We start from the raw sequence: 69,138 nt of genomic DNA on the forward strand, positions 1-69,138 counted from the left end.
CATGTAAGTGGTAGGGAGTTGTCCTGAACTGACTTTTAAAATGCAAATCCAACACACTGGTAACTAATATGACGTGTTAATAAGTTTGATTAAGAATGTTTGTGTGTCCTATGTCTTGGCTGGCCCTCACGGGGTCGGGCTAAAACCCATGCTGTCGCCTGCTTGTTACGTTGAACAGTTTGATTTGACTTGATCCATTTTGCTGTTCCAGTAGGAAGTCTTCCTCCTGGCACACGTCCCTGCGCATTCGTAAAAAGTCTGAGAAGAAGGAGAAGGAGGTAAAGAAAGAGACCAAGCTAGAAAACGGTTACAGGAAGTCCAGAGATGGTCTGGCCAATAAGGTTTCTGTAAAGGTGAGTTTATGAGTACATTTGAGGACTAAGTCATCCCTCTGCTCCACGGTGCTTTTTTTCACTGCGATGTGCTTTGTTCTCTCTTTTCAGCTTCTAAATCCAAACTACATCTACGATGGTAAGTGTTATTTTGTGGGACTGTGTTTGAGAGTGAATGAAACCAGCATTGTTTAACTACTTTAAACAGCTGGTGCTGGAATTTTAAAAATCTTTATGATTTATTCTGATTCTCTTTTCCTCTTTCAGTTCCGCCAGAGTTTCTTGTACCTCTGACTGATGTGACATGTGACAACGGAGAGAGCGTCACGCTCAGGTGTAAGGTCTGTGGTCGACCCCGGGCCTCTGTCACCTGGAAGGGACCCAACCAGAGCAACCTCACCAACAACGGGCACTTCAGCATCGCCTACAGGTAAGAAAACTGGCTCTTGATGGAGAGGAAGTTCAATGTTGAAATCAGATGTTAATTCATTATGTACACATTCATTTCAGTGACACAGGTGAAGCAACGCTGCGGATAATTGGCGTTGCCTCTGAGGATGATGGGGTTTACACTTGTGTTGCCACGAACGAGCTGGGCAGCGTGACGTCATCAGCGAGCCTCAGAGTGTTGGGTAAGAGTGCAGGGAACAGCACAGAGGTCACCTCACAATGCTGATGTTTGATTGTGGACATGAAGTAACCGTCTGCATTGTTTCTCGTCTCAGCCGTGTCCACTGACGGGATCAGAGTGAGCTGGAAGGACAACTTTGAGTCTCACTACACTGAGGTGGTTGAACTGGGCAGGTAATGGCCCTAATATCTCCATGGTTACCCCAGGTTTTGCATCAACAATGTGCCAATCTCAGCCTTCTGTCTTGATACGATCGAAGAGTATTTGACTTGCTAAATGCTAAAAAGCATACTGCCCATGTCTGTGGGGGTTAAGTGGAATTAAATAGACTTAAAATAGTCTGAAGTAAGCCGACCTCTGAGCGTTTATCCTCTTTCTTCTGCTCATCAGGGGTCGTTTCTCCGTTGTCAAGCGTTGTGACCAGCGGGGCACCAAACGTACGGTGGCGGTCAAACACGTGAACAAGAAGCTGATGAGGAGGGACCGGGTGACTCAGGAGCTCAATCTGCTCCAGAGGCTCCAGCACCCCCACATAATCAGCCTGATAGACACATACGAAACCCCCAGCAGCTACGCCCTCGTCCTGGAGATGTGTGTATAGACCAAAACAAAAACACATGAGTTTGTATCTCATTAGCTTGATAAGCCTTGATGAACCGTGCATTTCTTCCATCTAATGTTTAACATTTGGGTTTCAGGGCTGACCAGGGTCGTCTGTTGGACTACATTGTTAGCTGGGGGAATCTGACGGAGGAGAAAGTGGCCTGCTACCTACGGGACATTTTAGAAGCTTTACACTACCTGCACAACAGCAGGATCATCCATTTGGACGTAAAAGTAAGTACTTTTCATCTTAATGTTGCTGTTTGTAGCGACACAGGATAAAGCTAGAGGATTACATTACAAAGAGAGCTCATTACACACCGATTGCTCGACAGACATGTACATGAAAAGGTTAAAAACAGTTGTCTACGTGTTTACTCAGTGAGGCAAAGACACAAAATCGTGTACTGCTAATCAAATCGCAACTCACATGGAGCAAGATTTGTCTCTGACTTTTTCCCTGTTGTTTGCCAACAGTTTCTGTTTAGATTTGACTCTGTCCTGCTCCCACTGCACAACTACATTAAACAAGATATAGCATGTTAATAAGTGAGTTTTAGAGGTGCTGGTGGATGTTGTTACCTTCAGGCAGAGTCAGGCTCGCTGTTTCCCGTTTCCAGTCTTGATGCCATGCTATGATAACTGGCTGCTGGCTTCATATTTACTGCACAGACAAGAAAGTAAATTAGCATATTTCCAAATGCATCAAGCTGATTCATAAAGACGTGTCTTGGCCTAAAAATCTTTCCAGCCTTAAATGGATCAACCTGCAGTTGGATCCTCTGTTTCCTCTGAATACTGATGGTCAAAGGCTGATGATGTAATGTTTCACATGCAACAACAAATGAATTTACTCACATGTTAACACTCCATGTTGGACCGTGGTGATTGCTAAGAATCAAGAGGACAAAGCTAATGGTGTCACTGTGGTCTCTGTTCCCAGCCTGAGAACCTGCTGGTGGCCCACAGCTCCAGTGGCCAGCCAACGGTCAAACTCACAGACTTTGGCGACGCTGTCCAGCTCAACAGTGCCCACTACGTTCACCCTCTGCTGGGCAGCCCTGAGTTTGCCTCCCCAGAGTTGGTCCTTGGAGAGCCGGTTTCGCTGACCTCTGACCTGTGGAGTCTTGGTGTGGTGACCTACGTGCTGCTGAGTGGGGCCTCCCCCTTCCTGGACGAGAGTGCCGAGGAGACCTGCCTGAACATCTGCCGTCTAGACTTCAGCTTCCCCAGGGACTACTTCCAGGGCGTCAGCCAGGCGGCCCGGGACTTCATCTGCCTGCTCCTGAGGACTGACCCAGGCAGGAGGCCTCCAGCCGGGCTCTGCCTCCAGGAGCCGTGGCTGCAGGCCGGTGCGGCTGACGGCCGGGCCAGAGCCGAGGGCTGCCTGGACACCTCCCGTCTCATCTCCTTCATAGACAGGAGGAAACATCAAACTGACGCCCGAGCCATCGGAGGAGTCAGGAGCTTCATCCAAAGTCGCCTCCAGCCCCGAGTTTAAAGGCTGGGATCCAACCGTCAGTCCCTCTGCACTCTAATCACAGTGGACAAACGCCTGTTGTCCACTGCAGGGGCTGCAGGTTCCTCTGGAATTGAGCATCTTGATGGTCTAGATGTAAAAGGAAGGATAAATAATGAATGCTGATCTTATCCTCTTTCACAGAATGCTGACTTGCTGATCTAAGTCCTGTAGTCCTTTCACCAGTTAACCTGAGACCCGTTGAGGTCTTAGAGCCAATCAGAGCCCTAGAGAACAAAGTTCTCGCCAATCACTTAAATTAATGGATGCCCTTGTCTACTGCTGCTTGCTGGTTTCAACTCAAAACCGATTTTGTAGTTAACAAAATATAAAAAAAAGAGAAAAAAAAAAGTAATTTATTTTCCTTTGCAGAGTTAAAGCTCAGAGGAGCCAGCTGATCGAGCCTTGACACCACTGCACAGATGCAGAGCTTTCAGGAGAAAGTGACGCCAACAAAGCTAGTGATAGCACCAAGAGCAAACTGCCCTCCTTCATGTTGCCAGAGGGACACAGACGCTGTGTGTTTTTGCTCTTTTACACTCAAACTGAAACTCAGACTTTTGAGACGCAGCCCTTTCTTATAGAAACAATGTATACAGTGGAACTACGGTCCCACAAAAAAAAAAAAAAACAAATTGTAGAAAATGCTCATCAGTTGAAAGTTGCTGTGCTACTTTGGACTCAGTCGACACCTGGAGACCGTGACCGAGCTTCTTTACTGAGACATTTATACGTCCGATCAGAGCTTTTTGATGGCTGCGCTTATAAAATGCATCTAATCTAAGATACCATGATGACCATGTCGCGAGTAACAATGCTGCACTGTCCAACCTGAGAAGAAACAATAGACATCCATCGTTTGCTTTTCCTAGAACAAAACTTGTGTTGCGCAGATATGAGATGTTTAAGCCTTACCTTGTATATAGACGTCTGCCTTCTTTCCTCTCACATTCACAGCGGACTCCTGCTTTTGGAATGCAGGCCGTGAGACTGTGGCAGTCTCGGTGGCAGCAGGGATTGCCGATCAGATGGGAGTGAATGTGGAGGCGGAGGACGACAAATTACTGTAAATGCACTCATTGTATGTTATGTTTGATTATCATGTGCAATGTTGCGGCTTTAACATTTTATGCAACTATTTATGAAGACATCTGTTGTATCTGTAATAAATCTAGAGAAAAGCATGTACTTGGTACTGCAAGCACTGCTGGTAGTTTGTGTTTATTTGATCTTTGAGTGTTGTGACTGCCGGGCCAGGCCGGGTTAGAGGTCACCAACTACAATCATTATGGTTTGTACAGTACACTTTTTGTACTGTATGCCTCCGTAGTGTTGGTACACCAAAGTTGCTCTAGCTTTATAGTAATAAATAAAAAATAAAAAAAACCTTTGTAATTGTGATAATGTTTCACTCGAGTTAGGTAATGTATGACCACGTGAAATGATTGTTTACACTAGTTAAACTCTACGCTGGAGGAACACGGTCGGTGTATTCGGTCTCCTGTGGCAGGAGATTAAAGAAACATTTATTCTTCACAGAAATGGAGCATTGCAGTTTCATTTGAAGCGCTGAATGGGAGATTATTGTACATCGTTTACTGAATGATGTCCAACTTTATGTACAGATACTTGTTGCCAAAATCTTTCTTCCTCATATTCCGTTTGCTTCCCTGGAAATTAAAATCACAAGAAGGCTATGCTATAACCACTTAACTCTACATTAATCCAGTAAGGGGTTAGGATGTGTCACATTTAATCTGATTCTACCAGAAACCGGAGTCTCAGTCCTCCGTTACCTTTTTATTTATTTGAAAGGTGTTCACAGGCCATTAAAAACACAAGGACACTTGGACTGGATACCTCACTTTAGGTTGTTGTTTTTTTTCCATTGTTGTTTGTCTTTTTTGCCATGTTTGTTTCCAGTTTCATTTATTTTTATGTTTGCTATTTGTTTTTTATCTTTGCATGTATATTTCTTGTACAGATCATACATATTTTCTCTTGTAAATATTCTCATTTTGCCATCAGTTATTAAAACATAATGAACATGTGCACCCTGTTTTACATTTCTTTAAAGTATTGTTTATTTGTGTGTTTCATTTGAAAAGCTACGTTTGATAGTGATTTACTTAAAAAGGTCAAATGGGAAAATTAACATGAACATTAGGAGTTTGAATAGGAATAGATCAAAACCATTTCCATTCACATTTCAATGTGCTGACAATCTGTTGTCCGTCTATGGAAGGACAGCGCTGTACCTGGTTCACAAAGCTGAATTTCACAATCATAGATTCACCGAAGAAGTGGCTGCAGGTTTTCATTCTGACCAGATGAACACCGAGAGAGACTTTCAGGAGAGTTAATGGCAGCAGGCCGGCTAGATTCTAAATGTATTTTTGAACGGCCTCAAAGTGTGAGCGTGCGACCGGCTGTTTCAGGTTTGACACCTGTGGTGTAGCGGTGCCGCACTTCCTCTGTCATGTCATGCTGTCTGAGCCTTGAATAGGACACGTTCTAGTCAAGGGACCTGATCCTGGATGCAGCTGTAACTATAGCTAGCTGTGGCTCTGTAGCCTGTGACCAGAGCTACGTGGACATGAGTGGAATTTTATCAAAAAGTCCTCTGGGGCGCTCACTTGGTACAGAGCATACCAATACCTCTCTCCCTCTCTCAGTCCCTCTAATCAAGCCGTAAAAGGCCAAGAAGCCTTAGAAATAAAGTCCTTTTCAGTGCTGTTTGAATAATGGAGCCCAACCAATGAGAGGGATGACATTACTGGCTCATCTTAGTTTATCACAGATGGGTCAACACCTTCATACACGTCAGCGCATGACAAAGTTATTTAGAAACTACTTTGACCAGCAGGGCACCGAATAGTTTACTCTGTAATGTCCTGCTCAATGCATTAATGCACGAGAGACAAGTTAAAAACATTTCAGAGCTGTTTAAACATTCAGGAGAGGTGAACAGCAGCTCTGTTCTCTCTGACTGGGCTGCACTGCCCTCTAGCGGCCCTTTGCTCACAGGGAGACAGGAAGTCACTTTACAGGCCTCACGGTGGCAAACTACATGATATTTTATTGCCATAATCAGGACTTCTTCTCAGTTTATTTTATGTTATATTTAATTCATCTTTTAAAGGGTCCATCGGGGAGGCTGTTGACCAGGAGCCACATATTTATCTGGTCTTTCGTAACATAGCATTTTCTTTTCTTTTCCATCCTCAAACCTACAAAAGCCTCCTTGTAGACACCTCCTTGTAAACCCATAAAGCCTGGCCTTCCTGTCAGTCGACATCCTCTGATGCAGGAGTGACCGAGCAGTCGGACACAGACAAAGACGAATGTTGTTTTCTTACCTTGCATTTAGTGTCTTTTTTCTCCGTGGGACTCGCTGTATTCCTTGTTATCCACAGTCCTCGACATCTGGCTTGTTCCTACGCATTTCTGAGTAGGAAAAAAAAAGGTTTACAATTAAAAGCCAACCCTGACAGTAACAACAGCTTTGGTGCAGCCGATATTTCTTGGAATATTCAGAGTTAATGCACATTTGATACAATGAAGTTCTCACACGAGTTATTGGCAGCTGTGAACTTTTCCTTTGCTCAAGTTTGATGACAACTGTTGATGGAGAGAAATTAGTTTCAAATTACATTTACAAATGTATGCGATGGTTTTAGGGTGATTCATGACGTCCAATCCACAAATACATCCCAACTGTTTACAGATGGAATTGATAATCAAGTGTAAATTATACATTTTTGCATTTATTTACAGATTGTTGAAAGCGTGTTCTCGGGCCACCTGACTCATACGGATTGGATTATATTCATTAACATTGATAGATAGTTACTCCTACAGGACACAAGGGGGCGCTGAACACCTGAACCCAAACTTCTACCTGCACTGTGGAATGAACTCCCTGAAAAGAACTGATTACATTTTGTTTCTGATGAACACATCTACAGTTGTTGCTAAACTTTCCTGGCTGGTTGTGTCACTACGCTGCGACATTTCTCAGGTCGAGGAAATGACCAGTGAGGAAAGTAGCTAGAATTACAACAATTTTTTGGATAGACGGTTTTAACTTGACAACATTAACAATTGATAACGACCAAAAAGAGACAATAGAAAAAACTGTCAATGGCAATGTGAGAAAATGATGGCAACTAGTCTGGCCCTAATTCAGGTTCAGTGTTTGGTTTTTTCAGACCCCCCTCCACACACACACGCTCATCAGGCTGGAGTTTGTACTTGTTCTTTTAAACCTGTTTCTTGTTCTCACTGCTCAGTCCTGACAAGAAACAGTCAACAGTCAGGATTTAATCTCTTCACCTCAGACTTTTAGCCATCAGTCCATCTTGCTGAACCAGCCTAAGTCTTTTACCAGGGGAGGTGGTAACATGCACAGTCTAATCACTCTAACTCCTCAGGTAGTTTGCTCTGGTTACGTGACATTTTAAAAGTCAGCTGATGATTGAAAAGCTGCTCTTGTGAAAACTCCTGGTCTTCATCTGGTTGTGGGTTCAATATTTCATCTGTTGTGAATTGTTGAAAGCTGTCTCCTGTGGGATGGATTCTGTCTCCATCATCAGTAAGTAGAGCAGATTTGCTTTTGGTAGCGGATGATAAGAGGCACATTAGAACATGCACAATACTGATATACAATACTGATATACAATACTCTAATACTTTGATCTACCTGCGGGTTTCAGGTCTTTAATGTTGCTTCTTATCATCCGCTACCAAAAGCAAATGGTGATGGAGAGAGAATCCATCCCACAGGTGACAGCTTTCAACAATTCACTAACAGATAAAATATTGAACCCACAAGCAGATGAAGACCAGGAGTTTTCACAACTGATGGCTAAAACTCTGAGGTGAAGAGATTAAATCCTGACTGTTTCTTGTCAGGACTGAGCAGTGAGAACAAGAAACTGGTTTAAAAGAGCAAGTCCAAAGGAGTGAGGAACAGCTCAGGAACACAGTCACATGACTTCACCTGTAGCTCAGTGAGCTAAGGTGCTGACTCAGTACCCCAAGGAGAGAGGTCTGAATCCCGGCTGGGACATTGTCCCTCCTTTCCTGCCAGCACGTGTTGGGAAAGAAGCACAATTGTTAGTAACTTGAATCAAAAAAAAAAAAACACCAGCAGAACAAAGTGCTGCGCACAGCTGAGCAGTTTTCAGTCTTTTAGCATTGATTTGTACTATGTGATTTATTGTAAATTATTGTTGGAGCTAGCCTGTGATTCCATGACCTGATTAACATCTTTCACTTTTAAAGTGTCTGGAGGTTCAAATGTAGTTTTGTTCTTTTGTTTTAGATGGTTTTCACAAATGAAGATGTTAAATGCGACCCAAAATCTTCTTCTAGTGCGACAGGGCTTGTGGTGTGGTGGGTTAAGTCGCAGTCGGGGGGGGGGGGGCAGTCTATCTCCCCAGCGTTTCCCAAGGGTGGAGTAAGGGGTTATGCAGCTCATTTTATTGAAAAGCCACAAAAACACTTAGTAATATTTTTCCCTCTAAATCAAATGCATAAAAATGAGCAAAATCGCTGCCTTAAAATTTCTCTAAGTGTTTTAGCCCACTTTGAGGCTCCAACCAGGTAGAAGGTACTTTTGTCTAAGTATTTTCTACCTGCCTACCGTCCCAAAGTGGGGTTAAACGCACCTTGTTGTAATAAATCACTAAAGAGGGTTTGTTTTTGACAATTATCTATTAACTCTTTCCATAAAGAGCAGCAACAGGATAAGAGTAAAAAACAGCTACTTCATTTTATGTCTATGTAGAAATCAGTGCTAAACTGAGGCTCTCAAACAAACACAGTTCTGTTTGGATCCATGGCTGATTCAGGTTCTCCTGCTGCATCCTGGGAAAACACAAAAACAGCACAACTTTTATCTTTTGTTCGTACATGATGCTGCTGCAGAGAAGACAATCATATGTTGAATGCATTAAGACTTTGCTGCTAATGGGTGCCTCCTGTGAAACAAAAGGTAACGACAGTCTGCTACATTTCCACAGGACCTTCTGTTTGGATCCACGGCTGATTCAGGTTCTCCTCCTGGGAAAACACAAAAACAGCACTACTTTTATCTAAGAGTGACCAGACAGAAGATTAAACTGGTCTGTTCATGGATCATTTGGAAATTGTTCTCTTCCTTTTTTTTTTGGTCTTTAAGCCAATTTAAGAGAGAAGTTTCATTAGAGCAAAACACTTTGTTGGGCAGGAAACAAATTGTCCCTTAACTGCAACACGCTCCCACTGTGATGCGTTCATGGCATCAAGTGATGATTTTTGCCTCAAAGGGCTCAGCAGAGCAGACAACCTGAGCTCCAGGTGACACCACAGGGAGCAACGTCACTGCTGCCTGATCTGCTCCTGAAGAACATCCCCTTACAAACAGGCCACATGCTAATGCTACATGCTAAAATTAGCCAGCGTGTTAGCCACTGATTAGCCACATGGTGAAACTGATCAGTGATTATTGACCCTGTAGTACAGTCATTAGCAGCAAACTCACTGCAGACACACTTACTAATTAAACAGGACTTTAAATTAACGTTACACTAAGACTGAGGTTTAACTCTCCTGCTGCTGCAGAGTGTCTGTGTGCTCACCGGTCTCCTTTCTCCCTCTGAAGCAGCAGCAGCTTATTAACAGGAAACAGCTGCGAGGATCGATGAGGAACTTCTGGAGGTTCTAGTGCAAACACAGAGAACATGAGAACCATCAGTGTAAAACTGTTGTGCCCTTATTAGCAAATATATATTATATATCCGCCTCAAGCAGCAGTAAAATGTAGCAGCTGTGCACGTTAGCTAATTAGCTAACAACTGACCACTGATTTGTTTGTTCGGCCATTCAGCCTCAGACTGACCTCATTAACCAAAGCCAACTCCACATCTCCATGATGTTTTCCTCCTCTCGCCCTCCAAAGACTTTATGAAGCAGAAGCAAAGCGTCCGATTCTTTGTACCTGAAGGAGAAGAGCCAACTGGCGTTGGAGAGAGCCGCATGTTCAGATTTTATTGTGACATTATCACATGCGAGAACAGAGTAGGATAGGATCATACCATTATGTGAAAGTAGGAAGGGAGACGCTCTGAAGACAGCTAGTGAGGTGGTACAGTCCAGGTACAGAACCACAGAGAGACGGGAGCCGGGTTTAAATGCAAGCGGGTTGGGAAAGAGTGAACACTTGACTTTTAGTTCAAGAAATGAGCGAAAACCGTAAAAGAAGCAGCATCTGGCCTTTATTGATTTATTTGATTTGTTTGCTGTGGTTCTGTGTTCAGTTGATCATTCAAAGGTTTGATTAAAATATTAAACAACAGTAACTGTGTATTTTTTTTGTAACGAAATTGTTCTCATTGTTCCAGGAATCATTCCAGCCGTGTCATAAACACTGATTTATTGTATGTTGATGGATATAAGAATAAACTGCACAATGTAAACATACAAGAATTATGACAACTGAGATATTTGGTAGTATTATTTGACCTCTGCTCTCCAGAAACCAAGGATCACAAGGATCTTTGCTTCTTACATATCACTGCCAATGACCACATATATTAATACAATGTACATAGTCTGCACATTATCACACAACTTTCTGAGACTCCATTGATGTATGTAAATAGAGATGTGATGTATGTAATGGAAAGAATAATTCAATGAAGTATTTTGCTACTATATATAAAGACATTATTCTTTCACCACTCATTGTAAACCAGTTCACAGTTCACAGTTCTACAGGTGAAAATGCCAGTTTGTGGATTGTAGTCCTGGTTGCCGTTGTGCAGGAGATGACAGGAGAGCCCACAGGAGGGAAGGGATCTGCGAGCTGTTGCCACGGTGACAGCGTTTGACAAAACCTCGAGAGCTTCAAAACTTAATATCATCCACGTCTTGGGAATGTTTGGACCAAATTTGAGGTGTCTGTGGTTAACCTGCTGAGAGAGAGACATCTGGGAACAAAACATGCACTTCCTCCCGCCACCAGGTGGCGCTATGACTATGGTTCTAAATTAGCATGTACATGTCTTCAGAGACGGACAGTCATCAAACAGTATAAATGTGGTGAAGATAGGACCTTGTAGAGTCGAGTTACTGCACTTTAAATTTCGATCGAAATTTGCCGCATCACCACGGCAACGCCTTTTGATGAAAACTCACAGTTTTCTCTACGGACCAACATCAACGTCTTGAGGCTTTCCTGACTAAATTTGAAGTGGATCTGGTCAACTGGCTGTCTTGAGACATCATAGCGTAAAACATAGCACTTCCTGTAGCCACCAGGTGGCGCTATGACTGTGAATGAACGTTGACGTGTAGACGTCTTCAGGGCGGGACTCTCATCAGACATGTCAAGTTTGGTGCTGATTGGATCATGTAGAGTCTATTTATTAACAACTTCCTGTTTCATGGTGAGACCCTGAAGTTTGACCGCTCACCACGCCCACACTGTTAAAGTTTTGTAGAGACTTTTAATAACTTTTCATCGTTAATGTCTTTTCTACCAGCTGACCAAGTTTGAAGTGGATCACTTTAATTTATGACCCCTGTAAATCGATTGAAACTGAGTGGAAGCCTACTCCTGCACTGACACAGGTGCTTGTACTTCACTGGAGTACTTCCGTTTCGTGCTGTTTTATGCTACAGTTCAGAAGCAGAAATGTTCTTTTTACTCCACTACAGCCACCTGGCAGCGTTAGCCACTAGCAACAGTAAAGTTTGGGATATTAAATCAAAGCTTTTCACATGGCACAGGTGTGATTGATGGCATTAATGATGGCTGTGCTCCATTTAGGTGGAACATTAATGGCCCCAGGCGCTTTTCCTGCTGTGACAATTCAAAATGTCCCCTGTGAAAAAAAAAAAAAAAGTTTGTTTGCAGCCTTTCTACAGAGATAGAGCTCCTCTATCATGTTTTCAGATGTCTGGAAAAGATATCAACTGTTACACTGAAACCGAAAAGATGAAAGAAAAGTCAAAAAAATGAATGCAAATTTGTGTGGCAGAGCTTTGTTTGTCTTCTCTCCCTTCAATCGTCTTACAGGTTTATTTTAAGACCCCCCCATGACCTTTTAGGATAAGCAGTGTAGACAATGGATGGATGGATGATAGTATATCAGTCAGTCCTCTTTAGGACAAGTACTTTTCCTTTCATATGTCGAAGTAGGATTTTGTAAAGAAATACTTTTAGTATCAATCTCAGTTGTATCACAAGTCCTGACCATGTACATTTAAAATCTGCAAAAAACATGTTGATAAAGAATGATTCATTTTATTTTTATTTTTCATTTATGCATGTCGATTCCTTAAACTCGACTTGTCAGTTTTGTGTGCATTCTTAAAAGTCATGTTTTTCTACTGAGCCACATGCCAAGGATTTGTAGTGCCATGGTTATTCTGCCGTCTGTTTGTATGTATTTATTTATAAAATGTCATGTTACTGTAATGGAGTTTGGTTAGCAAAAGTTCGAGACAGCCAAGATCATATGAGCCTAATGTGAGCCCCATGCTCGGAGTTATTTCACTCGACATGTAATTATCTGTACGTAGAGTATGTTCTATATGTGTGTGGCATGATGGGGCTACGACCTTGATTTTGTTGTTCAACCTTGTGTTGTAAAACATCTAATAAATGAACCCTGATGAGTGACAGTACACCGTAATCTGAAGGGGAAGAGGATAACACAGCAGCAGGCCAGCCATTTTTGGTTTATAGCAATGTTGTCTTTTATTCTAATTTCCAATAAACAGAGAATATATCAGTCCCTTATTTGTACAAAAATACCTGAACAGGATACAATGTAGATCCAGGAGCCATACAGACAGAATGAAGCAAAGCGCAGTGGGGTTATCTGAGAAAATGATCTCGGTTCATTTGCTCGTTTTCTTTTTTTTTCTTTCCCTGAAATGTTTATTTGACTTGAGCTTATGATGACTTCAACCCAGAAACAAAACACAACCAACACACAGTCGGTTTCACCTGCACCTACGCTGCGAGTCACCACTGTGGATGGATGGGACTTGTATTCGATGCGGACCTGATGTTAAGATTTAGTTCCAGTAGGATTATGTTTCACAGTCACAGCGAACTGTGAATGAACGCAGTGAGTGGACGGATGGAAACTAAGGACTCGATACTGTTCACAAACAAGAGGCACCTGCTGCAAGGAGAGGCTTAGTTAAGAAAAAGATTTTAAAAACGTTGTTATGCACCTTGAAATCAGAGTAGATGGACACAATGAAACGCACAACCCTCTTGAGCTACAGCGAATAATTGCACTACTTGCAATGGAAAGTGTACAAAAGCTGCTAAGAATATCCCCACGGGTTAAGCGATGTGTGTATGTGTGTGTGTGTGCTCTGGATGAAAAAACATTGGTGTGTGTGTGTGTGTGAGGTTGATATCCAAACATTTACACTTACTGTCTTGAAAGTAAATGAGTGGGATCAGACAAGATGGGGGATATTCAATAGATGTGGTTTTAAAACAAAATGGCATCAGAATTGATCACTGGCGGAGTTGAGGACTCTGTCAGCCTGTCAGCTTATACTCACAACTGATGTTCAGAAATTTGACACGCGCCAAAAATCCAGTTTGATCTCTTTAAAAAAAAAAAAAAGCTTAATTTAATACTGTATATACTGTGGTATATTCTTTTTTTTATATATAGATATATATAAAAGGTCATTTTGTGGCAAACCAAAGAAAATACACAATAATGTCAACATACACACAATCAAATAATGGAAAAAAGGACAAAATAAATCATTCTTCATTTTACATGGAGTTATGAGCAAAAGCATAACGCCCCATACATAGTGATCTGTGACCTAGGTACAGTGTTAGATCTACGTCTTCTCCATAGCTTCACATACTTAGAAAACAAAGGATACTGTATACTGGTATATTCATATACTTGGGCTTATGTATAGGATTGCATTGTAGCACAGTGATTAAAAATGGAGAAAGGAGGAGAGGACGGTGGTTCGTCCCCGCTGACCCATAGCGATGTGGCTTCACGTCCCTCTCTGATGGACAGGAAATTACCTAAACTGAGGACTGGGAATGCTGGGATACCTCCAGCCAAACTCCCGTCTCCTCTAAATCCACGGCTTAGCTTGACTTTACCCGACCTTCCTCTTACTGTCTCTAAAAGGCAAGTTATGATAACCAGCAGACTTAACAATCCTGAATAGTGAATATAACAGTCTGGCCATCCAAACACACACACACATCCACACACACACACACACACACACACACACACACACACATATTCACCACAGGGTCTTAGCTTACAGGCTGGACACAGGTGGGAAAAAGGGGGCGGGGGTTCAAGCATGATCCAGTCCCTGGAGAGAGTCTGCCCTGGCTGACTAGAGGAGAAAGGCCTGATTGGTGTAGCGCAGAGCTCGAGTCAGTTAAGTCACGCGATTGGTCGAGTGGTGGCGGCAGTGAGTCAGTGACAGTACTTGAAGAGAGTAGTTCAGTTAGCCCGTCGGGGAGTGTGATGGCCTCGTGCTAACGCTGTTCACTGTGAATCTGGCACAGGACGGAAAGGAGGTGGAGGTGAGGGCGGGAGGGGTGGAGGGCGAGGCTAAGCAGGTGTTATTGTCACATGTTTGTCATTCGCAGGTCACACGACAGAAGGTGAGGGGAGGAAAAGACAAAAGGACGTCAAAATGTCTCCCTGTTGTACATTTGTCACACATATGGTCCTCACTTTTCTTTTGGGTGACGACACAGCAGTCAGGGTCAAATATAGAAAGAAAAAAAAAGCACGCAGATGATCTGTTAAAGCAACCGTGTGTGGCATTTTCCTGTGAATGCAGCGTGTGAGCATCAGTTTCAATGGTATCCCTACAGGGTGGCAAAGTGGGACATTTTCAAAAGCTACACATAATGGCTTTAAGTTAAATTTCTTTAGTGATTAAGTGTCATATGCTTTTTTGAGGACTAACCTGGTGAACTCCTGTTCACTTCATCTCCCAGAATGCATTTCAACAACCGCCAGAAACAGGAAAGACCATATAGTTTTTAGTCACACACTCGCCTGTAGCCACAAAAACTGAGCTATTGCCAAATTATGTAGGCAGCAACCACTGACTTCCTTGATTAATTGATGAACTGTTTGGTCTATAAAATGTCAGAAAACTGTGAAAAATGTCCGAGACACCAAGGTGACGTCTTAAAATCGTTTTTGTCTGACTAACAGTCAAAAACTCAGACATTCAGTTCGCTAAAAAAAAAAAAAAAAGGCATGGAAAAGCACGTTTGAGAAACTGTAACAATCACATTTTTGCTTTAAAAAGGATTATTGATTATCCAAATATTTGCCAATTGATCTTCTGACTTGTCAATTAATCATTTCAGCCCTTGACAACACACCTGATGGCTGCAAGGCATTCTGGTCTACCGAGGCTACTGCTGGTGTGGAAATTGCTTGCTCTACCTCTGCTATCATGAATTTGCCCTTGCGTGACTGTGGCAAAATGGCTGTTGTAGAGAGACTTCCTTACTGTTTGATTGTGAAGGAGTGACACCACGACCTGATGTTCACCACTGATGCCGGCAAACTCCCATTCAGCGGCTGGAAGTGTCCGAGCATGACGTTACACCTCAGCCAGGAATCTGCAGAAATTGGATAAATACAGCACCCAGCAAGTGAAGAGGCCCAGAGATGCCAGGCTGAATCACCAGTATCTGTTTTCTGAAGCCTGTTCGAGTGGACTTTTACTTTTAAGAAACACATTTTGGAAAACATATGCATTTGCTCTCTAGCCCAGAGATAGATGAGACGATTGATCCCACTGCCGTGTCTTTAGTGTGACACAACGAGAGAGATGACCCCAGGTCCCGCATATCTAAAACACATAATTAGGTCCAATACTTATTTCCATTGTGGTCTGTATTGTAAACATGAAGCTACTGTTCAGCAGCTGGTTAGCTTAGTGTAGCAAACAGTCAAGCACATGACCCCTGGTAAAACCACCAACGGTTAACTGCGTGTTAATTGAGATTGAGATTTAGAGGAGCTGGTAGGCTGATTTTGTTACCCTCGGACAGAGCCAGGATAGCCGTTTGCCTCAGTTTCCAGTCTTAATGCTAAACTAAGCTAATCTGCTGCTGGCTCGTCTTTAGCCTACAGACATGAGTGGTGTTGATCTTCTCATCTAGATCTTCACATCTAACTCTCCCCAAAAGGCCAATAAAAGTATTCAAAAGTATTCCAAAAATCCATTTAACACAATCTTTAACACTTTTGATGTCATTCCATCCTCATGAAATCTGAAATGCGTTATTGTATGTGCATTTTAAAATAGCTTCGATTTACACACAGGGCTCTCAGTTTTCACTTAAGGCAAGTGAATCTGAGATTCACATTTCAAGTCATTTGTTCAGTTCAATGTTAAAACTGAAAGAAAAAACACGTTATGGGAGTGTTTTTGGTGATTTTTCTGGAGTGAGCGAACAGTGGTCTGGATCTGAACATGGCAGCCCCAACCCATCAATACCAAATCAAGATCATAAAAATGTGCAAGCAGTGAGCTCAGAACAGACTTAGGAAAAGAAAATGACATTCAAAAACAAATTCACCAACAGATTTAACCCTTTCGATTTAAAAAAAAAAAAAAGGACTGAAATGGTAGAAGCTTCAGGGTGGGCATACTTTTCAGGAGTCTATTTAACTGTCTTCCTCCTCTTCCTCGCGGTCTCCTGGTGCTGCAGCTGGTTCAAGAGCACATTCTTTTTTTTCCAAAGCATGGTCGTGTTGGCTCAAGCCACACGGAGGTCCGAGATCTTCCCAAACCTGTCTGAAGGCACTGCATAATCAGCCGTGACTCTCTTTGCGCCCACGCTGCTGTAATCCAATCAGAACTGGTGGAAATTCACATGCATGCTTTTCAGAGTGGAGGAGGAGGAAGACGAACGGAGAGCAGGCAGCTTCATTTAGCTAGAGAGAACAGCTGTCGTCTGTCCGCCCGGGAGTGCAAAACTAGTTCTGCATTGAATCAACAGTAATAAAACAGCATTAAAATGACATCAAGTAATCAACTCTACAAGAGAGGCTTGTTACAGCCTTCCTGATAAACATTCCTCTGTCCTTTCAGCAAACCTTAGCCACTGCTCTGCTTTTCTTGCCTTTAGCTACTTCTCTCTTCTCTCCTGGCTTTTCTCTGAGCTTCTGTGGAGGAGAAGAGGCGGGATCGGGGTTGCACCAGGGGATTGTGGGACAGAATACAGCAGAGAGGCTGCATCGAGTCCACTCGGGTGTTTGAGAGGGGGGGCAGGGTGTCAGCTTATCCAGACTGGACTGCACAGGTTGAGAAAACTCCTGGATCAAATTTGTTAAGACCCAGAGAGGTTCCCGTCCATCCCTGATGATCGATGAGGAAGTCAGAGGGTGGCGCTCCCCGCCCACCTCGGCAGCAAAGGTGCAAGGGTGGGGCGGGCACCACAGCTTATCAGGCCTGGAGGATGAGGGAGGTCGCGGGGTTCAAGGGTGAGGGACTCTGAGGGAGGGATCCATCCGGGAGACCTGCAGCACTCCTGTTGAACAGATCTTCGCCGTCTTGCGTTCTCACAACATCAATGGTCAAAACCGCAATGGTAAAGCAACCGAGTCTCCATGACAACCTCACAGGAGCTGGGCGACTGCCGGGTCTACCATCTGCAACGCTTAAACCGTCCCAACGCTTCCCATTCAAACATCCACACAGCGGTCAGGTAGAGAAAAGCACGGAGCTCAGGGGGAATCAAACCTCCGATGCCAGCTCCTGCCAAGTTATTCACATCCCCAAAACTTGAATGAACCTTTCTCTATCTCCTCGACCTCATTGCGATGGTGAGGGAGGGGCAGATGGGGGGTGGTGGGATCTCAGGGTGAGAGGTGTGCAAAAAGGGGGCGGACGTGTCGGGGGTATGGAGTGTCACAAGGCCACGGCGGTGCAGGGGTGTTTGAGCTTGCAGGGCAGCACTCCTCTGTTGAGCTGGTAAAACTCCACCAGGTGGATCAGGTCGGTGAACTTGGTGGCGCCGTCATCGAGGCTGAAGAACACCTGACCGTCCTCCTCACACTTCAGACCACAGCCAGGGGGAGGAGAGGGGACAGTTAGCCATCACACAACAGTAACACACGTACGCTTTCATCACTGTGACCTCATTCTGCAGGTGAGAGGTGTCATGTCTCCACTGACGTTTCATCCTTCACCAGCAGGTTAAAAATGTCAATTTAAATGTCAGTTTAGCTTACAGCACCGTCAAGCCTAATTATAGCCTCACAGAGTTGCTTGATATTATTATTACCCATTTTTCAGTTTTCCAAAGTTTACTGCAGCTGTTGCACCTATACGGTCCTCACAATGTCCTTACAGTGTCGGCAATTTCCTCAGAACCACAACAAATAAGGCCCAAAATTTCGTTGCTAATACCTCCAGCAGCAAGTGTTGTGATTTGGATGAACTGGTCCTTTAAATGAAGTTGATTTCTGTACTGTACCAAAATAAATGCAAACAGATGGCTGCCTGGGAGGAAGGAAAAACATATTCTAAATTCTTAAAAAAAAGTTTGCTTTGGAAAATGGCTGCTGGTGACTCGCAGGCCGGATGAATCTTGTGGGGTTTTTAATACTATGAGAACATGCTGTAATTGAGAGCATTCAGAAAAGGTGGACCTGCTTGACATTTGCACATGATATGTTTGTCTGCTGGTGATGCAAACCAGCCACAAAAGCTGGTTTTTGCATCTTTTGCATCTGTTTATAAATTGGGCTACTTTTATAGTATGTAGTAAAACAACATCAAAAAAAGAGCTAAGTGTCTTAAGAGTTACTCAAGTGTATAATTGCCCATAATTTAGGCATCTGGTAATTTTACAGCATTTAGCAGCACTGTCCTCCTGAGCTTTTCTCCTTTTATTAATGTGCCCCCTCTCAGCTCTCCCTGTTCTCTTTCTCCTACTGTCCACCACACTGCTCAGCCATGCACACTTTGTGTTGTTGCAGGCATGCGTGCCACCAATCACATGTGATCACAGAGATCAAACCATCAGGTTAAAAGCAGACGGGGGGCTGACTGTCTGCAGCTGCCCTGTGTTGTTTTCAGCTAGCCAGTCAACTAGTCAGATCAACACCAGATCATTTCACTGTCCCGCAAGAATACATTTTCCCACTGTGAGTTGTGTCATACTTTTAAAAAGTAAACAAGTGACGTGCCTCAATGTACCTGGTTTTAGTGGATTTCACAAGTGAGTATGACACACTTCCTGCTGTGTAATGTGACTGTACTGTGTCATGTGACTCACCGGTAGGATCTGGAAGTGCTTGATCTTCTGGTGGTGGCACAAGGTGAGCACGAATGCCTTGGGATTACTCTGACTGTCCCGCAACAGGAATAACCTGAAACGCAGAACGTAACGAGAGATGATCAAACCGCTCCGTGAAAAGCATGAATTATACATCATTACTGTAACTTAATTTCTGTGGTTTTTACACCGTTACATTTCAAATGCCTGATGATATGCTGCTGTGTGAGCTGAGGGGGCTGAGACTCTCTGAGAACCTTATCTTAATCCGCTGGGTAAAGGGCTAAGATGCGCGGCTGTCAGGCCAAAACGCCGTTTTTAGACACCAACATTTTGGAGATATTCGCTCTTCTTGCCAGCAGTGACGTCTCTATTTTTCATATACCTCTACTTTGACAAAATAATCGTCACTTAACTTGCTTTCTACTGCATTTAACATGAGCTACATCCACTACAACATAACATGATGTCAAAACACAATTCCTAAAATAAGCCTCCAGACATTTTCCCTCTCAGCATATAACTGTTCTTACCCGTCTACTTGGCCTTGCTGTATGATCATTTTGTGGGCTTCCTCTCTCATGATGCGACCATGAAACCATACCTGTGTCCTGTGGATCACTGAAAGACAGACGTCTCAGACTTAGTGCATTCACAACCACTTTACACCAGTGCATCTACCAGCTCTGGATGAGTAAACAGTAACACGGTGCACATGAATGTTGTATTTGCTGGTGGTTTGAGGGGACTGTACCTGTGCTCAGAGAGGATGGGTGCAGCGGGCTGGGACTGCCCAGGACATTCATACGCTGGCTCCGTTTCTATGTGGAACAGAGGGCAACATTTATCATAAGATAACAACATATTACTCCCATAAACTCCCTTGAAATGATCTTCCCAGTGGCCGGCCTTCCCTTTGACTTTAGATACCTTCATGGGATACTGAAATATTTCAAAGCACAAAGACTTAGGAACTCTGTTGAGGTTTGGCTATTTTTAGTACAGTAAGGGAACATTGTAATGCACTGCAGTCACCCACAACCCAAAAAATGTAGTGAGCATCTGCTTTCTTTAGCCTCATGAGAGCTATGATCTCAGCCAACACATAAGTGTGGCTGCAGCACACTTGAATTTACTGAGAAAAGTGATGCTGGGAAAAAATTAATTACTTTAAAATGGATAGAAGCTTCTGCACAATGTTTCCATTAAAGACGTTACAAAAGGAATGCTGGAAAGTGCAAAAAAATATTGGTCAAAGATATTGTTGTGATTACAAATGTCTTGTGACAAACAGTGTGATAGGAGAATTCAGGGTTCAGGAAGAAAGAAAACCTCTTTTTTTTGTGCCAATCATACAACTGGAGCCTAAATGTGTTCACGTTTGGATTCAGATCTCTTCCACTTCCTGAAGATCCATCCATCCAAGCCCCAGGTTTCATCTCCTCTTACCCTCCATGTCTGTCCCTCCTCCAGGGCAGCGCTCTGGGCCTCCACGGGGTTGTCGATGACGCGGCCGGTCCGTCCGGAGAAGTCCATGGCGACCAGGGAATTCTCAGATACACTCCGCTGTTGGGAGACGTGGCAGGGTGGGTGGGTAGGTGGGGGTGGGGGGAGGGATACACAAGGAAGGGTGGGGGGTAGACGTAGGTCAGAGGTCAAACAAGCCAGACACACTCACTGGGGCATGACAAATCCTGTCTGCACACAGACCCACTTCAGTCCACAAATGCCCCTCTGAGGAAAAGAATAAGCCTCTCCTGCTCTGATTTAATTTTTTTAAACAAAGGAAAGACAAAAGTAATGAAATAATCTATTTAACAACTGCAGCTCATTTTGAGCAATCAGTATCATAGCTTGCAAGATATTTAACATATAATATTAGTTTTATGGTCTTGTTTTAACTTGGGGATGATTCGGTGGGATGTAATCATGTTTCATGATATGCGGTCACTGAGTGTGTGTGGGTTTTTTTAAGCATATGTTGTGTTACGTTTTTATTATTTTTTATTATATTTTACTTGGCTGTGAGACAAAATTCCCTTTGCAGAAAGTTGATATTATTTACAAGTATTAACTCTTTGCAGCAGCGAGGAAGAGATTTAAAAAACTTAAATTTAGTCTTTGACATTGGTACAAATTTGACATCATGAATATATTTTTTTACTCACAATATGGCCTCTCTCGTCAAAACTGCTGTTACATCAAACCAAATATCTATAATTTTGATTAATGACAATACTTCACTTCTTTTAGCCAATACTGTATTTTTTTCTCAAAAACCTGCATTTTCTAAAATTTGCAATTATTTAAACAGGATCTGGGTCCATGGGAACTCTGCAAACATTCACGTCGAGTTTCGTCATCATAATCTATAAATTATAGGAATTAAATTTAGTGCTGACATGTCAACAAACACCAGGAAATTTATCACCAACTATTTCATAATTTATCAAGTCACTTATTGAGGAAAAGTTCAAACATTCTCGGCTTCCAGCGCTTCCACATTTTTTTGATTGTAAATTGTAAATCTTTGGGTTTTGGACTGCTGGTTGGACAAAACAAGACATTTTAAGACTCTACTGGGCTCTACTGAGGGAGCATGGTGAAGTGAAAAAGCATATTTCCAACATGATCCCACACGACATTAAAAGACAAAGAACAAGACATACGGCATAAAACACCTCCTGGTGTGAGGTGATTAGTTTTGGTGTAACACAGAATACAATTAATCAGATTTCTGTTTGCAGAACGTTATGTAACCGTTCACTCTTTTGAATAAGTAATCGGATGTACTTTAGTTATGTTACGCTGTTTGTTTAAATGAGCTGACTGACCTGAATCTGGACCATAAGCCTTTGACTACACAGCACTATTTTCACCTCATTAACAATAGGTCAACAGTAGCAGCAATTACTTGAACAGAATTAAATTTCAGCATTTAACAAATCCTTCTTATGCAAACTGGAAAAGTGATCTAGTTTCCTGTTGGCGTTAAGAGGAGCGGAGCACAAGGTAGCCACAAAGTGAAGTGGTTTTCAATTCATCATCAGATTGGCTGAGTGGAGGCATTACAGCGGGCTTGTAAGAAGGTGATGTCAGAGAGCAGATCCTCACCACAGGCGCAGAGAAAGGCGAGAGGTTAGACTTCCTCTGCTGGGGAACGTTGTAGCTCTGATACAGTACTATCCCATACTGTGAGGACACAGGAGAAGAGAGATGGCATCAACTCACGTGTGCAAGCACTTCCAAATGAATTCATGTGAACAACATATGGAAGTAAAGGAGGTACTTTGAGCAGTCTGAAGGCAGTCATCCAGCAGGTCCTGCTCTGTTCGTCCTCTGCACACAGCATCTTTAGCTCCTTACAGTCGCTCCTCACTTTACTGGGCTGTCAACCAAGCAGAAGACGCAGCAGGACATTAAATTAATGAGCTGCACATCATCAACATGAAAGGCCTCTTTTGAGGTTTCTGGCATTTCAGAGACCCTCAAACCGGTGACACAGCAAGGAAAGACAACATTAGCAAGCCCCAGTGTGAACACTAATGCTTTGTAACACAGGTTTGTAGTCATTTGTGTTGATCAGTGATACATTACGTGCAATAAAATGCACTTGTACAATACAGTGTATGACACTACCGGACCTATGCAGTTGCATTTTATGATCACTGTTAAGGCAAGCATTTGTCATGTTCTCCAACAATGGACCACTGCGGCCACCAATAATAATCATCAATGATAAGACAATTATACTGTAGTCACGCACAACAGTAACACAATTAGATCAGAGTCATAAAGTGAGAAAACTCACTTTAATCCCAGTCACACAGTAATTTCTCTCTAAGGTTGTCTCCTGGTAGCTAAGCTGCAATATGCTACTGGTCATACCAGACCAAGTCAGGATGTCGCTGCAAAACCACTGTGTGTATTAAACTGAACAAGGGTGTGTTTTAATGCTTATCAATTCAACCATTCATTTGCGGTAACTACTTTAATATGATTACACACAATAGCGTTTTAACAATACTGTTTGGTACAATAGACAATACAGGGTTCACAGTGCCTTAGACTGATGGAGAAATGTCTGAACAATCAAACACATGATTTGGGCCATGATCCCCATGTTAAACACCTTCACATGAATAGTTTTTGAAAGTCAGACAAGGACACACTTGGCTATTGGCCTCTTTGACTATCGGCATGTCATTTTTTCTTTGGTGCCACATGAAACCTCTGACATGAAATGATGAAATTTATTTTATTTTGTGCCCTCTGGCATTTAATCTATGAAAGAAAGACTTCACCAGCATCGCAGCACAGACTCTCTCCATGTCCGTCTATCAGTAACAAGGACGTTACACACACTGCTCCTTAAAACGCAACCCCTACCGATAAATTAATTCATGTCACCATAGCAACATTCCAGCCACCCCCAGCCACCAAGTAAAATCCCTTACCAAATCCTGCACTGTCACCCCTGCTGACAGCATCTGACACACCAGTCGTCTAGTGTGTGTGTGTGAGAGTGTGTGTGTGTGTGTGTGTGAGAGAAAGAGAGAGAGAGCGAGAGAGGTGAGGGGGTAAGGCGGGCCAGATTCCCTGTACCATCCTGGCTTATCCGACTGGGCTTATCCCAGATCAGCAGGTGACCCACCACAGATAACTCCTGGAGTGGGACACACAGTGCTGAGTGTGTGTTTGAACCCCCCCCCCCCACTGGGTGGTTTTAACCCTTGGTCCTCTGACACACACAAACACAAACACACACAAACACAAACACACACAACAATATATGTAGAGGGGAGGCAGGTGCATCTTTTATGAAGCGGTTTTGCGAAAGATCATGTCATCCACCTCTGACGGCCTTATGACACAGTTGAAGTTTCACTTCTTCACCAATCACCAGACATTAGAATAAAGAATCTAAACTAGTCAGTGCAGGAAAAGGCAGATTTGTTTAATTTTGATGAATCTTCCACAACGTATTCATCGAATTGTTCAGGCTGCAGAGTTTTCTTGTACGCGTTACCTTGATGCAGAACTGGAAGTCTGTTGGAGCATTGTGAAGCTTTCTGCCCGCGATGATGGTGAAGATGTTACTGTCTTCCAGATCTGACAGCAGCTGCAGGTGTCGGGGCTCCTGTTTAGATCATCAGCGACATAACGAAGAGCATTATGGAGTGCTTTCAATTATTTAACTTGTTTTTATCTGAATCATTTAATTGGGTTGCAGCCAGACAAGAAACAAGAGGACTTGAAATTGAACAAAAAACTGATATAGCGATAATTTTATACATGTTTGTCAATCATGAAATGTGCCAACTGAAAGGTCAAACCCTCTCCACCACTTCACAGTCTCCTTCATAGCAGTTTCAGAATAAATACAGCAGTAACTTTTCACCTTGGATGTTCCTTTAGTAGAGTAGTAGAGCCCGGAGCGTCGGAGGAACATGTAGAGTTTCTTCCAGGACTTGCGTCCAGGCTCCTTCAAGTACAGATAGCCCTGGATCTCTGGACAGCTGCTGGAGTTCAGAAAGTTCTGCAAGGAAGCACATACACAGCATCTATCCGAAGCACTGCTGCAGGGGAAATGAATGTACGTAACACCAAAGTTTGTGTTTCTGCTTCTAACTTCCAGGAAAATGATTGTGTCCACAGCGAGAGAGTAGAATAATGAGGTAGGTTTTCTCTCTGTATTCCTAAAAATCTGGCAGCAACAACACTGGGTGGATTAATTAACAGATTTCAGGGAGTGTGTGTGTTTGTGTGTCTGTGTGTATGTGTGTATGTGTGTGTGCGTGTGTGTGTGTGTGTGTGTGTGTGTCTGTGTGTATGTGTGTATGTGTGTGTGCGTGTGTGTGTGTATGTGTGTATGTGTGTGTGCGTGTGTGTGTGTGTGTGTGTGTGTGTGTGTGTGTCTGTGTGTATGTGTGCGTGTGTGTGTGTGTGTGTGTGTGTGTGTGTGTGTGTGCACGCATGCATATTTTTGGACTACCAGATGTCTTCACAAAGATAACAAATCCTTCATAGTGAGAGCATTTTCCTGCTGTCACTCTCTTTTCAGGATGGCTGCTTTAGAGTTAGGATTTCGGTTTAGGATTATGAGCAGATGTAGGATTAAATTAGTGTTTAAATTAGGGGTCAGGTAATTAATTGAGTTCTTTCATGTGTGCTATTCAACATGCATGTGTCTCTTCACTGAGTCATGGTCTCACCTGCAAGAGCTGTGACTGAGGGATTGAGCCATCAGACTCCTGACACCAGGCCACCATCTGCTCTGGAAAAAAGTTCTAGATGGAGAGAGAGGGAGGGAGAGAGAGTCACTAGAAACCACTTAGTGCATATGCAAGCTCAGAGTGGGGTAGTGTTTCTCTATGCACATCTCTCTTTCTGTCTGTGTGTGTGTGTGTGTGTGTGTGTGTGTGTGTGATGAGCACAAGGACTCAGAGACAAAGAGAGAGAGAGAGAGAAGTGGGGAGAGAGAGAGAGACAGAGAGAGAGAGAGAGAGAGAAGTGGGGAGAGAGAGAGAGAGAGACAGAGAGAGAGAGAGAGAAGTGGGGAGAGGGAGAGAGAGAGAGACAGAGAGAGAGAGAGAGAGAGAAGTGGGGAGAGAGAGAGAGACAGAGAGAGAGAGAGAGAGACAGAGAGAGAGAGAGAGAGAGAGAGAGAGAGAGAGAGAGAGAGCACTCCAGCCTGGGAGTAGATGCAGTATGATCTCACCCGCTGATGTAATCCCCTTTAGCCAGCAGCGCTACTCTTAGCGTGATTGACAGGCCGCGGCCAGCACTCTGGTGTTTTACTGTGCTCATTACCACAGAGCTGAGGTCACCTGCTGGCTCTGACACACACCTAAATCACCGCAGCAATAATGTCACTGTATACCCGGCTGGCACGTAACAGCAGAGCCCCCATGCTGAGTCCACATCAGCAAAAGATGCCACGCTAAACCGGCGAATGCTGACTCGGTGGCTGTCAAGAGGAAGGTTTGTGTCCTTTAAATGATGAATGGCTTTGCATTTGATATTTTAGCTCATGCTCTTGAGCTTAAATCACACTACACACAAGATGTAGACTATATACTCGAGATGACAAAAAGACAGCACTGAATATAAGATTAGACCGACTAGCCCACTGGGACAGTAGTGGGCTTTTATTAACTATGAACAATCATTTAGTCTGTCTTGGTAAGGGATTAAAATTATATTAATTGTGGATCTGGTCAGTATACTACACAATTATAGTATGGAGTTTGACTCAACAGAGGGCCACATGAACAATACATAATATTTTTAGCCATGTCAGCAACATGGCTCAATGTCGGTCTGTCCAACTATTGGATGGACTGCCATGAAATTTGGTACAGTCACTAATGTTCCCCTCAGTGTGATATCAATCAATCTTTATTTATATATGCCTGCAACATGTTAGCATGGTGATATTAGCCTTTAACTCAAAGGGCCTTTGGGCTTCATAGAGGTGCCAATGTGGCCGTGGATTCTTTGCCTAGATTTTAAAACAACCAAAATTATGTTTTCAGTGCTACAGAAGTTTTGCAACCCCACGTAGAAAAAAATATATTCTGCTGGAAACACTAAAAGCCTGTAATTTATGGCTAAAACAATGAAATGTAAAGGTTTTGAATGTTGGCATGAAATTTCATCTATCAGCAGCTCCAATCCAAAAATATCAAAGCTGGAAAATCGGCTGAACCCCAGTTTTGTGTGTGTGCAGTAACGCGTGTGTGGATGTGTGCTAACCCAAATCAGTCGCAGAAATGAATTTTTAGTGATGTGAGAGACTCACCAGGGGGTTCCTGAAGAATTCATATTTGGCATAGTTCTTCCTGAAGAGGAATTTACTGTCGCTGCTCATGGAGGCTTGAACCTGAACCACCAGCTCGTGGTCCTCCAGACATCTCTCTGTATGAGGACACAGACACACAGTGTTAGTCAGCCGTCCACATCCTCACATCATCCTGCAAATCAGTTCATACTGCTTTAGGGCTTCTTTATATGCCAAATCTGGATCCGGATTTGAATATTAATTGAAATTAGGTGGGAAAAAAATACAATTCAGAAATTAAGGCATTTTAACAAAACACTCAAACTATAGTTTCACTGTTCGTGTTCTTTTTAGGTCCCATCTGCTGCATAACAAGCAGCTCTTTCACATGCATCCCCTCTTTCTCTCTTCATTTTTTTCTCATCTCTTTTTAATATTAAATGCATATTCTAAGATGTCCTTGTCATCAGAGGACCTTGTTTACTGTAAAGCGGTTTGAACAATGTCCTCTAGCAGCAGGTAACACAACAACTGTTTGATGTGTTAGAATATGACATTAAAATATGGGTATTTTTCCAATGGAAATCGGCATAAATTGCAAAGAATTAGAATTTGACACCTATAAAACAGACTTAACCATCTTTTCTAAGTCTCATAATTCTCCATGATTTCAATTAATAGTAAAAGTCATAGTTAGCAGGGCACACATCATACACAGTATGTTGTATGATCATTGAAATTACACATAAACCTGCCTTACTAAGAGCAGAACTGACTTATGTTCAGATTGTCCTTGGCTTTCTTTGTTAAAATGATCACAAACTGGAGGTCCTAGTTTACCCACTTCTTTTATTCACCATTACGTCACCACTTATACTATTGTATACAATGACACAGCAAGAACAAATCGCCTGTTACTAAGAGACGAGCAAGGGAGTAAGAGGTTAAATGAGGAGGGGCTGTGGAAAGAAGAAGCACTGTGAGGCAGGGAGGGAGGAGGTGAACGTGGAGATGAGAAGTGGTAGGAGATGGAGGGGGGGAAGAGGAGGAAGAGGTGGTGGTGGGGGCATTGCAGGAAGATGATGTCATGTATTTAGGCTGATTGCTGAGAGCAGCGAAGCCATAAGCAAAGTACAAGGCACAGACAAACACACATTAAGAGCTCACACAGGCCGAACCTGCTCACTGTGCACCACAGAGGCCCAGTTACTTTCTCTATGTGTGTGTGTGTGTGTGTGTGTGTGTGTGTGCTCTCTTCTTTCTGTAAGCTGAGGGCATATGATCTCAGAGCGAGGCCAATTAGAAATTGATAGTGACAGGATGTACCAGTTCTGCATGGACACACACACACATGAAATGATAGCAACCAGGTTTTAGCACCAATTCTCTCTTTCAGATTAAGTCACGGAGTCACACACACACACACACACACACACACACACACACACACACACACACACACACACACTGGTATATATATAACTGTGGTAACTTTTCTTGCTAAAAGAGTAAAAAGTATTTTGGCTCCAGTTTAGGGGTGGAAATGTCCAAGTTCTTTTTGAGTGTGTGCGTGCGTGCGTGTGTGAGTGTGTGAGTGTGTGTGTGTGTGTGTGTGTGTGTGTGTGTGCGCACGCGCTGGCTGCAAGCAGGGGAATTTCCTGTGGAGGGTTAAGGAAAGATTGATTGGCTAGAAATGCTAGGGGCTCGTCCGACAGAGAACTGCGATTGGTTCCTTGCAGCTCTGGTATGACGCTTCAGTTCAGGCCTCTCCGCCCTTCCCCCCCCTCAATCTCTCTTTCTGTCTCTCTCTCTCTCTTTCTCACTCCCTTCATCTCTCTCTCTTCTCTTTTTCTCTCCCTCCCTCTCCTCACCTCACATTCCATCTCTCCAGTGCACTTTTTTCCAGAAACGCAGATCAAGCAGCAAAGCACAAAGCGATCCTTTGACTCTAAAAATACGACTCGGGAGTAGGAAAGCCTCGCCGAGGACAAAGACAGACCCAGAGAAAAAAAATAAAGAAATAAATAAAGCTTCAAATGGAGACATGGCAAAAGTGAAGACACAGACACAAAGCATGAGTCTTGTGTTTTTCTTTTTTTGCTCTTCCTTTTTTTCCACTCAGTGAATTATTGGGAGGGAACAGGCATGCCAGTAGAACATGGAAAACACTTAATCCTACGACCACCACACCTCCCTCCCCGAGCTGTATAGAAGGCGTACAAGCACTTGTGCCATGCCCAAGTGAACATACACATAAGAGTATCCCCACCCATGCACGCACATACACACAGAAAAGGAGTATAGACACAGACGAGACTGAAACACACCTGCAGAGAAGACATACACTCCTAAAAACACACTACAGACAAACATACTGGGATGTAGTACCTCCGCAACTCATTCTACCCCTTTCACTTGCAGGATGGCTTTCATACACTTTCTCAAGGATGATATAATCTTCATGACATATTTTCCTGGTATATATCACAGTTTGTGGTGTAAAAAGCAAAAATGAATGCTCTTTTAGGGAAATATGTCTGATAATGTTAGATCATATTAGTGGTGGTTAGTCTAACTTGTAATGCGCCTGTTTAAACTGCTACATAATTGTATAGAACCAAAGCCTACAGAGATATATAAAAGTAGAAATTACACCCATTCCTGCAACAAAAGAACCAAAAAAAAGAAATATAGACACAAGCATGTGCCAAATCTATGCCTGGGCGCACACACTTACCAAGGCCGAGGATGGGGTGGTGCTCCACCAGTGTCCAGGCATTGTCGTCCAGACAGTGGCTCTTGTAGACCAGGAGCTGACAGACGTCCCTGGCTGTCATGTCTGCTGGGATCTCCACCACTTTGCCGGCCCCATCCTCGCTCCACACCTTCACTATCTGAAAACACATGGGGATAATGATGAGAATACATTTACAAGAGAAGTGAAGGTCATGTTTTCACAGGCTGGAGAAAGTCTAATAACAGTCGTTATGCGTGACACGTCCTGAACGGGAATTTGAATCTGCAAATGTGAAGGGTAAAGGGAGAATGTGACAGTTCAGAGGGTACATTTACCTCCATAACCAGGTGCTTGGTCAAGTCCACTCTTCAAAAATCCTGTTCACATTACTCTATCAATCCACTTAACCACTTTAAAAAAAAGAAAGAAAAGATGTCCAGGAAAGGTCGGCTGGCCCCTGCGCTCTCAGTTCAACCCTTTTGCCCACAGCTCAACCAGACTTCATCACACGCACATCCACGAATACGCATGTAAACCTGCTTCCGCACAAACCATAATGACACGTTTTCTGTCACATGCAAGAATATCCAGAGTTGGAAAAGTACCGCATTTTCACACTTGGACAGCGAAACAACACGGCGCATTTATAACATGTTGCATTTTGTCCTCAAAAATGTCACCGCTTGGAGCAGCGAGCTGGTACAGTTCAAAGCCAGAGTACCTCCCATTGTTGCGCCATTTTGAGCCATTTCAGCCAAGTGCCCAAAGCGGCGTTTAAACTGGGTGTAATTTTGCCATCTCTGAGTGTGTTGCTGCACAGATAACCACCGACCAGCTGCTTCACACCACTGTATGAGCAGATTCACACTCACACACACACACACACACACACACCAGGGAGAACTCGCTCTCCCATGCAGTGTAACACACAAACACACACATAAATATGAGCAAATGAACATCGGAAAGTGTCTGCAAGCAGACGACTCAGACCATTTTCAATCTATCAGAGCGAAATCGTAACTGTGTGTATATATTTGTGTATCCTCGCACACCCCTGTCCAGCAGGGAGTCCGCTGCCCCCCAGTTCACACAAAACCACCGGGGAACAACTGTTGAAAATGACATGAAACAAGACACAAAGCTGGTGACTGGCGAGATAGGGGTACAGAAAATTATGTCGAACAATGGCACCGCGAGGTGGCAACACACAAAATACCGAAAAACGGCAGCAACGGTGGCCTAGAAATGACACAAAACACCAGAAGCACCAACACGGAGAAGCTAAGAGAGACTCCGAATGCAACTAGAAACAACGTCAGAGCGCTTTGTGCCCCTGCAAAGCCAGAGGACTCCCTCCTCTCTTCCCATACGCCCCCATAAAAAAAGCTATTTCATGACGCATGAGTTTTGTTTGAGAAAAGTTTTAGAAACATTTAGGGGAAAAAAAATGTAAAGATCCTCATCGCTGCAAACTGATACACACACACACACACACACACACACACACACCACGACGGACATCCAGAAAAGAAAGGAACACACACACACACACACACACACACACACACACACACAAGTCTCTTACCTCCACAGCCTGAAAGAGGCAACAGTCTGGAGAGCAGGATGGCATTTTCACACTGAGACGCTCTCCAGTGACACAGAGAGACAGAGACAGAGAGAGAGAGAGAGAGAGAGAGAGAGAGAGAGAGAGAGCGAGAGAGAGAGAGAGGGGAGGGGGGGGGGGGAGAGAGGAGGAGGAGAAGGAGAGGAAAGGGTGGGAGGGAGGGAGGGAAGGAAGTCAGGAAGAGAGAGAGGGAGGGACAGATTGGCAAGGAGAATGCAAGAGAGGTAAGAGGGAAGAGGGGGGAGGAGGGAGGAAGTGACAGAGGAAGGACGAGAGTGAAAGAGAGACGGAGCGAGAGAGAGACAGCCTGCCCCTTCTTCTCGTGCTGGGCAGCATAAAGGCTGAGCTGCGAGGAGTGGTATGAGCCGCTGCTCCTCTCCTCCCTCCTCCCTCCTCCCCCCTCCTCCTCCTCACACTGGATTAACCCAGTGTGGGATTTTTAAACGGTGAGCAGCTACCTGTCACGTACTCTACACTCTTATCTTCAGGGCTGCGTTCAGAACCGCCCCCCCCCCCCAAAGAAAAGATCACCATCAGCTCCTTTTACTGATGGCGCGGCACCAAAAGTAACAGTCTTTCTCACTGTAACACGCCCACAACTCCCCCTCCACACACATATGCACACGGATAGAGAGAACAAGCTCAAACTACTAAGCCAATCACTGAACACACACACACACACACACACACACACACACACACACACACACACACACACACACACACACACACACACACACACACACACACACACACACACACACACACACACACACACACACCCTTTATTCTTATGCATCTACTGACATTTTCTTTGAGCTGCCTCACGGTTTAAATTTCTACCCCCTCCCTCTTATCCTCCTTCTCTTTCTCCTCCTCCTCCTCCTCCTCCTCCTCCTCATCCTCATCCTCCTCCTCCCCAGCTGCATGTGAAATACTATGCGAGAGTGTTAGGACCAGAGCAACATGTGTAACGCACACTGACGGCTTCGAGGTTCGCAAAGGAGGCAGTTGAAAGAAGACGGAGGGGTGATTCGATCTGAAGCCGTACGGATCACGTGTCGGGCATTTGGGCTTTGCTGAGGGGGTCAAAGGAGGGGTAGGGAGGCAGGGAGCGATAGAGGGGGAGGTGGTTGCTCAGCAAATCTGCCCAGCCTCGGGAGAGGTAGACAGAGGGGGGTGAAAAAAAAAAAGAGGGGAGGGTAAGAGAGAAGAATAGAGACAGAGAAAAGAGGGAGCTATGGAGGAATGTCAGTAATGCAATACTGAGTCATAATCAGGCTCATGTGTAGAGTGGAGGCCAACCCAGCTGGCCCCTAATACAGTGTGCATGAGAACTATGAGACGTGTACACACACACACACACACACACACACACTCAAAAGAGGAAGACAAAATGTAAACTATGACAACCGGCTCCAGCAGTTTTTTTTTTTTTTAAACTTTACAGCTTGACTTTTCCAGTCTCACGCAGCGGTTTTGCAGCCATCTGGGGAGCAGTATAACACTGTGCTTTTACTGAGTGCATGTATGTGTGTGTACGTGTGTGTGTGAGACAGAAAGGGGGAGAGGATAATGCATGTTCATGTATGTGATGAGCACATGTGAAAGATGGGGAGGGTGTAGGGAGAGATAACAAGCTTCTTTTGTGCGTCAATCTTTCCTCGTTTTCTTTCTGATTATTCTCCCTGTTTCTAATTTCTTCTATTAGTTTCTATTTGTTTGTGTGTTTGTTCTTTAACATTCTAACAGCTGTTTGTAGTCTCAAAATCCCCAGCCATGTCTCCTTTTACCGGTTTTTATCTTTACATGATGAAATTTAACTCACCTTGGCTTGTTCCTCCCCCCTCAGTTTTCCCCTCCCCCACTTCCTTCTTTTTCTCTCCACCAGAGGAGGGTGAGGGGTGGAAATGTACAGGGTTATTGGTCTCCTATGCTGCTTACGGCTACACACACATATACATGTACACACACACACACACACACACACACACATATATATATATATATATTGCACTGAAGGGTCATGGACACCTGCATATCTATAAACAAAGACACACACACACATATGAGCACAGTATGTACGGGGTCAGGGGTCAAACACAATAATCTGCACCAGGGTTAGGCCCACTTGACCAAGAGGTTTATGGGCCCCTAAACCTATCAGGCTGTACGGAAACACACATGCACACACAGGCACACATACGCGCACACCCACACAATCGCACACAAGCGATATGGTTGTTTTAGACCAGAGCAGATCTATTCCACAGTAATACGACCTGCCAATAGTAAAAGCAGTCTTGATTCATTTGGAGTGGACGATGCAGGCTACTATCTTATTCTTTTAACAGTACATCTGATCAATTCAAGGATTTGTCTTTTTTGTTTCTGTTTTTAAATTGAAGCTTCCTTCCAGTATAAATCAAACAAAGCATCAAAAATCTTTACATGTTACAAAAAGAGTACAAACATTTTCCAAGGGAAGTTAAATTCAGAAATTTGGCAAATATTGGCAATTTTGCACAATTCCAGTATAAAAATCATACCTTTGCAGAGTGAACTTATTAAGGGGGAAAATGTACATAAAAACACTGGGGATTACAGCATTTTTGTTTAAAAGTATGCCAAGCCAGTAAAACTACAGCCCTCTGTATGGACAGCTCATTCTACCATCACATGTACAGCCCACACTACCGCGCGGTCTAAGCCAAAGGACGACATGCTTTCTAAGTTCTGATCATATTGCTGGAGTAAATATATTTTTCATAATCTTTCAGTTCACCAGCAGATAGCAGCCTAAAGCAAAGCACACAGAACTTGTTCACACCTTCTAGCCAGTGGTTACCATGTGGGATGTAGCTTGATTGAGCGGAGGAGGAGTTCATTTATGTCCATCACTCTTCATTGTAAAACATCTCTTTTATTGTTCACTTTAAACCTCAAGTTTGTACAAACACGGCCGAACTGTCCGCTCAACATTTTTAAGGTACCTTTCCCCATTAATGTTTTTCTTTTGTTCTCAAAGAAAGTTCTGTTCATGAACAAAGAGCTTTGTCGTCAGAGGGCTCATCAAAATGCTGAGCTATTCATCTGTACCTGGCATAGCCTTGGTAGGTCAGTCATAGGGAATGTTTTTTTCCCTATGACCATATCTATGATATTAGATTACATTTCTTGGCTACTTTACAGATTTCTGTGAGACTGGGTTGGATTAGCATGCAAAGCGAGTGTCAAGTTTTTGTATAACGGCAAAATGACAGGACGCTAATGACCACCGGGTGGATGAGAAAAAAGCTAAAGAACACGGTGTGTTTCCAAAAATGATGAACTGTAGCAAACATGGGAGCAGAAATGTGTGTTTCCAGATGATCATTAGGTCAAGTGCGTCATGCTGATGTTAGCATACATGTTGAGTGAGCATTATAGATAGCCAAGGCTGGCATTGTCCCTGGGATGAAAACAGGAAAGGTGCTGTCCCTCTGTCTGTCCGTCTCTCCATTACACACAATGCTTCAGGCGTCCCTGAACTGCAGGAAGTTACACATCTCACTGCGACATTCCAGCATTCGTTGACCAGGACCAGGATTCAACTATGGTCACATATTTGATACCGAGAGGCCCGGCGGCAGTCTGTAGGAGACATGTTTACCGTTTGCCTTGGCTGAAAATGTTGCTTCCTTTCATTGTGTGCATTACTTCAGTCGTCCACCATTCACCACCTTTGATTCACACAGAAAGTTATCAGACACTACAAAGTTTCTTTTAACAAAATCTATATTGTGTATAGCTATATACAGCACATGGAGCCAGTACACGCAGCACTTAGTTCTTACACAACCAGCAGGCCCAAATATCCCAAAAATGATTCATTTACAGCAGCATCAGCATCATTTTTGGCCACTTTAGAGGGCAGCGCAACAAGCTGAGAGCACAACACTGACATATCACCACCTTGTGAAGCTCATATGAGGATTGTGTTGGAAAACTGTTGACTATTTACACATCCAACTGCTACAGAGCAACATCATATGCTGATAATTCTAATTTTATCAGTCCATAAGATTAAAACAATTTGCTGAAAGACATTAAAATACCGTGGGGTACTAGGGCAAAGTCTGGTGATAATTCTCTGTGTTTCCATTGTTAAACTAAATGTAACTTTATGTCATGGACTTGCAGGCAAAACAATGAAATCTTAAGTCTGCTACCATTAGGATTATATTAAGTGCCAATTTTTCTATTGCAAATGGTGTAATCTTTTTACTTAACAAATGTATTAAATGGATAAATCTTCCATTATCCTGCAATTGTGGAAATTATAATACCAGCTGCTACAAACCTCCAAATGATAGCTGGCTGTCTGGTGGAGGCTTCCTCTGTAGACTAACACACCCATCACTAATGTCAGGATTTGAATGCTGGTCGGTGAAGACTTCCCACTCCGGTCTATTACAGCTTCAGTCATCTTTCATGTCCATGAGTGGTCGGGTTTCAAGCCAGACAGAGCTGATTAGCTCTGCAGACAGGCCAAACTCAATTTCACCCCACTGGAGCGCCACCACAAAGCCTCACTGAGTGGCTCACCTCCCCACGACCCAGCGCTGACACGGCACTGTCTCACACACCTACACAGACACACAGAGGGGCTGTGACCGACCGAAAGACGTAGGTTCTAGGAATCCCTTCACGTGGCAGTGTCAGCCGAAGATTTTACTAAATAAAGTCACGTGGGCGTTGGTGAAAGTGATCCATGACAGATTATCAGAATCTTATAAATACATTTGAGTAGATTTGGCAGAAAAGTTTATGCAGCGATTTATTTGTCCTATCCGAACATCATCTTTAATCTCATTTGTCTGAGCAGGAAACACAAAGCTCTCCATCTCCACTTCCACAGCAAAATGAAAGCCTACTGCATATTTAGGCCATGTATAAGATAGCATTGGTCTCATTTGACAAATTCCAAGGAAACAAACTGCCTTTTCAGGAATTAAAATGTAACCTTACGTCCATTTCAAAAGCTCAATCTTAAAATGGTTTCATCTGTGTTGCAATCAGACACTGTCAATCTGAATTTCTGGCTCCCAAACTGGGAGAAAATTACCTCAAATATGAGTTCACCTGAATATTGCACACTAACAAGTTCATCATTATCTGGTTGCATCTGTGTGGTTTGTATTAGTGTGGCATCAAGTTCTAGTAGGACAGTAATGACGCATGTAATCTTCAGACAACACGTTCAAGCATGTGTCAAAGAAGCTCCTTTCGTTCCCTAAGAAATGACATAAATTGTGGCATGTAAAACATTTACTGCTTGGCAGAGACTCAAAAGTCCTGTAAATCATCATAATACATACAGACAGACAGACAGACACATTCCTATTAAGACCTGTGAATTCTAATCATGTTAGTGATTAAATCCAATATAACATAAAGCACCTTGATTTACCTTCAAACCAAGTAACCTGGTGTCTCTCAAACAATAGGACTTATATATCCATGTCATTATGAGCTTACTTTGTTAAACAGACTTTCACTGCCATCTTCATTCTTCCCACACACACACACACACTCATATATGCACCTGATCTGATTGCAGAGGGTCAGCAGACCATTGCGTGCAGAAGTACATCAGCTGACCGCAGACAGAGGGGGAGGTAGGAGTCCTAAACAGAGACACTGTGTGACTCAGAGCTTTAGACTTAAATTTGTTTTTATGCCCCGGCTGCAGTATATATAGCCATAGATCATACAGAAATAATATTTGCATGTTTGTCAGCTATTAAAACTTTCTTCAGGCAATGACACCATTAAATCCATTATAATGCATTATTATAAAACCACTAAACACAGACCATCTATTAAAAGGCCATCAATACGCTGGCTGCTCTGTGAGGCTGTACTTAACACATAGCAGTGCTTTGAGCTAAACGCTAACAATGTCAGCAAGCTTATGTTTATCAGCACACCAAATAACGCTGGTGAACATGGTAAACTTGATAGCTGTCACGCTAACATTTGCCAATGAGCACGAAAAATGATAAACCAAAGTAGAGGGATAGAGAGTCATCAGGATTCTGGGGACCATGAATGTCTGTACTAAATTTCATGGCAGTTCATCCACTATTTGTTGAGGTTTTTCAGTCTGGACCAAAGTGGATGACCGACCAAACTGATCCACATTGCCATATCTTGAATCTCTGAAATCGATCAAACCGTAGACATCCACAGCATGATTCCTCTTTGTTCGTTATCCATTTTAAATTTTTGTATAATTTCGCAAGCACCAAATATTTCTGTGATCACACCACACACTGAATAACAAACCATGAGAAACTGAGCTTTCACACCATTTTTTTTTTTTTTTTTTTTTTTTCATTAAACCCTTTTTTCTTTAGCCTTTTTCCACAGGGGGGCGGGGTCAGAGGTCAGGGTCATCTGAAGAACAGTGAACCCAGAGCTGGAAGGGGTTCAGAGTCTTGCTCAAAGCTGCTTCAGCAGAGTGGATACTTGCCAACACATTGAGCTTGAACCTGAGTCCTCTGCTTGAGAGATGGTCTATTTAACCACTGGGGCTCCCTGCCATCCCTGATGTTAGTAATGCTGCGTCTCTGGCCACAAATAAAAGCCGGAGTTGCGTTATAGCCGCAGTCATGATGCCAAAGCAAACCCATTCGCCCAGCGGTGACAGACAGGACCTGACCAAATCCTTGTGAAAGCCGGGGTAACTTGACTGAACTGAATGGCGCAAGACTGCCACGACTTGCGTGGGAAACGTGTAACATCAGAGTTCAGCACTGAATTAGCTTTGGCATGGACAGCTACTAGAACCCATGTAAGGAGTTAAATATGATTTACCATTATTAACCTGCACCTTCTTCTGTAATGTGATAGAGATGAAGCGTCATGTTATCTGTTCACGATACCCCAAGGGCATATCAATTTGTGTTATCAAAGTCAGCGCAGGCTATAAACCTGCCATGTCACGCACATGCACAGTTTTACTGGCTCATAACATAAGCTGTGTATCCCTTTGAGAAAGAGTGAAGCTTAGGGAAGAATGTTCAGATTCCACCTCTACAGCTGGAGGGAAAGAGATCCTATGATAAAAACTATGCCAATGCAAATACAATGCAACTATGTCTGTAGACCAATGCACGGCACGCCTGACGGTCTCGCCTGCATTGTTGTGTAAGCCATCCAACCTTAACTAAACTGATCTGCACACATCCATGCACACATATGCTCAAACGCATTCACAACCTTCACTAGCTGATAGCCTCGCTGTTAGCTTACAGGTGGCTTTGCACAACATCGCATGCCAACAGAAGCACTGATGTCTAAAGCTAATGGCTGATATGATCAGTGAGGGTTTCATTCAATCAGCCGGAGACTAGCCACGGCTCATTTTAAGCATTAGAGTGAATTAAAGTACATGACAGTTCCACACGCATCCGCTGGAGAAGGAAAGTTAATACTGGGGCTGGTTTAGGGAGATTTTACAGTCATAACATTGTTAAACACAACTAAAAGTCAACAACTATGGTGGTCTGTGAGGCTCAGACACAAGCTCACGCTTTGAGCTAAATACCAACATGCTCCGAACGACGGTGCAGACATGCTAATGTTTAACAGGTAATGCTGACCATCTTAGTTTAAAGTGTTATCATCCTCATTAGCGTGCCCTACGCTCACTGACACAAAGCACAAGTTCATGCATTGTAAACTACTTGTAAAATAACTAAATTATAGTGGAGATGTTTCTTAACACGGGTGGTGTTCGTTTCCCATGATCCCCATCACCTCCAGTCACACATTTATCACTCTCCGGGCAACCTCTTCTGCCTCTTCAGCCAAAAGGCTTTTTCTCGTTTGCTGATGATGATAAACATGATGGAATGTTGGAAGTGATTTTTTTGTTGGGCCTTTTACTCTCCTTCCAGCTCGAGCTTTATCGCTCTTCGTGCTGGAAGAATACTACCACCTTCCTGTTTTTGTGCCATTATGAGCAGTCCTGAAGAATTTCCTGCCGAAAACCAACCTGGTAACGTGCCACGAAAAATACAGTAAAGAAGAAGCAAAATGCTGCCCAAACTCTGACCTGTAATCTGTTTGAAAAATTAAAGCAGTAATGAGTCATCGATGTCTGATACAAAGCATATGTGAAGCAGCTTCAAATGAAATCCCACACAAACACCTCAAACTGCAGCTCAAATTCTCTAAATAAACAAGTTAACACAAAATCTGACTGATTGTTTGCCTCTTTAGATATGCAAGACAACAGTTAAATAAACTAAACTGGACAAAATGAAGATGTTCTGGGAAAGAACCACGATGCAAAATCCAGTCAGCTCTCAGGCTCAAACACAAACAAAGGATCATTTGTACAATCTGCAAACTTGCTCTCTGACTCCAGACCATGTGAGATGATGTCAACAAAATGCAAAAATAATGCTTTGCTTTATCACATGCTTATTTATGTGTGTGTGTGTGTGTGTGTGTGTGTGTGTGTGTGTGTGGACAATGCCACCTGTGTGAGTATCTACCTGTGTATCAATGTGTGCATGTGTGGACGAGAGCGCAAGAAAGAAAGCATCTAAAATAACTTTTATTGTTCAGGGTGGGCATCCTGAAAACATCTTTGAGAGGGATGGAACATTCCTGGAACAGGAGGCTCTGCCGGGGGAAGGAAGGGCAAGTCTGTGACTGACACACACACACACAGAGTGACGCTAGGAGCCAGGGTTGAAGCGTGTGAACCGGACATGGCCGCCTGTCTTGCCAAAGCCGGCAGACGGATTCAGAAGTTTCAGAGAGATCCGACCTGCAGACGTTCCCAGCCGTATTCCCAGGTTCCCTACGGAAGTCTGCACTCTGTCTGCAGCATCCTGGAGACATCGCTCATCCCCTTCCATGGCAAAACATGTCTTTCACTATGCATGTGAGTGTGTGCATATGTCTGTACATGTGATTGATGATGACGCTTACACACACACACAGTCACACAGAGTCAGATAACCCTGGGTGAGCTGTTGTGTAATGGAAGGAAAGGCTGTCCGCAGCCAAAGTCAACACATGCTGCTCTGACCTGAACATAACAGGCCAGTCAGCTGGTTTACACACACACACACACACACACACACACACACACACACACTCTTGTGATAGTGGTCAAGTAAAAGACTACAATACTACCATGAAGAGTCCAAAACGTTCAACAATCATGATATTGACCAGTAACAAGTCCAAAAACTGACGAAAATTTAATATAACACCACAGAGACATTTGTCTGTATGCTGCAATATGTGATGACAAGTCCATGCCTCCTCCTGTCAGTTGTATCATTTCAGAGAGTTTGTAATAGTGGTGGTACAGGTGTACTCACGTGGTTGTCGGAGGTCTGTATGGGGCTGAGAACAGGGGAGCCTGCGGGGCTGCACAGCTCAGGGAATGGGTTGGGGATGGCCGGCAAGGAGGCTGGACGCAGCTGCTGCTCTTCCTGCAGGCACCTGCAGAGGGAGACACACACACTCGTCACTGTCCTGGCTGAGCATGATGATGGGTGTCTAAAATCGCACCTCTGACCTGTGACCAAGCAAACACTTTTTTTGACTGAGACTGTTTTTAATGTAACAAAAACAAAATTGTTCTTCCTCAGGCAATGCGATCTGAAACTTAATACATAAAACAATTAAATTAATGCAGGGGGGGTGTGGTGGAGGGGGCAGGTTATGCGTGCCTACCTGATGGCCTGGATGTGCATGGGCTGAGAGTGCCGCAGCCTCTCCCTGGAGGGGGAGGAAGGGGGCAGGGGTGGGATGTGGCGATGGTGGGCCTGGCCGTGTCCCGAGTAGGCAGGGTGCATGTGGTGGTGGTGGTGGAGGTGGTGATGATGGTGTGAAGCTTGCACGTGGCCGTTGTTCAGGAGCAGCGCCGTGTCTGCCTGCGTGGAGTACACACTCTCCATGGAGGAGTTCATGTCATTCACCAGCTGCTCCAGGTCCACATCGTCGTCTGTGGGAGCAGGTGGAGGGGGGAAAGTGAGTGAGAGCGACAGCAAAAGTTGCAGGTTGGCAGAAATCCACTAGGTGTGTTTGAGAGATTATTTCAAAACCATCTACAACCAGCTGCAGTTCATTATAATCATCCTTCATAGACTGCTGTGGTCACTCTCTCTGTAAATGAGATTAGACTTAAATTATTCTGTCTGGTTCAACTGTAGCAGCCAAGTTTAGTGCTGAATAAAACAGAGCTGGAGAAGAATCAGAGTGATTTCATAGCTGTTCTCTTAGTGGTCATCACAGCTGATGTGAGATATGGATTAATAAAAAGGTAAAAAGGTTCTAGAGATGTGTCTTGTTTTGTATTTTTATTTCTCTATTTAAAGAGTATACACTTAGAAGCAAATGTAGTTATTGATAAAGGAAGCCTGTTAGGAAGAACAGTCTGCTTCACGCTCCATGAAGGGTGACCAGGCATCACACAGTTCAGTATTTTGACTTTTTGTCCCACTCCAGCTGTACAGATGAGATAATGCAATTCTGACTAGCACCTTTAATTAGTCTCAATTCAGCAGCGTCAACAGTGAAAATATTACCAGAAGCCCATCATGGCATTATGGTACACCATGAAGCATTGAGCAGAGAGAGACAGAGACAGCACACAGCCTTGTTTTGAAGTTTCACTCCTCGTGTTGGATTTCACTTTGGCTTGGATTTCCTCCGGTGGCTGTGTAGTACACTAACCCACTAGCTCGCCATTGGTCAGGTTATGTGAAACCTGTCATTCAAGAGGCTGAGTTGTCAATCAAGCATTGGGACGTGGAACCAACAGTCACCCACGGACTGAACAACACAACCAAACCAGACCAGACCAGACCAGACCAGACCAGACCAGAGTCTCTGGAGCTGCAGCTGAGTCAATGAGGCAGTTGCCAGTCAGTGCTTGTCTTTTAACCTGAATTGTTATAAATTAACTGAAGTTGGACCAGGATTTGGAAGGCCTCTTGTGAGCTCCCCTACATGGTTTGATGGCCTGCTCTTCAATCACTCCTTTTTATTCTTCAATGCTAAATTAATACACTTTTTTACAGTACTGAACACTGCAAAATCTGAGACAAATTAAGCTGAACTTGCTGACTGCACTAATTATTTTCCATGTATCATCCCTACAGAATTATTAGGCCTAGTAAATATCTTACAGACTAATGCGCACTGCCAGCGAGTAGTAAAAGTGGACTGTTAAAATCTCTAATACAGTCAGTTTTAGGATAAGAGCACACTAAGAGCAAGACTTAGTGGGTCTGGCAAATGTCCTCACAAATGTGGTATGTCTCAGTGGGTGTGTACTGTACATGTGTGTCCAAAGCCCTTTGGTCCTATGTACGTCCCACCCCAACACCACACACAGAATTCCTGACATTCCTGTAGGAAGAAATTGCAGCACTCTGGGAACATTCACCAGCCTGTTCGTGGCATATGGTGGCCAAATGATCAGGACAAAGTAGGGTACCAAAACACACACACACACACACACAGAAGAGCCTAGGACACCATGTACACTATGCAGTGCTGATTAGCATGTGTGTGTAATTATACAGGCGAATTAACAGAAAAAACACAATGTAATGCGCGCGCGCACACACACACACACACACACACAGAGTGGAAAAAATATTGCTGTACCAAAAACAGCAGGAGTCTGCTCGTCTGATCTCAGATCACAAAGAGGTATGCATCACACACACTCACTCACACACACACACACACACACACACACACACATAAAGGACAGTCTGGGACACAAGGTCATGTGATTCTAGGGATTCCAGGGGGGGGGCACACAGTTGGAAAAGACCAGGAGAGCAAATGAGGACACACAGAGATGGTTCTTAAGTAACGTAATATATTATAGGCCTTTTTCACAGCAGACAGTTGAGCTGTAGTAGGAAAAGCACGTGTTACTAAATACATTAACCACGGATCTCTGTTCACAGTGTGACAGTCAGCCAGCATGAATAATGCCAGATAAATGGAACTTAGCCATCATTTCACTGTTTTATTTACACCCCTGCTTTTCTTAATGTAACATGTCAATATATCTTATTGCACACTGGCCCATTACACACAGACGGCTGCAGGTGGAGCCATAAATTTTAGTTTTCAGAAGGTCAATATCCAGAAATCTGGTGAGTGTTGGCCTTGAATTTATACTTTGACTTGTCCCAAAAATAATAAAATTGGAGATGAATGTGAAACAGTGAAAGCCACGATCAGGGATGAAACTTTAAGTCGACAAGAGCTGTCTAGCCATGCTAGCAGCACGGCTGTAGGGATGGAAGTGTCCACAGGTCCAGGTGCGAAATCTCTCAACAACTACTTGAGATTTCTATGAGATTTAATACAGATATCCGTTGTTCTCAGAGGATGAATCCCATTGACTTTACTGATAACCTGCCTGATAACCTTTTATCAAGAGCCAACAACATGTTGACATTCATTGTCTTGAGATGTCTAAACAACTATTCAATGGAGTGCCACAAACATTCATGGTCCCCTCAGGATGGAATCAAAGCAGCTTTAAAAATTAGCATAAGCTCTGGGAGCAGAGGAGGTAGTGGAGAATTATTGGTTCAGCTGTCATTGGCGAGTCCATCTTTTCTCTGGACTGACCTCATATTGGTTTTACTAAACTAAATCCAATATTTCAACAAGGTCAAAAATCTCGTCCATCCTTTTAGTCTTGAGAATAGGAAGATCTTCTCTCTTGTAGCTAGTCTCTGTTGGAGCACCAGTTTGTGATTAAGGCTGATAAGCCGACTGGTGTTTTACATAAAAATGCAGCCTAGTGCAGCTTTAGGAGGATAATGACTGTATCATTGGCATTCCTTTCCGTCCTCCCGTTGCTGGCTTGGCCCACGCTGCACTGCTGGCCTCAGTCAGAGAAGCCAGAGGACATATGGCATGAAAATGTCTTCTCCTCCCTCTCTTCTACCAACTGTGACTTTGAATGTAGATGAACTGCTGCAGCACTCTGGCTAGCATCTGACAACAAAACCTACCATACAACCGTGGTAATTCATTCCTGTAAGATCCCAGAATACACTGAATGAGGGCTCTCTGTCCCTGGCCACGACAACCTGCAATCATCCATCTCGGACAGCAGTCTAGAGGTCAGAGAACAGAGCTGGACGTTCAGGGTTTCAAGGGCAAAGTGCAATTGAGTGTATGCAATACAAATCCTCCAGTTTGGCACAAAAATGCCCTGTGGTGCATTATGGACAATGAAGTAACCATGAAACTAGCGAGGTCTCGGATTTAGTTCGGCACATATAATGTGTAAATGTGCTGTCCTGTTGACAATCATTAAAGTTACTCAGCTTTTAGTGAGAATTAGCTGACATCTGTAGATATAATGCACAGCTTAATTAAATAACTCTACTGAAGTGAAGCAGAGGCTTCATAGTAAAGATTATGAATAAAATATTAAATCTGGTCCATTATATTGGCTGGCTTACATACAGTCAAGACCTTGGTATGTATCAAGACATGTGCCGTCAGACCATCAAAAAGACAGGGCTGCTTTAAATGAAGGGCATGTAACCTGAGCCAGGCATGATCTAAATATACAGCACGTCTGTCAGTGAGACTAATGTGATGCTTCTCTGGAGTGCAAAGTCAGAATGAAACAGTATCTGGGTGTATTATTCACTGAAGTCATCATCCGTCAGACATCCGATTCATTTCTAGGGATGTTAATAATTAACCGTTAACAGTAATGGACGATAGGAATTTTGCTAGGTTAATACGGTCAGTGAAACATGTACAACATATTAATGTTGCTTAAAGAGTGTTTGTGCAATGTATAAAACCAATATAATGCAGCGAAAGGAGGATTTAGCATATGTTCTGGTGGCTATACAGCTGCTGTCGGGGTAACCATGGCAACCTGGTGGAGACACTTCTCCCAGTTGGGCCACTCGGTCCTACCCTTTCCAGTGATAGACCAGCGTCTAAGTGGCTGCTTAAGGTGCCCCTGCCACCAGGGGGCCCCAAACTCATGCATCATTTGCTGAATTGACAGATAGTGTGACCTGGCAACCCTATGTCAATGACGTGTTCGAAATGCATCGCAGCCTGTGTCCAGGGCTCCCTCTCTGTGTATACAGGTTGCGACAAGGCAGGTAAAAATTTCAATTTCAATACATAAGTTATAACCGGAGTGGATCACCAGAGCCTGCATGTATGGATAAAGCTGATGAAGTGCAAACTTTCAGGATGTTTGACCTCAGAATCATCATATGGTAACAAACAATGTTGAATGAAGCTAACTTAGCATTGTGTGGCAAGGTTACATTCAGGTCTGTCTATTTCCAGGCAGCAAGCTGTCAGAGTGACTGTTTTTTTGAAGAGCGGTAGCAGAGTACGAGGAGGAACTTTGTCTTCACAAGAGGAGAACGAGTGACTACAGAAGTACTGGACGCCTTTAGGCCTGGAGTCCGCTGACACTGAGCCGGTTTGTACAGTTTCATCGTTCTCCTCACTGTAAACTGCTGGATCTGTGTATCGTCCATTCATTCAATATTACATTCAACCGGGAAAACAGTAAAACTGGTCCGAGTGTGTTTGACTGTGTTTATTTTTTTCGGTTTGATCTAGAGATCATGCTTTTGTTAATCTGTTATTTGGTTTGTACAAATTCATTCTGCCACTTAGTACTTTGAATATTTAAGTGCAAATTAACACCAGACCACATTTGACAACAGTATTGTATTAGAATAATATTTCACAGTATCATCATCATTATATCACTATCAATATAAACCTAAGAAGGCTTATGCTGTAAATTGTACATACACACATATACTCGCAGATAATCTAACCCCTCTACATCGTGAATATGAAAAACCAGAGTCATTCCTTGGTCATACTTGGTCAGTAGAGCTTATTCTGACCTTGATTCTATTGAGGGCGCCGAGGCGGTGGTTGACCCCCTAAATCAAATTTTGCAGAGGGCCCCATAATGGCTTGGCCATTGGTTAAGTCTTAGGTATTAAGTATTATCAGTTAAGTATTATTATTATTAGTATTATTAGTTAAGTATTAACATCCCCAATTTCTTGAGATCTAGTTTTCATCGTCTTCTCTATAGCTGGTGTGTGCTCTTTATTGGAGATTCAGTAAAATTAGTGTTTTCTCCCCACACAGCTCCTATAATCCTTCTCTTGCTTATCTCAATTTACATATGTGGATAACTGTATACAAACCTAGAGTACATTGACATTCACTGAAAAGTAATATCCATGGCTACTTTTGTGCTGTGAGTATCATTAATTTGTGGTTTAATGCAGTGTAATCTACTTCATTTAGCGCTTTTCCATTTTCCAGAATTACATTTATAACTACCACAAAGTGGATATAAAACTGCTGCAATCATTCTTATGTGTGGGTGACAAGAGCACAAGTGCAAATGCTTTCTGCATTACAGTCTGGTATATTAGGCTTCATACGTTGGACAAATCGGTAGCTCAAGTCAAAATTTCTTCTTCTGTGCTTGTGAAATGTCAGACAGCTCTTTAAAGAGGCCCTTACATTTCATTCTGATCGCAGACTAAGAAAAAAAGCTGTATAGGAATGACCAAAATGGGTCCAGAGTTGCTACAAAGTGGAATCCAAATAAACAGGTAATTTATTTTGTCTTAATGGAATTCTGCGACTGTAGAAAACCTCCTCTAATCACTGTGGGATCGGCCGTAGTGTCACTGCCTGTATTCGAGTATGAACATGCATACCTTCAACTATCTCCACCCCTGCCCCACAGACCTATGGCCTACTTTCTATTAACTCCCCTCTGCCCGGCACTGGGTGACCTACAGGCCTATATAAACACACCATCCGCTCAACCCGTTCACGTGAAGCCATATTCAATCGTCTTACATGAGCTTTACCACCACACATCAGCAGAGCAGACAATCAAGCAGACAAAGCCACCAACCCAAAAGAGAAACGGGAGGGAGAATTTACAGCCTCTCCACTCCTCAAGTTGGCCGCTTTCCAAAAGGATTCCCAGGACTTTCTACGATGGCTGAAGGGATTTCTGGGAATATATTGAGAGCAGGTAAACATATGGATGTGTGTGTGTGTGTGTGTGTGTGTGTGTGTGTGTGTGTGTGTGTGTGTACTGGGGGGGTCGGGGGTTTGTAGAAAAGTGCTGAGTACTAAAAAAAAAGGAGGGGGGCACTTTAACACTCGTCTATAACCTCTCCATCTGGACTGCAGAGCCTGCAATGATGAAGGGAGAAAATGTCCTAGATGGAGATGGAGATAGACAGACGTGGGGGGGTTCTAGGAAGACAGGAAGACAGGATTCAGTAGGTCGGCAAATACAATTTGACTGTGGAGAGATCCCATAAAAAGAGGTATGAAAAACAGAAATAACATGGATTGAACAGTGTCATCCATGTTTTACAAGATAAAGAGTACATAAAGATGGGAGAATATTGACCATATTTCAGATTTTGATTGAAATCCCTGAACAGATTTCACATAGCTTGGATGAGGAGAGGAAAGTTACCATGGTGATGTGGCAAATTTTGATTGGCCGATCGTTGAAAGCCTGGAACAATCAGCTCATCGGGCCTGCGAGAGGAAGTGCGGTCCATGCTCTCCTGTCAAACAAGGCAGAAAAAAAGAAAGATTAAAAAAAAAACATGCAGTAAAAAAAAACATGCAATGGGTTTAAGGTGTCAGATGTGTTAGAGGAGGGTGAAACAACGTGTTATTTTCACAGAGTTCAGAGGGTCAGACAAAGGGTGGGTTCCTGCCTCTGTTCTCGAGGAACATCAAGCCTCAAGTTCAGAGACCAGTGACACTTTGACCCTGTGGTACTGTGATTTTATGACCCCCTGCCCTCGCCCTCTCTCTCACTCAAGACACACACACACAAACACTTGCACAAACTCATACACAAACTCTCACATGTGAAAGCTGCATCAGGTACTGATTAAAAGAAACAAAACAAAAAAAAACAGATCAATCATTCTTAGAGCAAAAACATACCAGTTCTGGCACACTTGTACAATCTCACACGTCTGGAGATGCACGCATACACTGCCAAGCTCCTCACACATTGTCTAATTTGAAGCAGCCTCAAGGCAAGAAAGCTGCAGAGGAGAAAGACGGGGAAGAAAGCCAAACAAATTTTCAATCTTCCCTTTTCTAGGAAAAGGAAGAACGCGGAAGCATTGCTTCCAGGAACTGCTCGTGGCCAGGGGTCCTGTTGTGCATGTATGCACATACACACACACTTGCAGCTCCCCTTGGTGCTTCGAAAACATCCATAAATGCCCAGAGTAAGATTTATAGCTCTGAGAAGCGGCGGCCAAAAGCTTTCCAAGGAAGGCAACTTGGCTGCAGGGCCTGTGGGCTGACAAAGAAAGTCTGCAGGCTTCTGCTAGAGCTGACTAGGTAAAGATACAACAGCTCCTCCAGTAAACTCCCTCTGATACAGCACATCTTACTCATCATGTCAGAGAAATACAAGCCAGCATGCAAGCAACAATGAGCATTACTTCAAATACACAGAAAAAGTACAATCCTGCTCCAACAGACAAGCAGTAGGTGTATTTCTACACTTTAAGCCCATTTTCTTTAGTAACCTACGGCAAGCAGATGACCTACACAACCTGTATTCTACCTGAATGCATTTAAAATGGACAAATGTAGCTGCTTCTGTTGCTGTGCTAACATCTCTTGTGTAGACACCCTGTTAGGCAAGAAGATCGATACCGCTCCCATGTCTGTCCACTGAATACAAGGCTAAAGCTGGCAGCCCGCTAGCATATGCCAAGACATACTCATATCAAATGAAATGCTGCTTGGGCTGATGGGGTTATTTCATTAGCTTTCCATGTCTTTAGCCAGAAACCAAAGTATCTGGCAAACTGAAATCAAAGTGAGTTAACGGATTACCAAAGTTAGCACAATTCAGAGTGGGACATTACTGTCTGTAACACATTTCATGGTAATCCATCCAATAGTTTGTGACATTTCATTAAAAGCCAAAAATGTCAACTTTCTGGTGGCACTACAGGAAAAGTCACCAAACTTATTGGGCACCATGTCCAATGTCTGTAGAAGATTTCATGGCAATCCATCCAATAGTGGTTAAGAGTGGTGTAGGTTATTTTAGCCTGGGCCACCCAACCTCATCACCACTGGTCTTCTTCAGGGACTAAAGGGGTGATTTGTATCCTTGGCAAAATGTACAGACATATGTCTTGTTCAAGTACTTCTGGGATGTAATATTCTGACGGATAAACTGCAGTCTTTGGTAAAACCATCTTTGAACAGTTCCTTAAATTCCATCTCTTAAAAACCTGAACAGGTAAATGAGTGGTGTAAAAGGGTTGTTGGAGGGAGTGCAAAGAGACCTTGCACTTGAAGGCTTTGAACGATGGTGTCCCTCCTGCTTGCTCTGTTCTTCCAAAGCACTGCTTGCTTTGATTCTCTGTTCTGCCGTAGTGTTGTGGTGATTTCCAGAGCGCATCATTTCCAAAAACAAGAACGGAGAGTTGAGGAGTCGTCTCGTGTGCTTTTTTTGGATTTGAGTGAGTTGTTTCTCGTCCTGGATTCTGGAGTCTTGACACATTTGTTTGGACAAATGTCATGGTTGTTGGAGTCAGCAGAACTTGTGCCCCTGGAGTTTCTATCAGCTCCACATCGTGAGGTTACTCTTGTTCATGAGTAGTCATGGCTACTCTAACTTTTTTTTTTTATCATGAGGAACCTCTTTCACTCTATAGCCCACAGCATTAACAGCCTGCCATTTTAACATACTTTTTTTTCAAAGCATCAAAGAGGTATGATTCCTCGAAAGCACAAGTACAAGACTGAGCATGCCATAGTAACCAAAGCATGCAGCCGCTGACCTCTGACCTCTCAGAAAATTAAAAAAAGAAAGAAACGTAGTCCATGGTCTTTAACAGAGGAGACATGTTCAGGACTGTTGGCACAAATACTGACATTTGGGGGGGGGGTGTCCATTAAACGCTTCATTCATTCCACTCTTCTGATTGGTTAAAGTCATAACTCAGCTGAGGTTTGGGTCTGTGGACTGTGGTTTCTTATTGCTCTGCAGTTCATGTGTCTGCACATTAACAAATATACACTCATACATAGGGACATGGAGGGGAATAGAGAGAAAGAAAGCGAGAGTTGCTGGCTGCTTTCTCTGAGACATCTCTGGCACTGATCCAAAGTTCTCACTAAGATAGACACACACACACACACACACACACACACACACACACACACTTCGGAGACTGGCCTGGAACGTGGCCCAGATTCCCAAACATGCCTGGCGTTATGTATAGGGTTATGTAAGTATGCTGAAAAGAGGACTCATTTGCGCCTTATCTATACACACTAAACCTACAGACACTGCCTACAGAGAGACTCCATGAGGTGTGTGTGTGTGTGTGTGTGTGTGTGTGTGTGTGTGTGTGTGTGTGTGTGTGTGTGTGTGTGTGTGTGTGTGTGTGTGTGTGCCATGCTGTGTATGTCAACTGGCAAGCTTTACATAACAAACACACACACACAGCAATGTTGTAACCCACTTCTCTCCCTCTAACTATCAAACTCTGTTTTTTCTCCACTAGATGCAGGGTGGAGGAATGTTGTTTTCTATGGGGATTCAATTCACTATTCACTGCAGTCTTACTGGTGCAAAACCCTTTCCTGGAAGCTAATGTTAACCAATCCAACTTCGTGTCAGCTCAACAGGGGCTCAGCAGTCCCACGGTTTGGGTTAGTAGGGAGCTGCATTTTTGTATCTCCATTAAGAGGAATAACGCAGCTGACGCTACGTCACCTCCATCGTCCCATCGGTCCCAGTTAAGACGTCATACCATCAATCCTTAGCTTTCAGGCTTGTCACAAAACAAAGCCCACAGTTTGTTATTGTTGTTTGTTTAGCGCTCTATTTATAGACCTCCACGACGCTCTTTAGCCAAATTCTTTAGGTTACTGGAGGGTTGGAGAGGAGAAAATCCAAGCTGAGAAACAAAGGGCTCATTCTGCAGGAGTTGGACAGTGGAAGTGGGTCTGTTGTGCAGCAGAGATGCCACATTTCACCTAACTAGGCTGGGAGTCATTCACCGTGAAGCAAGAAGATTCACAGAGCCACTGCACACATGTTGATAGACACAGAGAGGTTTGTACTTAACGTGTGAGGACTTTTGTCAACAGTCTTTCCCTAACCCTAACCCAAAACCTAAACTCTTTCCTAACCTAAAGATAATTCCAAACTTAAAGCTGCACTAATCAATATTTCTGTAATAACAATGCTGAATACATCAACAGACATAGCAGTATGCCAACATCACAACACCAGGTGATAATATGCCTGTATGCCATTTTTTTTAGGTTGTTTGACTGACTGTACATTTTTTTACAACATGGATCTTATTTTTGTAGATACTCACCATTTCTATTCACTAACTTCTTTTCTGAGATGAGCGAAAACATAGCAAGTAGGCCTACACAAGTAGTTGCTAACTTAGCTTCCTAATTACACAGGAAATTTAATTTGTGCAACTAGTAACAGGTGCAACTAGTGACATCAACAATGGGAGTATTGATATTGCGTGTGCTGGCTTACAGTCAATGTCAAGGGACTTAATGTCAAAGGTGTCACCAGTGCTTTTCTCTGCATGAGCTTTTCTGTTTCAGGATTTCATAATTTTCTGTTCACTTAACTCTAGTGTAACATACACCAATATGCCACCATTGATAATCACACGTAAACCACAAAATATTTACCTGGTAGTTTGAGTGATGTAAGAAGTAGTCAGGGCATCCTGCTAAGGCCATGGTGTTCCTTCAGTCTTCCCTTTGTAGGGAATGATGCCCTCTGGTCTCACCAGCACCCTGCACATGACGGAAGAACACAGCACAGAAAACAGACAGGATGAAGAAGAGGAAAGAAAGCACCTTTGACTAAACCGGCAACACTGAAATTAGGGGAGAAACCACAAACTCTCATAATGAACTGAACGGTGAAGGTGAAAGAGAAACCTAACGGGAGTAACTCGCACACAAAAAGAAGGGACTTAACAACATCCAAAAACCATCCCAGGTGCGAGTTGTGAACTTTGTAAAACCGGTATCCATTTGGTATGCCTAAAGACAAAAGACAAACCCCCGACACCCCTCTCTCTGCTAAAGAGAAAACAAAGCCTGCATGTGCGAATGAATGCACATGCATGGATGAACATGTGCACACCGAATCCAATGTAAACACAGCCATTGTGTACGACACACACACACACAAGTCAGTTCTCAAACAAAGCTTGGGGCTTAAGATTAAATAAGAAACCCTCTCTAAGCTAGCAACACATGACCACTCACCACCTGCAGACTGATGGGGAAGGCAAAAGGGGGGGAAGAGAGGGAGAGCCCTTCAGAAGGAACTTGAAATAGGAGTCGCCTATTTTCACTGCATTGTGCGGCATTATCTGCTGTGAGTAAGCAGGGAAGTTGTGAGTTTGGAAAGGGGATACACACACTGCAATACATTTCAAGCTGTTCAGCATTGAGTCTGATGTTGCTGGGAGCAAAAACATCCTGATGGATGACTATGCAAGTCAATTTATATTGCTGTGTTGTTGAACAGAAGGACATTTCTGATGCAAGTTGACTTCAAGAAAGACAGAAAAATGATTATACAACTCGCAGTTACACCCCAAAACTTATTCCAACCACTTAAATGTGAAGATAAATGGCTTCCTTGGGCCTGCACGATGTTGTTTTGGAGTCGGATTTCGATCTCCATTTGTTTCATTGTTTTGGCTCGAAAACGCTTTCCTCGCCTGTTGGTGGAAATCCCAGATCACCATCAAAATCTAATTGACTGTTCCCTTTAAGAACTTCTAACTGCCCACCCAGTTTCTTGGAAAGCTGCAGTAACACTTTAGAGATGTCCAGCTTATAAACTGGATTTTTCTCTCAATTCAAGAAAAATACAAACGCTCCACACAGGAAGAGAGGACTTGTTAAGATGGATATTTCTGCAGCCCACATACACATTTCAGGAAGTGCAGCAACCGATACTGCCTCCAACAAAGCTTCAGAAAACTGAAGACACACACACACACACACACACACACACACACACACACACACACACACACACACACACACACACACACACACACACACACACACACACACACACACACACACACACACACACACACACACACACACACACACACACACACACTAAATAGTGCCTCTCACTCTTCGACTCTTCTGGTTTCTCTTCACTTTTTCTCCCAGCATGTCTCCATTGTACAGGTCATTATATAACAGATATCAGATGGTTCAAACAATATGTCTTCCTCCTCCTCCTCCTCCTCCTCCTCCTCCTCCTTCCCCTCCTCCTCTCTTCTCCCTCTCTTTTCACCCCACTAATTACAGTTTCCACTGGGGCTCTGCTATCTTTAGGTCACTCTGCTGACTGAGAATGTGTCTGGATGTGTGTGCACAGTTGCACACATACAGAAAAGACAGCCTCTCCACTTTTTTTTTTACTGCTACCAGTTTTATACCTCACAAGCTCTTGCATGTGTGTGTGTGTTTAAAACAATGAAACTGCTGGCCAAAAGGGCAAGCGGGGCTGATCATATGTGTGGCTAATGAGCCTGAAAGCAAACCCAAAGCTCCAACTGCTTGACATTTGCTGACATTTGTGGTTCCTCCTGTAGAGAAAGGGAGTAATTCAGCTTTACTGGTCATACGGGGAGATCTAGAGAATTAAATGGGGCAGGGAGCAACTTAATAATGCCACACGTGTGTGTGTGTGTGTGTGTGTGTGCGTGCGTGGGTATAACACACCACACTTTTAAATCTTTCTAAGTACAAATGAGCTCAGATGCTGACACTAAGTGCATTATAGTAACAGGTTTACAGTGATTATGACTGCATTTTCTTATAAAAAAAATACAAGGGCTGCATTGCTTTAATTGTATACTATCTATCTCCATCTGCTCCTCACACACAGTGGCACAAGTCTGCCACCGAGGGCCTCTTATGGGCCTTCATGTTACCTGATCCTAAACAGACCTGCAGTCTTCTTTATGTACCAGGAAGGAAGGAAGGTGGATGTTTAGCAGCGTGCAGAGATTAGCCTACATTAAGTCACAGCTAATGGAGCTTTATGACAGACCATCAACACACACACTCACCAGCTTATCCTCCTTGATGCAGCCTCCTGCATGCACTGTGGCTTCAGATTACTCTCTTACAAAGTAGCAATTAGTGGAAGAGACCAAAGCACAGTTACAGTGAGGAGAGGGAACAGTTCCTGCAGAGGCTTTGTGACACTGATGGAGCATCTAGGCTGACTGGTGTGTTGAGGAGGAGATGTGCCGATTCTTGGCTACCTACATCCATCACTACCAATAGTCTCTGTGTGACTGCAGCCATGTGGTGTTTAACAGACTTAAAATAACTTCGTGCTCCAGCTGGGGATCTTCAGAATGCCAATAACAACATCTTGCATGTGCTCGGTATCATTTCAAAAGCCAGTGTCTCCATAGGCTATACCAACTACAGTAGTTTGAGAGGATAGTAGATAAGCGCGCTGTCCTAGCAGCTCATGCCACAGCCAAAACAACATGCCAGTCCAGTCTTATTTCTGCGAATGAATGCGTTGGTAAAGTAAGTTGAAAAGCGTCTACCCTCCTCTGCAACCCCGTCCATGAGCAGTCAGCTCCCACCGACAGAATGTTTGACACCGAGCTAAAGCACATGCGAGCTATACTGAGTTTCCAAACAAATAACCGAAGTGCTTACGGTAATCAAAGGGCAGGACGCAGCTCAAGAGTCGTGTTCCGGACGCGCGGCGGAGCAGCACCCGGCGCGCTTCGACCGTCCTCGTCTGGGTCTCCACACAAACTGCTCCCCCCTCTAAAAAAAACTGTCCGCAGCTCTGTTGTCTTCACCTTGTCCCCCAACCCCACCCCCACCCCCTCGACGTGCTTTCCTCGCACGCTCACACTCGCACACATCCAAACACGCGCACACATGCGCCGATCTCAACCTGCACTTTCCGACCAGCTGACTCCTCTCGCTCTCTGCACGCGCGCGCGCGCAAACACACACACACACACACACACACACACACACACACTGAAGGAAACCTCCTCTCCGCCCCGCCCTGTTCACAGCAGCACACTGCAAAAAGTAAACCTGTTTTTTAACATGCAGGTAGTCAGGGTCCACGTCTTTACGCAGAAAACGACAATCTATCTTTACTGAGTTTCACTAATTTGCGGAACTTGTCCTGTCATTTTATTTTGAAAGAAAAATCCCCCCTTTTGAAGCCTCAAAATAACTGCAAAGGTTGACATTCTTTGCAGCGTGTCCGAGACCTGACTTTAACCGTACAAGTGGAGGGAGGCCTCCACTCTGAGCTGAAGTGATAGTCATTAGTGTCAACCATCCATCTGGTGTCAGTGCTGCAGGCGTACAGTATGTACCTGCACTGTAGCCTGCAGCATATGTCCTGTATGTCAAATCTCACCACACATTTAAAACAGCCAAAGTCCCTATAGGCATATTACAGCCATACCGTAGGAGTTCAAAATAGAGCATGGTAAGGTCACTATCTCCCTACTGAGGGCCATGAACAGACTGTAAGGATTAATGGTGGTTTTAAAACTACAAGTGCAGTATTTAGACAGAAGTATTTGGTCCAAAACCACAGAGGTGATAAACCTAATCAAATGTACACCCTAACCTCACTTTTGGGGACCACAAACACGCTATACGAAGGGATGTGGCAGGACTTTAGTAATACCAGGGTGCATAATATACAAGTTTTGGGCGCAGCTATTAACTATTCAATGGTTGAGTGCTAATTAGCATTTGTGTTAGCATCTCAACACACTTAGCTAAGACAGTGACATGTTGGCATTCTGTTGTTAGCTTTTAGCTTAAAATTAAGAGCATTTTGCACATTTGTCCGCAGATACAGCCACACAGCAGCGATTTATTTTACTCTGCTGCACATGACATTGTCGGTATGTAATGAATTTTCCAGTTTGAATTAAAATGTCAAATGTCAAACCAAAGGTAAAAACAATCCCACTACCATGTACACGTGCTGGCAATAATGCTGTTTAACTTCTTTTACGGGCCATAAATTGTCTGTACTGTGTTAGGTAATCCTTGACACCTCCTCGCCTTTCACCTATCCATCATCTGGTGGTCATTCACAAACTCAGGTTTCACCCACTCACAGGTTAACTAAACCCCTCATCTTATCTGCTTTCAGACCTGCAGTATGTGGACACATGTTGGGGTTGACAGCAGATAAGAAGGAGGCTCGGAGAGGTGGATCCAGTAAGGAGAGGGGATACTGAATTTGAACCAAGCTATTCATATAACAGCACAACATTCACTCATTTCAAGGTTAGACGTTCATGGACACCTAAGGTGGCACCTCCTCTGCCACCCGGACAACCCAGCGACAGCCCAGATGGAGCAGTATCTTACCAACTGCTTCGCTCTGGCTCCTTCAGACACCCTCCTGCCTTTGACAGCCAGCTTTGACACATATGTAAGCCTGCCAAAATTGAACACGAGCCTGCACATACATGAACGTATGAGCCCAAGGCCACATGCATGTGAGGCTTTATCAGTTTTTCTGGGAAAAATCTGCTCTGTAAATAGGTCAAAGGTCCAGGCTATTTCCAGAACTAGCACTCCATGCTGGCCTTTGTTTACAAGACCAAAACCAAGAGGTAAACTAGAAAAACATATCGAGTATCAAACCCCCTCACCATCACATGTAAGTGTTTATACTCAGTTACAGAACCTGGCTAAACTTCTCTGACATCTGTACCACTTCTGTAGCATTTTTACTCATTAAAATACCGACGGAAACTAAATATCAGATCCAACATTTAAATCAGTGTGTGAGTGTCTTTTTGGGTTAGATTGCACTTGCAGTAAGCTGATGTTTACAGCAGCTGGAGCGGAGAGTATCTTCACACACAGGAGCAAGCAGGAGACACCAACCTAAACCCAATCCAGTGAATTGGTAAAATTGGTAATGGGAAAGCCCTTCAGGTTAAAATCTTTTACTTTCTTTAATATATTAGGTGCTGTTTTGCTGTCTTTGTTTGGTGACCATAAGCAGCCAGTGGATACACTCAGCACCTGTTTGCCCCTTTCTATCTGCAACATTAAACTGCCGACCAAGCGAATACACACAAATATTGGGAGAGGTGAAGCAGTCAACTGGATCATCTTACTTATGCTTGATTAACAAAGTGCACATCGCAACAGTTCTCATCTTAAATGATTTACTTTGGGTTTGAGCCTGAAAAACTGGTTATACTGTATGTTTCTTCCAGGAAGGCTCTGGGGTTTAGTTTTCACCGCAATCTCACCTGCTGCTGTACGTACAAAACACTGACAACAAGGATCTGTTAGATTTTAGGAATACCTGAGGTCTGTTCCTGAACACTCACCTTGGAGTACAACTCATGGATTCCAACTGTAAACATTGTCTGAGGGTAAAAAACAAAGATCGGGAGATCTCTTTTAGGAGACGAGAGCCTCCATCACTTCAAAGCACAGTGCCTTTGAGGAAAGCCAACAAACTTTAAAGGCTAACGCCTGGCTTGGTCGGATGACCGGTGATTCCCACTGCTCTGTTTGTTTGCATTCATAGGTGTAATAGAGTTGCACAATCCACAAAAGAGACAGCTTGATGCTTCCCACTGAAATGGGTCACAACACACAAACACACGCACATGCACCGTGTTTTGAAAACACAGGAGAAGCGTGGCTGTTACATAAAAATTCCGCTGACCCTTGTTGGGAAATAGTTTGGCATCCCAGATGTGGTGCTGTCTAAGTCTCTCAAGCCCTCAGGAGGTCAACTCACACACACACACTCACACAGAACACATCATCAGTCACACCACCACCATGAGCTAAATTGTCTCCAGTTGTAAATACAGTGTACAGTGTGCTTATATGGGATGCATAACAGGCTAGGGAGTGACATCAAAGCACAACCCTGTCAGAGAGTGAGCTCTGATGTGTGAGACAATTAAAATGCCGCGAATGGTTAAATCAAAAACTCAGTGTGTTGTGACCATTATAAAACCCCAGAGAGCTCCGCGGAGTAAACAAAACTGCGTCCATCCACATGGAACTGGGTCACTCTGACATTGAGTGTCCATGTGTGTCATCTCTTCCAGGGTACAGCGTGTGTGCATGTTTTGTAGGTGATTCACTGTGTGCGTCTGTGTTTGTGGGAGTGTCTGCGAGGACAAAGTGTTTGTGGTTGGGTGGTCTGAGAGCTGTTGTTGACATCGTGCTGATTTTTATTTATGTTCACCTCCGAGCTGGAATGCCGCTACTTCTCCAAGAATAATATCATAGAGAAGGAGGAGTCTGGTGCAGAGGGGTGGAACAAGTGGCCGATAGAGCAAAGATCGGCATGTTGTAAAACAGTGGGGATGATTAGTTCGGTTTTAACCACACCAGTGGCTCGGGGTCGGTCAGTCCACCACTTTGGCCCAGACTGAAATATCTCAACAACTATTGGGCAGATGGGCATTGTTGTGTAAAAGTATTTCTCAGTTCTCTCTGATAGTATCCAGCCATTCAGATTTTTTTCCCCTTCAATTTGCAAGTTTCCAAGTTTTCAAATATCTGTGTCTGAGATTTCTGCTGGCATCAAAATTCAGTGGTACTTACTTGAAGAGTTTACCTGCGTTTTTGGTCAGCTTTTGTCAATTTTTGTCTTTCTTAATATCAGCGTGTATTGCAATTCACTGTTAATTCACTCTGGGAATTGTAATAATTTTGGTAACTGTCATCAAAATATATTGGGTTTTTTTGGCCATTTATGCAGTTATTAAGTAGTGATAAGAGAGGGATGACAGGAGATGACAGGAAATGAGGAGAGAGGAAGATGAGGAATGACATGCAACAAAGTCTGGATGTGAACCAGCAACTTTAGATTCATGGTAACTACTAGACCACAAGAGCATGACCATAACTAGCAAATATTAGCATGCTAACCTGTGAAACTAGGATGGTTCAGATGGTAAACTTTACCTGCTAAATGTTAGCATGTTAACTTTGTCATTGTGAGCACGCTGACATTAACATGTACCACAAAGCACAGTGTACTGCCTGGTGACATTCACATGGGCTGGATCGTTATTGGCCCCCAACAGCAAGCGAGCTCAGCATTAACTCCAGTCCTTTCTAGTATTTTCATCCACTCACTCTCCTTTTTCTGTTTGTCTCTGTGAGTAGATTCATAAAGTCTCAGGATGAGCACAAGTTATCTGAGGAGAAATTATCAATTGACTTTGAATGCAATTGCAGTGTGTTGAAAATTTGCCCTGTTTTGTCTGAACACAGTTTTAGTCTGTTGATGCATTAATTGCGTGTCATCTACCACTATGAGGGTATTTAACCCAGTATTGGCTAATGGTTAAGCATCTGTCCAATTTATACAATTTCAAGTCATGCATGCTGTGTGCGAAAACACTTGCGCAATATTTTTAAAATCTGTGTATACTTGATTACTTTAACCTGTTATGACATTCAACGTTTCCTTTTCTAAGTTTACGTCGTTTAGAGAAGAGATACACCATAGGTTTCCCTAAATTAGCCAACAATATTAGATTATAGTCAATTTGGTCAGTTGAGTGCTTCTCAAAATGTATCCAGAGAGAGTCTTCTGGACTTAACTGTTGCTTTAAAACTATGGTTACAGTGGGTGTTATAATTTCAAGCATCATTAATCCCTTAACACCTTGGTAATCATTAAATCTAAATTAGTAACAACATAATTTTTTCTTTCTTTTGCCTCCACTTGGGATTGGGATATAATTAGGCCTCTACATTACAAACTTAAATCTTATTAAGAGCTTGGAACACAGTGTTGGGATTCAGAGATGTTTTTTTTTTTTTTTGTCATGATAAGCCCTGAACTACATGCACACACACGCGCACACACACACACACGCACACACACACACACACACACACACACACACACACACACACACGCACGCACACACACACACACACACACACACACACACACACACACACACACCAACCTCAGACAGGCAAGGACATTTTAATTGCTTTATTTACAGTAAAGTTTAGTTTAGTAGTAGTTTAATTTTTTTTTTCATCTCAGGATTTAACAAAGGGACATTTGTGATAACTGAGTAAAGAATTGTATTTGTATTAAATACAGTTTGACACATTTTAGAGAAAGAAGTCAGTTATCAGGAAACATTAGTAAAGTACTCAACATTTTGGTTAATAAACTAAGTTAAGTGACACAGAGGAATTTGACTGATTATTTTGACTTGTTTTGAAAGACTTAATTATGTTTTCAGCCAAGATTATGTGACTCATGATGGACATTATTTGCTGCATGTACACTCTGTGTGTGTGTGTCTTGAATGTGCACTGGCCCCAGCTCCCCTCCAAAGTCGCTTAGAGTGAGTCAGGAGATCAAAGTCGAAGCTGTAGATTAATCCACATAACAGGAGCTTTTCCACTAATAACAGAACATTCTTTTCATTCTGGCTGCCTGGTACGTCAGTGCTACCGAGCCTCTCTAGTCACACCAACACATGGACCTCAAACTAGACCTCTCGAAAAACAAATTTGACCACAGTTACAAAATGCTTTTCGTGTGCACAACAGAAACACTTCTGTTACAAATATAAAAAGGGAAAATGATAACAAGCACAGCAGCTCAACACCACCTCCAAAGAGCATTCATGTGCCTCAGCCGTGTGCAACGTGCGCCTGTTTTGAGAAAGTTTACTGTGATTGCAATGTTTTCTGCCTTAAAAGTAAGACACATAAATCAAATGGTAATCACAGATTATGATTATAGATTTAATTCCCATTTGATTCATAAACCCTTTTCTGCATGTAATCACCACGTAAATATTAGATAATTATATCAAGTGTCTCATCAAAGTATCTAAAAGTATCTCAGTAACTCAAAGTATCTCCTCAGTTTTGGATGTTTTCTTTATCGTGACCCAAAAATAGGAATAAGTTCCCTCAGGGCTCCAGCTGAAGCTAGGCAACAAGTACCCTCTTCAGAAAACCCACTTTGACGTGTTGATATGGCAAACTCATTATTTTTCACTCTCCTGTTAACCTTGATTTTACTCTCCACCTCCTCCATTTTTACATATAATGCTCCACATTGGTCATCAGCAAGTTGCTAACTGTCAGTCTGCTGTTTGCTGCTATGCAGGAAGTGTATCGAGGTTGTTTGCAGGAATCAGCTGCCTGCTGCTGCTGGAAATGAGGGTGATGTATTTGCTGGTCAGACAACCAAGCCAATGAGTTAAAAGAGGCTAAAAAGCTCTCTATGGCTGAGGGGAGCTGCAGACACAACAGTGATGATTCTCTGTGGGTTTATCACAATGATTGACATTTTTAACATGGTCATCAGACCCATATATACTGTATCGATTACAGCAGCTTTAACAGCTAAATGACCATGTGCCCTGGTATGTTAGTCTTGCAACATAATTACAATCATATGAAATTTATGAGCCAAGTGCTTTGTGTGTCACAGTCCATTTTTTGTTGAGTCTTTGTCATCTGAGGTATTATCTTTTGCCAGTCTGCTGGGCAACACTGGCAAACGCATCGACTGAATACATATCTATTGTCAAGGGAATGAAGAGTTAATGTGTTGCAGCCTTTTTTCAGCTTGGGGAGGATATAGAGTAATTCAGAGTCATATGGCCAAGGTTCGAAGGTTTGTGTGAAATCACAAGTCGTTGGTATCAAAAGTCAAAGTCGCGTTGCAAATCTTTATTTTGTCCAAAGTCCAAAATAATCAAGTTATTACTTGAATCATATGCCTTAAGGACACACCTCTGGCGACAGGTGACTCAGAGCTTCAGTGCATCCCTTTAACTGGGTGAAGGCTGGGTGAGATGAAACATCAAATTCTGCTTCACCCTCTAGCACATCCACTTATGTCGGACCTAACATCTCCCTGCCGGAAGCAGAGTGCAGCAGCTACTCCCGATCACACAGTGAAATCATTTGTAATGGTGTTGCACAGAGCGGGCCTGTGTTTTGTCTCAGTGAAAAAGGCCTCGGCTGTTGCCAGGCAGATGTTTGGGTTGGATCGCCGTGTGGTGGAACGCCACCCTTCCATCTGGCTCAGGCTCCATAGGCTACAGGAATAGAGTACTGAGAAAGCAGGGAACATCACTCCCCGTTCAATAGCGATAGCATGATAGAGGAATGCTCTTCCTGCACCTGCAAGTCTTTTCTTTTATAAATGCACCAGAAGAAAAAAAAAAGACTTCAGCAATAATAATTTGAGGAATTGAATTTTGCCTCGGCTAAATCACTTGGAATGTTTGCATTGCACCTCAGAAACCAAGTCCGTCCAGGCACCAAGGATTTTGATTATGAGCAGGGTATGAGAAATCACTCTTGTGGAGTGAAAGAGAAATACAACAACAAACACTCTGTGAGGAGTGTAAATGAGATTTTAAGAAACGAAGGGCATTTTTCCATATTGTCATTAAGTGCTCACATTCTGCATACAATCTAAATTCCAGTCATTACTGGTAAATAGTCATTGATATCAGATACAAATCAACACACTTTGCCAGAGTTGGCATGAAACTACACAATCATTTAACACTTCAAACTGTCCTTGAGCTATACAAGTGAGAAAGCTGCACCCCAGTGAGTGCCTGTCAACTCCAACTGTGGCTAAAACATGCAATACTGCTGATGAATGTTGCTGTGTAATTGCAGATTCCTGATATATTAAGCTAGTGACCGTGAAACAGATTAAAACAAGTATTCTTGGTTTATGCAAAGACTTTCCCCTGTGCACCAGGCAGGCAGGCAGTTCCCTCCCATCATGCCCTGTCTCCCTCTGTAAGTATCAGCTATCTGCTGCCAAAAGACTGACTGGATATTAATAGCAACACTCCCAGAATCTAAACCACATTTGTTTAGGTCAAGGCTGAGCTCGGCGTCCAATAACCATCACAGAGAAACTCAAACGACTCTGGCAGCGTAAAAGAAGAGGAATGACAGATAAACTATACGGATCTCTGATGTTCTAACTGCTTCAGATGGAAAAGTCGATTGGAGAGGTTAATCATTTAAACTCGGTGACGGTGAGTGCGCTGCTCATGTATCAGCCAGCAACTTGGAGTCCTGCTGCTGAACACCAGCCAAGCTGGAGCGAGGGTTGCTTTTCAGCATGAAGATCAACTGTAAGACCAAGAAGCCAAAAGCTTTTTGAGCCATTTAATCTCTAATGACCACTTTAGATCTGAGACATTTATCATTTTGCACCAGATTAAAGTTACAGCTCTTTTCCTGCCAGTTTTCAGTTTGCAGTCTAGCCTGTATTACACAACATGTTGTTTTGCCAACAATAGTACAGGTTATTCTTTCATGTAATGTGTTTATGCTTAAAAAGTTGAGGAGTTATTGTAAGCTTCAGGACCATAAAACACATTAACAGTTAATTTTATACTTTAACTAAACAGTTAGTGGGATAATGCATAGGAAGGGTGTCTGCATGTAAAACAGTGACACCTAGTGCACAGGCCTCTGCAGACATGTAAAGAGAACATGATTTGTGCATATTTAATTATTTCAGCTATATCAACGCTCTCAGTTCTGGTGGCATTGACTTTCTTAGCAGCACACAACCACACAGCAAACTTATACAACTCCAGCTCCAGCCTTTGCAGTGCAGCCATGCAGTCGCATTTTTTTGTCCTTTTTTTTTTTACAGAGTAATTTCAGAGAGGTCCAGCTTATTACTTTGTCTGAGCCCAGCAGGACTTTCCGTTTAAGGTGGCGGGGACAGGTCAAACAGGAGCAAACCCAGCGAGCATGATGTAACATGTTAGGCTGTGAGTTGGTCCCTGCCGACCATGACTGGATGACCGGTACCAAACCCTGCTGACAAGGTCCAGAACATTCCCTTTTAAAAGTCAAGCCTCATTTTTCTCAGAACAGCAGGAACAAAATCCAACAGGAAGAGGGGGGAAGAAGGAGAGGAGGTGTGTGTGTGTGTGTGAGTGTGTGTGTGTGTGTGTGTGTGTGTGTGTGTGTGTGTGTGTGTGTGTGTGTGAGAGAGAGAGAGAGAGAGAGTCTGTTCTGCAGGGCTGTGTCTGAACTTCTAGTATCTCTGGAACTGGCATTCACCCAAACCCTGACACATCTGTACAGAATCTGAAGACAAAAAGAGAGGGAGGTGGGGAAGGGTGTGCAAAATAAAGATACAGAGTGTGTGTGTGTGTGTGTGTGTGTGTGTGTGTGTGTGTGTGTGCCCAACAGGTAATATAGGAGATCCTGTGACACCTCTCCTCCTGCAATGGTTCATTTCATAGAATAAAAAAACCCCACTGTGCTGTACACAGTTCCCAAAGCACACACATCCACTCGTGTTGAATATCTGTGGTGAACAGGGTTAAGTAAACAGTAGCGCTGATAACCCTGAGGTTACCCTGGCTACTCTGATTGGGCTATCTCCTCATGATGGCTTCAAAAACCCAAAAACCCTGGATGCCAGCCAACAGAAACAGGGCAGGGAACATTCTGCCTCCATCAATGGTAAGAAAACATGTTGTGCTGAGACACAGGAAAGGAGTAAACCTGTGAGCAGTCTGACATCTTGAGGTCTTGGTTACTGTAAAATGGATAAGGTCTGTCTGTCAGTAATTGCCAGACCTGTTCACTCCTCTCTGTTCACTCCCCTCTGCTGAATAGCCAGTTATTTCATATATCAGGATATATCAGGAGGCCATTTCATGCTAAAAGAGAGTGAATTTTGGACTTGACTCCAAATGTAGAACATTGTATCTGACAACTTGTGTGAGAAGCTCAAAATGATCATTTGCTATTTACAAGAAAATTATGACCAGAGGTTTGAGTCAAACCACATAAACTTTCATCTTCAGCCATTCTCAGAGAGTACAGTGCAGAACTTCACATCTGACAGCTTGAGTGTAAAAGTTCCACCTCAAGTGTCAGAAATCAACTTGTTTCAATGAGAGAGACTCAAAATGAACATTTGCTATCCACAAAAAAACCTATTGCCAGAACCTTGAGTGAAACCATAATAACACACACACACACACACACACACACACACACACACACACACACACATTGTATCTGACAGCTTGAAGAAGACTGTCAAAAATCAACTTAATTCAGTGAGAGAAGCTAAAGATGAGCATTGGCTACAAGCAAACTATTCCAAGAAACTTGATTCAAATCATGTTAACTGTCATTTCCCACCATTCTCTGCGTGTACAATGCAGACTTTTGTATCTGACAACTTGTGTGAAGTCATTCCACCGCAAGTGTCAGGAGTCAAATTGTTTCAGTCAGAGAGACTCAAAAATGAAAGTTTGCATTCTGCCAAAAAAATAATGCCAGAACATTGACTGAAACCATATTAATTTTCATTCCCGGCCATTCTACGAGATTCTACGGGTGTACAAAAAGAAAAAGGAATCAGTTTGTGACGTTTATTATCTCAATTTGAAAGGTGATTGGTGCGTGTTGCGCTTACAGCTTGTTTCTGCTGTCCCCAAGTGGCAAAAAAAAAAGCACAGGTTTAAAGGAAATCTGTGAAAACCTGCTTGATAAGGCTGGGATAAGGCTGTCCTTGCTCTTCCAGTGTGTTCCCATCATAGAAATGATGAAAATAAAGGAAATCTCTTCAATCAATCAATCTTTTCTCAGTTTAGTGTGTGTTTAAAAGTAGCCAACAGTACTGGGAGTTACTTTAGAGCACAAGAGGAAAGGAGAGCCGTGGTGACTTATTGCACCTCCTGTAAATGCATCAGCTGGCCTCAAAGCTGAGTAAAAATCTAGTGAAAAGTCATTATTCTGCTGTCCAGGCCAGAGCTGTTTTTATTGGAGGTAAGGTCTTAGTAGCAAGCTCTGGTGCCGGTTTAATGAGTGGTGTGCTTCAGCCTGAGAATGTAGGGGAAAGGCCACAATGTCCCTTTATGAAAAGGTCAAATTTAAAACTGTGTGTGTGTGTGTGTGTGTGCATGAGTAAACATCATATTGCATATGAAGATGGTTTTAAAAGGGGACACATACAAATGAATTCCTTGCTGTGTCGCTGTAAAATAGAATCCCTCACCTATCTTTTTAATTGGCAACCCATATCTCTGTGACAGAGGAAAGGGGAACTGCACAAATTAGTGCATTTGAAAGTGATTTTACTGGCAAAGCTGTTGTGGCACCGCATAGCTCTGAGCTCTGGGCAGCCCAGTGTACGCCTACACACACACACACACACACACACACCAAGCAATTTTGTCAAAGTGAGCCCCTAAATATAGCCATTGCACAGTGTTATTATCACAGCAGGGGTGGTGCTGTGTTATCTCTCACCCTTCACTCCCATTGTTTTACTACTCTAGCAGATGACAGCTTCACTAGAGCTGGGGCCCATTTGCTCTGTGTATGGCCTGTTATATAAGACCTGCTATGACGCTGGCTAGTTTGCTGTATTTTCCAGCAGCAACATGTTCTAAATGATTTCATGTCAAGTTTTATGTGCCAGAGAGGAGGAAATCCTCCCACTCTGTGCTACAGTCCCACTCATGTTTCACATTGTTTGTTTCATTTGTGTTTATCTCAGTGACAAGAGTGGAGTTGGCCCTAAAGCCAAGGCTGACCAACCACGACACACAAGGACAAAAATCAGATTTTGCTCAGGAAACAAAACTCCATCAGCATCTCTGTGATGCCAAAGTGAATGAGCGTGAGAATAGTATGCGTGTGGTGGTGCACACACAAACAAAACATACATGATCACAGTCAGATCTCATCAGAGACAGCAACAGCTGGACCCTGATTGGCAGGGAAGGCCTGGCTTCTTCCAGACCGGGGAGCAATGTGTTACGTTCCCTTCTTTGTTACAGAGCAGCGACATGAAAACGTCCATCGAGGGCTCACTGAGTCACCCATTCAGAACTGGTCATACTGAACAGCATAAGTGTTGGTCTGATCATCGAAATCCCTCGAACACCCTGCTGAGCCGCTGCCCGGCCTGGGACTGCCTGGCAGTGTGGAACAGTGGTTACAGAGAGACGCAACAATATAACACACACACAAATATTAATTCACAAAAGCTCTTGTTGACCATGCTGGATGTGTGTGTACCAAGCACTGGCCTGTTTCAGCATGTCCCAACAACAAATAACTTACTTTGCTACTGTTTTTGTCAGACACACACACACACACACACACACACACACACACACACACACACACAAAACACAGCTCTCTGGTTCTCAGTGTTCACACCCAAACAAACATACTGTTGATTGGGTGGTCAGAGAGATTGGTACATACCAGGAGGAGCTTAGTATTAGAGCTACAAAATGTGCTGTGACAGAGCACAGAGTACATTACGGTACATTTCACTAACAGTTTCAGTAGGTTTTACTTTATTCTAAGGACATCGCAGAAACAGGGTCTCAGTGGGACTAATAAAGGAATATCTTATCTTATATCTTAAGAATTAGTTCAACATTCTGAGAAATACACATATGTTTTGTTTGAGTTAGACGAGAAAATTGATGCCACTCTCATGCGTGTTGGTAACCTGAACATGAAGCCAGTTAGCTTAGCACAACTGGAAACAGCAGCTAGCCTAGCTCTGTCCAAAAGAGAACCTATACTCGAATAACAACATTAAAAATGTTTACAACTCTAAATCATATAATTCCTGTTTGAGGGATGAGGAAAAACTAACAAAATAAACATCCCAATGCTTTTATAAAGTAAAGAGGTTGCCCTTGTAGGCAAAACTCTGCTAGCTTATGTGAAACACCAGCTTGGGGATAAGATATTTTCAAGACTGCTAGTGAGAAAAGAGCATATGGACAAGAAACAGTATGACGCACTGCTGGAAGTATGAATGACAGCCTATTATTGAGAATTCTCAATATCTAAAACAGTGTTCTTTGTGTGGTTGGGAACGTTTAGGCGAAACAATATTAGCTTTGCATGCTAACATTAGCTACTGTTTGCAACAGCTTTCGCCCCGATGAATGACCATCATCACAGCAACATAGGCCTACTATTGGCCATGTCTACATTGTCTCAGAGCGCTCACACTAGACATTGCACTAGACATTGCATTTGCTAATCAGTTGCAACAAAGACTTTATTGAACTTGAACTTATTGCAGGAGTATTATATTGGATGGTATCACTTTCAGCTGGGCTAATAAACTGGCAGCTATATTCATGCAGATGCAGAGTTATCAAATCTGGTCCAAAATCTCTCTCCACATTTGGAACTAATGAATGAATGACCAAGAAAAAGTGGTTAGTTTGTTAGAGAGTGGACATTTGACAATTAATCACGCTGTAAGTGCACCCTCATAGTGTAGAGTGTAGTGATGACGATGTGTGTTAATTATTGGAGCATCTGTTTCTCGAACAAACACACTTTAATGCATTCTAGG

General features: G+C 43.2%; 2 protein-coding genes across 8 annotated transcripts in view; one reads left to right on the forward strand and one right to left on the reverse strand.

Moving 5' to 3' along the window:
• Positions 1-3,720, forward strand: part of LOC139215697 (triple functional domain protein) — a 67,976-nt gene extending 64,256 nt beyond the window's left edge. For 3 of the 6 annotated variants that reach the window (XM_070846734.1, XM_070846736.1, XM_070846737.1), the window contains 8 exons: positions 212-353; positions 444-471; positions 600-762; positions 843-964; positions 1,058-1,136; positions 1,354-1,554; positions 1,662-1,800; positions 2,510-3,720. In XM_070846734.1, coding sequence (XP_070702835.1) covers positions 212-353; positions 444-471; positions 600-762; positions 843-964; positions 1,058-1,136; positions 1,354-1,554; positions 1,662-1,800; positions 2,510-3,067 — 1,432 coding nt within the window. In that variant the 3' untranslated portion in view covers positions 3,068-3,720. The remainder of the gene's footprint in view (positions 1-211; positions 354-443; positions 472-599; positions 763-842; positions 965-1,057; positions 1,137-1,353; positions 1,555-1,661; positions 1,801-2,509) is intronic. The other 3 variants (XM_070846735.1, XM_070846738.1, XM_070846739.1) reach the window with 1 other exon arrangement.
• A 13,015-nt stretch (positions 3,721-16,735) lies between these two features.
• On the reverse strand, positions 16,736-55,518 carry LOC139215143 (growth factor receptor-bound protein 10-like). 2 transcript variants are annotated; one of them, XM_070846011.1, is made up of 17 exons: positions 55,416-55,518; positions 52,380-52,487; positions 48,133-48,226; positions 41,304-41,574; positions 40,946-41,069; positions 29,930-30,086; positions 27,214-27,329; positions 25,625-25,699; positions 24,811-24,948; positions 24,439-24,549; positions 22,699-22,797; positions 22,524-22,601; positions 20,859-20,975; positions 20,164-20,230; positions 19,943-20,030; positions 19,410-19,503; positions 16,736-18,184 (listed from the first exon to the last, which is right to left on the reverse strand). In XM_070846011.1, exons 2-17 carry the CDS (start codon positions 52,428-52,430, stop codon positions 18,038-18,040), a joined length of 1,827 nt encoding a protein of 608 aa, XP_070702112.1. In that variant the 5' UTR covers positions 52,431-52,487; positions 55,416-55,518; the 3' UTR covers positions 16,736-18,037. The 2 variants fall into 2 exon arrangements, with proteins under 2 accessions (XP_070702112.1, XP_070702113.1); XM_070846012.1 differs by lacking the exons at positions 48,133-48,226; positions 55,416-55,518 and having other exon boundaries at positions 52,380-52,469.
• Between the last annotated feature and the right edge of the window lie 13,620 nt (positions 55,519-69,138).

The sequence above is a fragment of the Pempheris klunzingeri genome, chromosome 16 (genome assembly GCF_042242105.1).
Source record: "Pempheris klunzingeri isolate RE-2024b chromosome 16, fPemKlu1.hap1, whole genome shotgun sequence".
Classification (NCBI taxonomy): domain Eukaryota; kingdom Metazoa; phylum Chordata; class Actinopteri; order Acropomatiformes; family Pempheridae; genus Pempheris; species Pempheris klunzingeri.

Bases quoted from the DNA above. Each gene is read 5' to 3' on its own strand.
- LOC139215143 (XM_070846011.1), bottom strand. From the start codon at position 52,430: ATGGCCTTAGCAGGATGCCCTGACTACTTCTTACATCACTCAAACTAC. The intron at 41,070-41,303 runs GTAGGCACGCAT...CTCCCTCTGCAG, and splicing joins ATGCACATCCAGGCCATCAG to GTGCCTGCAGGAAGAGCAGC. The intron at 30,087-40,945 runs GTGAGTACACCT...ATGTGTTTTCAG, and splicing joins TACAGACCTCCGACAACCAC to ATAGTGAAGGTGTGGAGCGA.